The 72,089-nt window shown below is 39.0% G+C and overlaps 1 pseudogene; it reads left to right on the forward strand.

Moving 5' to 3' along the window:
- The first annotated feature begins 23,235 nt into the window (after positions 1–23,235).
- LOC120858904 lies at positions 23,236–24,581 on the forward strand (annotated as a pseudogene).
- Positions 24,582–72,089: the final 47,508 nt, after the last annotated feature.

The following is a 72,089-nucleotide window of genomic DNA, read 5'->3' on the forward strand; positions in this document are numbered from 1 at the left end:
TTCACATACATAGATCCATTTCATAAAGATGATGTCATGAGTGGTACTAAAAATATTCATAGTCCATTGGCTACAGTACCGCACATTCATCTCCACACCTGGACCAGTCTTGTGAGTGAGATTGAAAGACCAAGTCTAAAGACACACATTCCTCACCATTGTGGGCACTAAAGTACAGTCAACACTTATCTTTGCATTCTTCTTTTTGTCTGTTTCCTTGGTTGTCTAATCCTTCTTCCGAGTGAAATAGTTCTCTTTGCATCACACTAAAAGTCAGAGTCTACCTCTTGGGTCTTCTTCAGTGAGCAACTGCCCTTAACTATGCTATGTTGGCCTAAGTGGTTAATTATCAAAGGTCAAATGTACAACTTCTGATTCCTATTGTTTAGGGGAACCTCAGATGGTAAAGTGTCTGCCTGCAATGTGGAAGACCCTGGTTCTATCCCTGGGTTGGGAAGATCTCCTGGAGAAGGAAATGACAACTCACTCCAGTACTCTTGCCTGGAGAATCCCAGGGACGGAGGAGCCTGGTAGGCTACAGTCCATGGGGTCGCAAAGAGTTGGACATGACTGAACGACTTCACTTTCACTTTTCAAGAAACACATAGGTGGTTCAATGGCAAAGAATCTGCCTGCCAATGAAGGAAATGTGGGTTCAGTTCCTGGGCTGGAAAGATCCCTTGGAGTAGGAAACAGCAGTCCACTCTAGTATTCTTGCCTGAGAAATCCCATGGACAGAGGAATCTGGTGGGCTGTACAAAGAGCTGGACACAACTGAGCAATGGCACATTCCTGCAAGCAACACCTAAGCACTACTAACAGCTCGTGTAACATTCAGTGATTCCAAGGCCAGATATTTCTCTAGGCATTGAGAAGAGGGGAATAGCGATTCTGGTGCCCAAAGCATTCAACTTTCATGTAGCGAGGCTCAAGCCTAGGGAATCCAAGATAATCTAAGTTCTAGAAACCATTCATCTGAGGGTTCTCTTTTATAACTACCCCCCCCAACTTTTTTTTGCAAAGTTGTTCACACTGAGTCTTCTTGGAGGCAGGTGGTAAGAAGCGAGGCAATTTGCCTTGAAAGTCTACAATCCATTTAGAAACAGCAGCACAAAAATCCTATGATCATCTCCCCCCTGCTAGCCTGAAATGTCAGCCCTGTGGGAAGCTGATAGGTGTTCCTGCTATCAGTGGAAGCACCACCTCTACATTTGTATCTTTCAGAGCACTTTATTCACCATACATCCTATGTAAACTGTTGGATTTGACAAGGAGGGGTTGTCAAAGGCAGACTACTGGGAAGGGGCTATGTTGGCTTGAATTTGGCACCAATCTCTCACGCTTGACAGCTCAAGTACAAGATTGTGGATGAGCTATAGGACCTATGAGCCTCCTCAGTCAGCAAGCGCAGGCCCTAAGTCACATTTAATTCAGAAAGCCCTGACAGCCCTGCATAAAACGGAAGCAGTAAAATGGAGAGGTAGGAGCTGCGTGCAAGAGGAGCCATTTAAGTTATTTCCTCCTTACTGGAGTTCCAGAAAATAAGAACCAGGGTGATATAGACCAGGGTACATCATGAAGAGATCTGTGTTAGCAATTTAAAGAAAATTGTCTAAATGTTAAGCCTGGGTGACATGATTTTTTATAGCTAAAAGGGGAGTTAGTGGAGCCAGAGCTGTCTAAAATCCTTCATCTTTTACCCTAAATTAAACATATCTGTGGAGAAAGAAATGGCAACCCACTCCAGTATTCTTGCCTGGAGAATCCCATGGACAGAGGAACCTGGCGGGCTGCAGTTCATGGTGTCGCAAAGCATCGGACACGGCTGAGCGACTTTCACTCACTGTACACATCTATATCTATTTGTTGCTTTTGTTTAGTCACTCAGTTGTGTCTGAGTCTTTTGCAACCCCATGGATTGTAGCCTGCCAGGCTCCTTTGTCCATGGAATTTTCCAGGCAGGAATACTGGAGTGGGTTGCCATTTTCTCCTCCAGGGGATCTTCCCGACCCAGGGATCAAATTAGTATCCCCTCCATCTCCTGTATTGGCAGGCGGATTCTTTCCCACTGAGACACCAGGGAAGCCCATCTATATCTGCATTGCTATATAAACAAAGCCATCTAAAATAAAGAGAAAAGTAAAGAATTGGAGCAGTTCTATATAGAGAATAGAACATTAAATTTGGAAGCACTGATATTTGAATCTTGACTCTGACACTTTCTGGCTGCCTGAGATAATGACTAAGGTTTTTAACTTCCTTAAATCCCATCTTTAATTCTAAAATGGCAAAATTAAGCTTTTACCTATGGTATTAATAATCTTTGGCCATAATAATTCTGCATAACAAATCATCCGTGACTCAGGGGCTTTGCAAATGATTTTGCAGGGTTCGACTGACGTTGGCCGTTTGCTCATGTGTCTTCTGTGAGCCACAAGTTGGCTGAGTGGTTTTCCTGGCTGTGTGTCTGACTCTCTCATGTACCTGCCAAATGGCTGGAGCTTGGCTGATTCTAAATGATCTCAGCTAGGGTTACTCAACTCTACTCCATGTGTCTCATCTTCTAGTATGGGGGTCAGCAAACTATGGCTCATTGGCCAAATCCAGTCCATGGGTTGTTTCTATAAATAACAAACATTATTATAAATATTTCATAAATGTGTTTATTGGAATGCAGTTGTGCTCATTCATTTCCATATTTTTTTGTGGCCAATTTCAGGCCACAATGGCAGCTTTGAGTAGTTGAATAGTCACACTAGAGGCCATGTGGCCAACAAAACCAAAAAGTCTGGTCTTTTACAGAAAAATTGTGCTGACTCTTGCTCCTGTAGGCTAGCCTAGATGTGTCATCATGGCCATGGCAAAGAGTAAAAAATAAAATGGAAATGTGTAAACACCTTTTCAAGATTCTGCAAATATCAGATTGTCTAATATGCCATTGGCCAAAGAAAATCATATGTGTGACTGCAAAATTAAAGTGCTAGGACACAGACTCAGTCTATTAGAAGACTAGCAACATCATGTGGCCCAAGGACCTGGATGCCTGAAGAGATGAGGAATTTAGTCTATTTATGCAACCAATCTACCACACCTGCCCACTTTAGGATATTATTATGGGAGGTTCAAGTCAGACACATGTAAAACATATTAACTCTACAAAACTATGTGATTAAACAGCATTCATTCTAATGCATCCTAATTTTATCATATTAGTGGTTATAACCTGTTATATACTTGGTGTGATAGGAAGAGTTATAACTAACTATGTGGTATGTGAACTTGGCCTTCTTGCTCTCATTTGCAGTGTACTCCTTGAAGGGACAGATGGGACAAGGAACAAATATTTGGATAGCCTTATCGCCTCTATAATCAAGTTGGTTCCCAAACGGTACCCAGTCTGTTCTCTTGAAATTATCATCTGCACCCTGCTCCCAACCAAGTGTTTCATCAAAATTAATCAGGTTCTGATTGTTGGTGCATGCACTGAGTGTAGCACAGGCAACACTACTGGCATGAATTTTTGTGTCGGCATTTGCTGGAATCATTGTATTTTATCTTTCTATGGATAGAATTAATCATGAAAATAAAGGATGTACTAAATCCTTGTCTGAACTATGTCTATAACTTGATAGCTGATGGAATGTAATTTACTTTTTCTTTATAACTCATCTTTCATGACAATACAGTGTTGAGAACCAAGAACTGGTTTTAATCATAGCTTCCCGTTGGTTTGCACGAGACACGGGCAAATCACCTACTCTTTCTCTCTCCATGGCATCACATTTAAAATCAAGTGATTAAGTTAGAAAAATATTTAGAACAGTCTCTGAGTCTAGAAATTCTGTTTGTTCTCGAGGCAGGTGTTGGTCTCCTCCTTTTCCAGTGATAAAATATGAATAGAAAGTTGTGGGAATAATTATGGTAGGAAGCTTGTAGCCTCTATTAATGGGGTCAAAGCTAGATTTGTGTGTTAAATAGCATTTTGTGGTTAGTGTCTTAGGATAATAATCTTTAAATTAATTGTCTCTGAATCACGATTGTGATGCTACCAAATTCAAAGGGTTGTGTGTTAATTTCAGAAATAAAGAAATGCATTAAGTTACCCTCATTTTAGTGCTTCCCTGCTGGCTCAGATGGTAAAGAATATGACTGCAATGTGGGAGACCCGGGTTTGATCTCTGGGTTGGGAAGATCCCCTGGAGAGGGAAATGGCAACCCACTCCAGTATTTTTGCCTGGAGAATCCCATGGACAGAGGAGCCTGGTGGGCTACAGTCTTTGGGCTCACAAAGAGTTGGACATGCTGAGTGACTACTGCACACACACACACATCCTTTCTTTAAGATTTCCTTCCATTAAATTTTCTTCAGACATTGAGTGTGCTATCACTCAAGTAGATCAGTCACCAATAGTAGTGACTGTGGAACAAACAAATAGAATGCAAGAAGAAAGTGAAGTAGAGTTCCTTGGTCTTTTTCACCCTGGGCTCCCAAAATCTTGACTCTAAGAGTTATTTTCTACTGAGTCCAAATATTTATATGCAAAATAGATATATTACTTAATTTTTTGTGAAAGAAATATATACTGAGGGCCTCCTATGTGCCACGTTCTGTTCTAAGCATTTGCTATACATCAGTGAATAGACACACGGTTTGCCTTCTAGTGGGAATTCTTTAATTTAGGGATTGTAAAGCAAGCGAAAGGATTTGTTGAACTGATTGAACCCATACTATTATAAGAATTTTCTATGCCAGTGGTAGTCCTCTAGGGCCTGTGGGCCCAATCTGGTTTTCTACTTGTTTTTTTTTGGCTTACAAGCTAATTTTTTTTTTTTTCTAATGAACATTTGCAATAAATCTGATGATAGGGAACATTAACCTTGAATTCCACTTTGGCAAAATGTTATCCTCTGAATAAAATTTCCTTCTCACTAGTAAATCTGAATTACAAAAATGAAGTTGTTCTCTACCATTATTTTTTTAATTTCATTTTTATTTTTTGAATAAAAGATTTGGAAATTTATTTTCTTATTTGTTATATAAGTTCCTAAGTTCCTACACAGCATGATTGATTTTGCCTTTTAGCTCAGAAAGTCTAATATTTACTATCTGGCCTTTTACAGAAAAAGTTTCTCAATGTCTGATCTATAAAATTTAATACAAAGAATATGAATGGATACAGGAATTTTTCTAGTTCTCTTTCACTAAATAAATGAATTTAATCAAAACAACTTAAAAAACTTTATTTTAGCATCATTTTATATTTCGATTATTATCTACCTTTGTTCTAAATTATTGTATCCTATATGGTATGGTATATCTAAGATATTTGGTAATCTTATAAGCAATTGTTTTCTCATTTGTTAAAGGATTGAGATATTGTTAACTGACCTCTGTGAAAACAAAGCTTTTCGTTTTGTGTATGGTTTCCTTTGCTGTCCAAAGATTTTAAGTTTCAGTCTCACTTATTTTTCTTTTAATCTTCATTACTCTAGGAGCTGGATCCAACAAGATGCTGCTGTGATTTATGTCAAAGAGTGTTCTGCCTATGTTTCCTTCTAAGAGTTTTATAGTATCTGGTCTTACATTTAGGTCTTTAATCTATTTTTCAAAAAAACAAAAAACAAAAAAGACAATTCACAGAACAGCAGAAAATATGTATAAATGAAGTGACTGACAAAGGATTAATCTCCAAAATATAAGAACATCTCATACAGCTCAATACTAAAATCAAACCAATCAAAAAATGCTGCTGCTAAGTCGCTTCAGTCGTGTCCGACTCTGTGCGATCCCATAGATGGAAGCCAGCCAGGCTCCCCCATCCCTGGGATTCTCCAGGCAAGAGTACCGGAGTGGGGTGCCATTGCCTTCTCTGATGGGCAGATCTAAATAGACATTTCTTCAAAGAAGACATTTGTCGTTGTTGTTCAGTCGCTAAGTTGTGTCTAACTCTTTGCAACCCCATGGACTACAGCACACCAGTCTTCCCTGTCCTTCAGTATCTCCTGGAGTTTGTTCAAACTCATTTCCATTGAATCAGTGATGCTATCCACACATCTCATCCTCTGTCATCCCCTTCTCCTCCAGCCCTCGATCTTTCCCAGCATCAGGGTCATTTCCAGTGAGTCAGCTCTTTGTATCAAGTGACCGAAGTATTGCAGCTTCAGCTGCAGCATCAGTCCTTCCAGTGAATAGGGAATGGCAAACCACTCCTGTATTCTTGCCTTGAGAATTACATGAACAGTATGAAAAGAAGACATATAGATTACCAAAAAGCACATGAAAAGATGCACAACATTGCTAATTATTAGAGACATGCAAATCAAAACTACAATGAGGTATCTTTTCACACCAGTTGGAATGGCCATCACCAAAAAGTCTACAAACGATAAATGCTGGAGAAGGTATGGGGAAACAGAAACCTCCCACATCATTGGTGGAAATGAAAAGTGGTACAGTCACTATGGAGAACAGTTCTTTAAAAAATTGAAAATATATGATCCAGCAATCTCACTCCTGGGCATATATCTGAAGAACACCACAATTTGAAAAGATACTCCAGTGTTCGTTGCAGCACTATTTACAATAGTCAAGATATAAAAGCAACCTAAATGTCCATCACAGAGAAATGAATAAGGAAGATGTGATACATACATATAAAGGAATATTACTCAGTAACAAAAAAGGATGAAATAATGCCATTTGTAGCAACAAGGATGGGCCTAGGGATTATCATACTAAGTGAAGTAAATCAGAGAAAAAACAGATATCATATGATATCACTTACATGTGGTATCTAAAAAAATGATACAAATGAACTTATTTATAAAACAGAAACAGATTCATCTACTTTGAAAACAACCTTGTGGTTGCCAAAGGGTAAATGTAGGGGAAAGGATAAATTCAGTTCAGTTCAGTTCAGTCTCTCAGTCTTGTCTAACTCTTTTTGACCCCATGAACTGCAGCACATCAGGCCTCCCTGTCCATCACCAACTCCCGGAGTCCAGCCAAACCCATGTCCATCGAGTCGGTGATGCCATCCACCCATCTCATCCTCGGTCATCCCCTTCTCCTCTTGCCCTCAATCTTTCCCATCATCAGGGTCTTTTCCAATGAGTCAGCTCTTTGCATCAGGTAGCCAAAGTATTGGAATTTCAGCTTCAACATCAGTCCTGCCAATGAATATTCAGCACTGATTTCCTTTAGGAGGGACTGGTTTGATCTCCTTGAAGTCCAAGGGACTCTCAAGAGTCTTCTCCAACACCACAATTCAAAAGCATCAATTCTTTGGCACTCAGCTTTCTTTATATTCCAACTCTCACATCCATAAATGACCACTGGAAAAACCATAGCCTTGACTAGACAGACCTTTGTTTGCAAAGTAATGTCTCTGATTTTGAGTATGCTATCTAAGTTGGTCATAACTTTCCTTCCAAGGAGTAAGTGTCTTTTAATTTCATGGCTGCAGTCACCAGCTGCAGTGATTTTGGAGCTCAGAAAGATAAAGTCTGCCACTGTTTCCACGGTTTCTCCATCTATTTCCCATGAAGTGATGGGACTAGATGCCATGATCTTAGTTTTCTGAATGTTGAGCTTTAAACCAACTTTTTCACTCTCCTCTTTCACTTCCATCAAGAGGCTCTTTAGTTCTTCTTCACTTTCTGCCATAAAGTTGGTGTCATCTGCATATCTGAGATTATTGATATTTCTCCCAGCAATCTTGATTCCAGCTTGTGCTTCCTCCAGCCCAGTGTTTCTCATGATGTACTCTGCATAGAAGTTAAATAAGCAGGGTGACATTATGCAGCCTTGACATACTCCTTTTCCTATTTGAAACCAATCTACTGTTCCATGTCCAGTTCTAACTGTTGCTTCCTGACCTGCATACAGGTTTCTCAAGAGGCAGGTCAGGGGGTCTGGTTTTCCCATCTCTTTCAGAATTTTCCACAGTTTATTGTGATCCACACAGTCAAAGGCTTTGGCATAGTCAATAAAGCAGAAATAGATGTTTTTCTGGAACTTTCTTCCTTTTTCCATGATCCAACAGATGTTGGCAATTTGATCTCTGGTTCCTCTGCCTTTTCTAAAACCAGCTTGAACATCTGGAAGTTGATGGTTCATGTAATACTGAAGCCTCGCTTGGAGAATTTTAAGCATTACTTTTCTAGCATATAAGATGAGTGCAATTGTGCAGTAGTTTGAGCATTCTTTGGCATTGGCTTTCTTTGGGATTGGAATGAAAACTGACCTTTTCCAGTCCTGTGGCCACTGCTGAGTTTTCCAAATTTGCTGGCATATTGAATGGAGCACTTTCACAGCATCATCTTTCACGATTTGAAATAGCTCAACTGGAATTCCATCACCTCCACTAGCTTTGTTCATAATGAGGCTTCCTAAGGCCCACTTGACTTACATTCCAGGATTTCTGGCTCTAGGTGAGTGATCACACGATCATGATTATCCGGGTCGTGAAGATCTTTTTTGTACAGTTCTTCTGTGTATTCTTGCCACCACTTCTTAATATCTTCTGCTTCTGTTAGGTCCATACCATTTCTGTCCTTTATTGAGCCCATCTTTGTGTGAAATGCTCCCTTGGTATCTCTAATTTTCCTGAAGAGATCTCTAGTCTTTCCCATTCTATTGCTTTCCTCTATTTTTTTTTTTTGCATTGATCACTGACAAAGGCTTTCTTATCTCTCTTTGCTATTCTTCAGAATTCTGCATTCAGATGGGAATATCTTTTCTATTTTGCTTTTAGCTTCCCTTCTTTTTACAGCTATTTTTAAGGCCTCCTCAGACAGCCATTTTGCTTTTTTGCATTTCTTTTTCTTGGGGATGATCTTGACTCCTGTCTCCAGTATAATGTCATGAACCTCCGTCCATAGTACATCAGGCACTCTGTCTATCAGATCTAATCCCTTAAATCTATTTCTCACTTCCACTGTATAGCCATAAGTGATTTGATTTAGGTCATACCTGAATGATCATGCAAAGATGGGCTCGATAAAGGGCAGAAATGGTATGGACCTAACAGAAGCAGAAGATATTAAGAAGAGGTGGCAAGAATACACAGAAGAACTGTACAAAAAAGATCTTCATGACCCAGATAATCATGATCGTGTGATCACTCACTTAGAGCCAGACATCCTGGAATGTGAAATCAAGTGGGCCTTGGGAAGCATTACTATGAACAAAGCTAGTGGAGGTGATGGAATTCCAGTTGAGCTATTTCAAATCCTGAAAGATGATGCCATGTAAGTACTGCAGTCAATATGCCAACAAATTTGGAAAACTCAGCAGTGGTCACAGGTCTGGAAAAGGTCAGTTTTCATTCCAATCCCAAAGAAAGCCAATGCCAAAGAATGCTCAAACTACCACACAATTGCACTCATCTCACACGCTAGTAAAGTAATGCTCAAAATTCTCCAAGCCATGCTTCAGCAATACATGAACCATCAACTTCCAGATGTTCAAGCTGGTTTTAGAAAAGGCAGAGGAACCAGAAATCAAATTGCTAACATCTGCTGGATCATGGGAAAAGCAAGAGAGTTCCAGAAAAACATCTATTTCTGCTTTATTGACTATGCCAAAGCCTTTGACTGTGTGGATCACAATAAACTGTGGAAAATTCTGAAAGAGATGGGAATACCAGACCACCTGACCTATCCCTTGAGAAACCTGTATGCAGGTCAGGAAGCAACAGTTAGAACTGGACATGGGACAACAGCCTGGTTCCAAATAGGAAAAGGAGTATGTCAAGGCTGCATAATGTCACCCTGCTTATTTAACTTCTATGCAGAGTACATCATGAGAAACACTGGGCTGGAAGAAGCACAAGTTGGAATCAAGATTGCTGGGAGAAATATCAATAATCTCAGATATGCAGATGACACCACGCTTATGGCAGAAAGTGAAGAGGGACTAAAAAGCCTCTTGATGAAAGTGAAAGAGGAGAGTGAAAAAGTTGGCTTAAAGCTCAACATATAGAAAACGAAGATCATGGCATCTGGTCCCATCACTTCATGGGAAATAGATGGGGAAACAGTGGAAACAGTGTCAGACTTTATTTTTTTGGACTCCAAAATCACTGCAGCTGGTGACTGCAGCCATGAAATTAAAAGACACTTACTCCTTGGAAGGAAAGTTATGACCAATCTAGATGGCATATTCAAAAGCAGAGACATTACTTTGCCAACAAAGGTCCGTTTAGTCAAGGCTATGGTTTTTCCAGTAGTCATGTATGGATGGGAGAGTTGGACTGTGAAGAAAGCTGAATGCGGAAGAATTGATGCTTTTGAACTGTGATGTTGGAGAAGACTTCTAAGAGTCCCTTGGACTGCAAGGAGATCCAACCAGTCCATTCTAAAGCAGATCAGCCTTGGGTGTTCTTTGCAAGGACTGATGCTAAAGTTGAAACTCCAGTACTTTGGCCACCTCATGCGAAGAATTGACTCATTGGAAAAGACTCTGATGCTGGGAGGGATTGGGGGCAGGAGGAGAAGGAGGCGACAGAGGATGAGATGGCTGGATGGCATCTTGACTCAATGGACATGAGTTTGAGTGAACTCTGGGAGTTGGTGATGGACCAGGAGGCCTTGCGTGCTGCGATTCCTGGGGTTGCAAGGAGTTGGACATGACTGAGCAACTGAACTGAACTGAATGGTCTAGTATTTTTCCCTACTTTCTTCAGTTTCAGTCTGAATTTGGCAATAAGGATTTCATGAACCAAACCACATCCGCTCCCGATCTTGTTTTTGCTGACTGTATAGAGCTTCTCCATCTTTGGCTGCAAAGAATATAATCAATCTGATTTCACTGTCAACCATCTGGTGATGTCCAGGGATAAATTCTCTCCCATCTGAAAAAGAATGGATATATGTATATGTAGAACTGAATCACTTTGCTGTACACCTGAAACTAACACAACATTGTAAATAAACTTCTATAATATAAAATAAAAATTAAATACAAAAAACAAAACAACAACCCATAAACAGCTATTACCAGCATGTTTTGACTCTGTATGTGCTGTCCTTGGTAGTGGAATTTTCTGAGATAAGAGCTCTTTTTTAAAAATTCTATTGAAATATAGTTGATTTACAAGGTTGTGCTTACTTTCTTCTGAAGAGCAAAGTGACTGAGTTATGCTGTGCTCAGTCTCTCAGTCTTGTCCGAATATTTGCAACCTCATGGACTATAGCCTGCCAGGATCCTCTGTCCACAGAATTTTCCAGACAAGCATACTAGAATGGGTTGACATTCAATTATATATATATATATATATATTCTTTTTCATAATCTTTTCCATTATGGTTTATCACAAGATATTGAATATAGTTTCCTGTGCTATAGAGTAGGACCTTGTCGTTTATCCATCCTATTCATAATAGTTTGTATCTGTTAAACCCAACTCTCAGTCCTTCCGTCACTTCCCCCCCTCCCTTGGCAACCACAAATTTGTTTGCTATGTAAGTCTGTTTTTGTTTAGTAGATACGTTCCTTTGTGTTGTAATTTAGATGTCACATAAGTGGAATGAGTGATAGCATGTAAGTGATATCATATGGTATTTGTCTTCTGAGATCAGTGTTCTTGATGTTACTCTGATGGATATTGAAGTTTTAAAGTCCCTTTGGCTGGAAGAGTCTCCTTTTGCTTGGAATAGATAAATAGAAGAGGAGGGCCTGGCAACCCATTCCAGTATTCTCACCTAGAGAATCCCTGTGGACAGAGGAGAATCCCTGGTGGGCTACAGTCTATAGGATTGCAAAGAGTCAGACACGATTGAAGTGACTTAGCATAACGCACACAGATATATAGAAATTATGACGCTTCCAATGTAATTCCATTACATCACTCACTTCTCAAAAATGGTAGTTAAAATCATTAATGTTTCATCATTTCATACCCAATGCCAAGGAATTTACACTAACAGAGAGCAGAATAAGCTACGGCCAAATGAAGCTGAATAGAAAACTCAGAAACAGTTGATGAGGTCTAATTTAACATCTTTGTTTTTTCCTGGGACATTTATGCTCATGGTAGTGATTTTATATTGCATACATATAACATAGTCACAGTTATTGCTTTTAGAATTGCTCCTAGTTTCTTTGATGGATTTAAATTTATCACTATTTTATGGAGAAATAGTATACTGCTCCTCTAGGAAAAGCATGACTGCTCTGCCACACAAACGTGAAAATTTCTAATTAAAAAATTACCCCAAACTCTTTATCGAAACCAGTGACCATTATGTTTAAAATTCTGAGTTAACATTTTAGAGTATGAGTGAGTGAAAATATGAGTGAGAAATATGAGTGAGAAAATATGAGTGAGAAAAATTACACAGATTTCCATTTTTAGGAATCTATTCCAAAGATACATGGATCAAAAATATAAAAGTACTTATGGGACTTCTCTGGTGGTCCAGGGGTTAAGAATCTGCCTGTCAGTGCAGGGCATATGGGTTCAATCCTTGATCTGGGAAGATTCCACATGTTGAGGGACAAATAAGCCTGTGCACTGCAACTACTGAGCCCATGAGCCATAACTGTGGAAACCTGTACACTCCAGAGCCTGTGCTCCGCAGCAAGAGAAGCCCCCACAATGAGAAACCCGCTCACCGCAACTAGAGAGTCGACCCCAAGCCCCACAACTACAGAAAGCCCATGCACAGAAACAAAGGCCCAGTGCAGCCAAAAGTCATCTATCAGTAAATAAATATTTTAAAAAGTACTTGTGAACAAGCCTATTCATTGAAGTACCATTTGTAATAGCAAAATACTGAAAATAATTCAAATTGATTGGGTTTAGAATCAATATTTTCATTTCTTAAAAAGTGAGGTATTAACTGATTTCACATACCCACATACCCACATCACAGCACTGTAACTAATATTAAAACTACTCAATTAAATATCATCTGCAAATAAAATATAAGGTTTAAATATTTAAGAGATCTAGTATTCTCATTAAAGATATACAAAATAGCAAAAACATAATAAAGAATTTTTTTCAACAATAAAAAATACTTAAAAGCGTACTTGTGAACAAGCCTAATCACTGAAGCACCATTTGTAATGGCAAAGTACTGCAAATAATTCACCAATAAGGAATGTTTGAATAAACTATAATGTACGCACACAATGGATTATGCAGGCATAAAACGAATGAGAAAAATTCAGTGTTACTATTGAATAATCTCCAGGACATAAGAAAGTGTGTGTGATTATAAACCAACGAAAAGACAAAGACAAACCATAAAGTTTAAAAAGTATATTAATAGCTAAATATAGAAGAGGAGGGAAGAGATGGAAGAGAGAGGGATAGAAACTATTCTTTTAATTTCCTTTAATTAAATTCTTTTAACTTTCTTTGGTTTGAAGATGCAACTTTGGAAATGTAAATGTTTTACACAGTGAAAAAAAAAATAGACACAAAATGGAATTCCTAAATATTGAAAGCAAAAAGAAAAGAAATTTCAAAGTGTATCCTATTGATGGTACAACCTTTCAGAGAGAAATTATTCCAGGTGACTTTAAGACATCACAGTTAAATTGTACATCCCCAGTAGGACAAAATAAATTTTAAAAAAGGAAAGACTCTCTTCAGTAATGAATAATTGGTGGTAGTGTTTATTTTATTCTGAGACCATCATATACATAGTATGGATAAAGGAAATAAATAATTATGTCATAGAAACCAGGGTTTGGGGCATGGAAGAGAGTGAAATAGATATGAAATAAGCTGGGTTAGGTAAAAACCCTGTATTCATAAATTTGAATTGGAAGTATTAGTTTGAAATTGTGATGTATTTTATCTGAAACAAAACTAAGATGATATTTTCTATCTCTTGCCACTAAAAAGGACTAGCAGCCATATGTAAGAAACGCAAAATGAATCTTGTCACATCAGAAAATAAGAATACTATTCAAGACTATTAGCATCCTCTCTAAAGGACTTGGGGGCCTAAGTGCATTGACTCCCTTTACAAAAGGAGGATGACTTAAGTATTAGTAAGTGCAATAATTGCAATAAATTGTAAGACATCAAAGATTTCTTAACGTGTTAATAAAATGCATATATACACATTTATACACAGATGTGTACCTATATATGGTCTTCCCAGGTGGTGCTAGTGGTAAAGAATCTGCTTGCCCATGCAAGAGATGTAAGAGACACAGGTTCAGTCTTTGGGTTGGGAAGATCCCCTGGAGGAGGTCATGGCAACCCACCCCAGTATTTTGCCTGGAGAATCCCCATGGAGGCCTGGCAGACTACAGTCCATAGAGTTATAAAGAGTTGGACACGACTGAAGTGATTTAGCATGCACGCACATGCATATACAATATATATAGGAGGTCACATATACATATAAAATAACCAAGCACTTATCTTGCCTCTCCTATGCAAACTGTACCTCAGCATAAACAATTGCTTATGAGGGAAAAATAGCTCTTAAAAGCCTACCAGCTAAGAATTAAAGAAATTTATCTTTTTAACACCTTAAGAATTACTGGATCTAAGTAACTATTATCAATGACTGCTAACATTACACACACGCACACACACACACACACACAAAGACAACCAGGGATTGTCTTTTTGAAAACAAATTTACAGAAAATATAAAGGGCAAAAATCACCATGAGGATAAATCCAGAAAAATTTAGGCTGAGGAAAACTTCATAGGATGAACCATGCATTTCTTCAACAAAAGCTTGAAGAGAGAGAAAAGAAAAAGAGAGACAGACAGACATATGGAGACAACCTAAAGATTTAAAGAAATTTGAGAGGTTTATCATCTCTCTATATATGGATGTCATTTGGATTCTAAGTCAAAAAACAAGCTAAAAACAAAGTGAAAATGATATAAAAGTGGGGAAATGGAAGCATGATTGAATATTTGATAAACTCTGCTCAATGTTGTGTGCCAACCTGGAAGGAAGAGGGGATTGGGGAAGAATGGATACATTTACGTGTATGGCTGAGTCCCTTCACTGTTCACCTGAAACTATTACAACATTGTTCATCAGCTATACTCCAATACAAATCGTTTCCAGTGTTAAAAAAATTAAAAAATTAAAAAAGAGCTGTTTTAGAAACTTCAAGGATTATCATACTATTGAATGTACAAAAAAAAAAGAGTCTCCATCTTTTAGAAAAATATTTAAAGATGATGTGATAGCTTCAAAACTCAGGGATGGGTTAGAGAGAGACACGAAGGTATCAAGTATCAAGGAAGCAAGTATGGTCATGAGTTGTGAACTGTTGAAGCTGAGTGATAGGTACATAGAGAATTATTATACTGTTTTCTCTGCTTTTATTTACATTTAAAATGTACTAAAATAAAATAGTAAAACAGGAGGTAGCAGCAAGCAAATTCTTCTAAGACCTAGAACTATGGCTTATCAAAACCTAAATGAGTTGCAGTTGCCTGTTGAACTAATACTTTAACAATATTTTGTCCTCTAGAGAGGAAAATCAGAGAAGGCGATGGCACCCCACTCCAGTCCTCTTGCCTGGAAAATCCCATGGATGGAGGAGCCTGGTAGGCTGCAGTCCATGGGGTCGCGAAGAGTCGGACACAGCTGAGCAACTTCACTTTCACTTTTCACTTTCATGCATTGGAGAAGGAAATGGCAAGTCTCTCCAGTGATCTTGCCTGGAGAATCCCAGGAACGGGGGAGCCTGGTGGGCTGCCGTCTATGGGGTCGCACAGAGTCAGACACGACTGAAGCGACGCAGCAGCAGCAGCAGCAGCAGCAGAGAGGAAAATATGTATAAACTGAATTGTGTTAGTGGGTACTGGTGATTATCATTTTTATAAATAAATGTTTTCATTTTGTATTTATTTTTAATGTGTCTTTTATATATTTATTTTTCAGTCATGCTGCACAGCTTGCAGGGTTTTAGTTCCCCAGTGAAAGATGGAACCCATGCCCCCAGGATTGGAAGCACAGTCTTAATCACTGGATCACCAGGGAAGTCCCCAAACTTTAGATTATTTTCCAAGTGTGGAGTAGTGAACGTGTTAGTCGCTCAGTCATGTCTGACTCTTTGGGACTCCATGGGGGTGTAGTCTCTGTCCATGGAATTCTCTAGGCAAGAATACTGAGTTGGTAGCCATTCCCTTCTCCAGGGGATCTTCCCAGGGATTGAACCCAGCTTTCTTACATTGCAGGCAGAATCTTTATCATCTGAGCCACCAGGAATTTCTCCTTTACAGTTTTGGTTAGGATGTTGCCATGTGGGGCCAATGTTTTGATGTAATAGACTCTGTGTATGTCTGCATATATATATATAATGGAGATAATGTTTTTGAAATATGCTCACAAATAATACAATCTCTCTTTTAAACCATGCTTTTTTTTTTTTTTTTGCCATTACTGCATGTCTGAGTTTTTATCACTCCAAGAAAGAAAAAAGTAGGCACCTACTAGGAAAAAGAGGCTCAGAAGTAGAAAGAGGGCGGATCTGACAGGGGAATTCCTCCTGGAAGAGGGACAGGAGGCAGAAATGCTTCTGGTGCAAAACGGAAGGGGTTCAGAGAGACTGGATGTGGGATTGGGGTGCTACTAGGATCCCCTGAGGGGACCACACACCTCTGGACTTTATGAGAAGGCTTATGTCATTGGTTTAATAGTGCCCCCCACCAACCCTGAGATCTTCTAACCCCTGGAACTTATAAATATGACCTTATGCGGACAAAGGGTTGTTGCAAGTATAATTAAATTAATGATTTCAAATGAGATTATTCTGGATTAGGATGAGATTGAAAACCAATCGTAAATCCTCATAAGAGATGAGAAGGGAAAAGAGACAGAGACACAGTACATCCTCTACATACATCCTCTACATAGAGCTTCATGCTGCAAACTTTCAAAGATATGAACATGCATTCCATCAGTATCAGGTGTGAGTGAAACTGTAGCTTACCCTCCGTCTCCTACAACTGACGATTCTTCAGCTCTACCATCTCTCATATCCTCTCCCTCCTCCGGTCAGTAGCTCTTCTTGTCTGTTCTCTCAATGTCAGCCCCCATATGCCAGCAGTTGTACTGTAGTACTGTATTTTCCAAGGCACTATAGTGTAAGACTAAAAATATTTTCTTTATTTTTTGTGTTTATTTTTTATGTATTATTTGTATGAAAAGTATTATAAACCTGTTACAGGACAATACTGTATAGCTGATTGTGTCAGTTGGGTACCTTGACTAACTTTATTGGACTTACCGAATGCACTCTCAGAACAGAACTTGTTCGTAGATAGGGGACTTACCGTAGAGAGAGAATCAGGTAATGGGAAGATGGAGGCAGAGACTGGAGTTATGAAGTCCAGGAATGCCAAGGAATGCCAAGGTTGCCAGTAGCTGCCAGGAGCTAGGAGAGAGGCATAGAGCAGATTCTTTTTCAGAGCCTCCAGACAGAACGCACCCTGCTGACCACTTGATTTCAGACGCTGGCCTCTAGAGCTGGAAGAGAATCCATTTTTTACTGTTGTTTTAAGCTGCTGCGTTTGTGACAATGTGCTACAGCAGCCATATGAAATGAAAACACCCTGCTTCTCATAGGGGACTATGGGGGGCATGCACCCCACAGGGTGCTCCAGAGTGACCAGATTGGCTCAAGGAGTAGTAACATCAGTGTCACGTGGTTCGGGAGAGGTCCAGAAATTAGAGCTTCAGCTCTCCACTGACGCACTGTCACACACTGTTTCCTGGAGTTCTGACATGCTCTTGATGGCATCGCTGAGAAACCAGCGGACCCATCAAGAGATCCCTGTCCCGAAGGATAACTCCAGTGAGGGCTGTAGCAGGACCTGTAGGTGGAGAGAAGAGGTATAGACGTAAGACGAACTTGGTTGGGAAGGACGAAGTAATACCAGACAACAAATGAGCTGACAGCAAACCATGGATTTCACCAGTATGGACATAGAGTGGATTTAGATGGTGGTGGTTTAGTCGCTAGGTCTTGTCTGACTCTTTGCTACCCCATAGACTGTAGCCTGCCAGGCTCCTCTGTTCATGGGATTTCCCAGGCAATAATACTGGAATTGGTTGCCAATCCCTTCTCCAGGAGATCTTCTTGACTCAGGGATCAAACCTGGGTTTCCTGAATTGCAGGTGGATTCTTTATGGACTGAGCCCCCATGGAAGGCCCATAGATTTAGATAGGACAGTCTAAATACAGCCAGAGAGCGGGGGGATCCAGTTTCAGCTCAGAGAAGTAGGAGCAAGAAGAGAAACACAACACAGGGACTAGAGATCACCTCCCCAGTTTCATCTTCTTCTTGTCCCAAATTTCTTTTGGGAAAGAGGGAGAAACTTAAGTTGTTAGAAGAGTTTAAGCTGTAATACAAATTAAACTGCAATGGGCCATTGTAATCAAGAAGGGTGTTAACGAGCATGAATTGGACAACTGCACTAATTTCTGGTCATTAGCTGGGTGGAAGTAGGTAGGTTGAAGGAAGAACTTTGATATTACATCAACTGAAAGTGAAAGTGAATGTCACTCAATTGTGTCAGAGTCTTTGCGACCCCATGGACTGACTGTATGTAGCCTGCCAGGCTCCTCTGTCCATAGAATTCTCCAGGCCAGAATATTGGACTGGGTAGCCGTTCCCTTCTCCAGGGAATCTTCCCGACCTAGGGCTCCTGCACTGCAGGCAGATTTTCTACCAGCTGAGCTACCAGGGAAGCCCATTCCATTAGATACTTTTAAAAAGCTATATGATGATACATAAGTTGTAGTATAGGGCTTTTTTGGTGAATGAATAAACAACAATGCATAAAAAGGCAAACCCCACAAATTATAGACCTTAGATATGTTTCTCATAGTAAAATCTACTATGATTTTTACTAGGTATTAATTTGGACCTAACTGAATTTATTTGCACATCTATCAGCCTGTGTAAGAGTCAGCTTTTGACAACAAAAGTCTGCCACAACTTTATATATTTTAGCTTCAGTCTTTCCATCAAATGCCAGGAGAGATCTGCTTCTTCTAAGGGCTTTGTTTTATCAATCTGGGTGGCTAGCTTTGATTTGGCTTTGTCATCTTGCTGGGGAACTCACAGGTAAATCTCATTAAGAGTTTTGCTGATGCTAATTTATAGATCAGCAAGTTTGGAGGACTGTTTTTAATGTATTCAGTTTGTTTTGGAGCTTTGCATCACTTCTGCTTCTCTGGAGTTAGGTCCATTTTACAGACAACCAGAAAGACAGTATCGAAGTAATTGTTTATAACACGATGGTCTTCTATCTGCATTCTCTCCTTGGCACTCTTACCTGAAGAATCTATCTATTGCCTTCACTCTTTGCTTCATTCTGGATGTACAGAGACTTGTTAGAGGTGTCCTAACAGGTGGCTGGAGTGTCCAGCTCCATTTCAGGGGCCGGGCATCATGTTGACCTCTGCTTTCCTTCAAACACAGTGACTAATTTGCTAGAGTGTGAAGTAAAATTCAATAAATGAATCCAAAGTCCCCAGGCGGCTCGGGGTTTGGAAATTCTTGGACTCCTTTGGAGCAGGTTGGCGATTTCTCCTTACCACTAGATGTCCCTGTGTGGCTTTTCTTTTGGACGCCAGAGCTGTACCGGACGTCAGTTACCTCTGCTCTGCTGGATGGAAGCAAAGTGCATCGCAATCTATGAAGAGGCTGTTTATCCTGGAATATCATCCAAGCTGGGCTTCCATGGTGGCTCATATGGTAAAGAATCTGCCTGCAATGTGGGAGACCCGTGTTCAATACCTGGGTTGGGAAGATCCCCTGGAGAAGGGAACGGCAACCCACTCTAGTATTCTTGCCTGGAGAATTCCATGGACAGAGGAACCTGGAGGGCTATATATAATCCTTGGGGTTGCAAAGAGTCGACACGACTGAAGTGACTTAACACACATACATTATCCAAGCTGAGACCAGGCACAACTTAGCCCTAGTACACTCATTCAAGTCTAAGGGCATGAGGAAGCTGGAGAGTTATCTGTGTCTGCACAGAAATCAGGACTATCTCCACAGAGGTCCCAGTTCTTTCCAACTTGCATTCATTAAAATTTCCCTGCCTCCCAGTGCCCTCTTGGTAACCTAGACCAAAGCTTTAAAAACTATCATGGAGAACTGGCTAAAAAAAATTTTTTTTCACTTCTACTCTCTTGCAGACCAACACATGGTCTTACTGTGCTTGACATCACAGGTAACTCACTTGGTGAGTTTGATAACAACCAAAGTGGGTGTTTCCTGTCCAATGAAATGAGTGATAATATACTTAGATGTGATGTTGCACAGCAATGTCAGCTGACTGTACAAGGTTTTGTTTTAAAAACATTCTCTTGATTTCTATATTTCTTTTGTCCTTGACTGGTAACAGCTTGCAAACCGCTGCTGATACGAGGATCATGCTTTGTGTGGCACTGCACTAGACGTCATCATAAGGCTTAGTTCTACAAACTTGAATGAAAACTAATGGGCTGTGAGGAACTGGAGCAGCTCAAGGCAGCTTTAGATGACTTGAATAGAGACTCATGCAATGTGCTGAAAGTTGTGGTCTCTGTCCTTCTGCCTCAGGTCAGGCCTGGATCTTCCACTGAGCTACTGCACTGAATCTCAGGTTAGGGCAACATTAAACAAAAAAAAACCTGGGCTTCCTTAGTGACTCAGATGGTAAAGAATCTTCTGGCACTGCAGGAGATCAGGGTTTGATCCCTGGGTTGGGAAGATGCTTTGGAGAAGGGAATGGCTACCCATTCTAGTATTCTTGCCTGGAGAATCCCATGGATAGAGGAGCCTGGCAGGCTACAGTCCATGGGGTCGTAAAGAGTCAGACACAACTGAGCAACTAACACTTTCACTTTCACTTCAAACAAAATGCAATGGGTGATCCCCAGAGACCACAGCAGCAAAAAGGAAATGAAAGTTTTTGCAACTTCTGAACCTATCAAGTCCAAACCGTTCTGCAAGGCACACAGCCGGCCAGTAAATCTAGAGAGGAGCTGTTTGGGCAAGGAATCGCGACTTGATTCAGAAAGCAGGCAGATCTTTGTGTCCCAAAGAACTATCTTGCCTAATTAGAATTCAGCTTCTTTTATACTAAAAGGGGAAAAAGTAAAGTCAAACATTTCCTGCTTCTGGTCAGTCTCCAGAGAGGATGTGTTAATTTCTTCCTTCCTGTATTCATTTCCAAGTAGGCCTGGTCTACTTGGATGTTTGCTGTGAGCAAAAGGTACAATGCTCCTTACCTGGGAGGCAGTGTTCCCAGAGGTGGACCATTGTGTATAATTTAAACTTACAGGCACCATCGCTTTAGTGATCAACATATAACAGAACACAAAGGTTCTTCTTTATTACAAACCTTTTTGCAGAAATTAAGTGAATCTTGTCGGCTCTGTACTTTAAAAGAGAAATAAAGGCGGTGAAGGATGGTAAATACCATGTACCCGGCTTCATTTTAATAATTAGCCAGAGTGACACCTGGGTGGTCAATCGTCTGCTGCTTTATGCTGCAACCAGCTACAATTACAGAAATAGTGGAAGAATGTAACTTCACAAACTGAAAATAAATAGTTTGTTTACTCAACGCACCAACAGTTTGTGCTCCAACCATCATTTATAAAGCCAGTTATTTGTAATGTAAGAGCACAATTTGCCTTAAAAACAATGTTGAGAATGGTGGTTAATTTTCCTGTTCACTCACAGAAAACCATTTAAACCAGGCAGTAATTGAGTTAAATAAACACTATTTCTCTCTTTGTTATGATTCCATGGGTCAAGTCCAGCAGAGAACATTGTTCTAAGTGTTTGAGATCCCAGTTCCAAATTTTGATAGAAGAGGTTTCTCTTCTTTCTCAGGATGCCCTGTGGAGAAACAGGATTTGTATAGACTTCCTTGCTCTCGTGGGGATAGACAACAAGATCACATGAGTCCCTCATAGCAGTAGCTAGCAAAGAAGCAGGATGAAGGGTTCTATTAGCTATTTATTTAGAACTTGGAGTATGAAACCATGTTTCATGAGCAGTTTTGGGACCTTTGTGCAGGGGTGGCTGGGAGTCAGGCATGTGACCTCTTGGAGGAGGAAAAGTCACATGGTGGGATCTAAAAACACTGAATCAAATGTTATCAACTGGAAGACTAGGATGAAGCCACACAAATGAAAAAGGAAGATGAGAGAAGTGTTCATATGAGAAGAGAGTTGAAGGACAATATATGCAGCTTTGTCAGCAGGGGATTAAAATTCCACAGATGAAGGCTTATTTTCATATATTCACATTTCGGGTCCTTCGGGGCCCGAAGCCACTCAGGAAAGGCCCTAAATATGTCCTTCCAGAAAGATGATTTTAGTGTGGACCAACATCTTTAGTGTCTCTAATGGGTAATATAATAGAGGTAGGAAAGATATAGGTTTCATGGAACCAAAAGCGTATGCAGTTTGTTGGCACTTTAGGGGAAAAAAAGCAAACTTAAAAATCTAAAATTAGGTATAAAATATATATTTATTTAAATAAGAAAATAAATAAAAACAATATGTCTATTTTAAAAAGCTAACAAGTAGATGTCCATCAACAGATGAATGGATAACAACGTTGTGGTATATAGGTATATATATACATATATAGTGAAATATCACTCAGTCATAAAAAGGAATGAATTTGGTCAGTTGTGAGGTGGATTGATGTAGAGTCTGTTATACAGAGTAAGTTGTTATACAGAAGTTGTATAACAAGTTGTATAAGTTATTATACAGAAGTAAGTTGGAAAAAACAAAAATTGTATAATTAACACATATATATGGAATCTAGAAAAATGGTACCAATGAAGCTATCTGCAGGATAGGAAGAGACGCAGACATAAAGAACAGACTTGGGGCTCATTTTAAGGTGGCCAGGAAGCGGCCCAGAGGAGCAGGCGGTAAGCCTGAGGAGCGAGGGATGGAGTCGGGAGCCACGCCGTGCTGACTGGAGCACCGCACAGCTGCAGCCGCCCAGCGCCTCCCATGTGGAAGCCCTGTGAGGCGGATGCCGGCTGCCCAGGACTATGGTTTCATCGCCTTAAACGGTTTTGAACGAATGAAGCTGGATTCTCTTTAAAAAGACAGACAGCCCATCGTGTGAACTACAGAGTTTGTGGACAAATTTATGTTGGGCACATAGTGGCGTAACGCCCGCAGATTCCTGCAAGGGCCCCTAAGTTCTTCCAGGACGGCTTTGCCTTTTGAATCAGGGAGATGCAAAGCTCGATAAAGAATGACCCTTGTAGATAAGTATAAAGTCAAGCGACAGCGATTGGACAGAATTTGCGAAGGTATCCGCCCCCAGAACAGCCCCCTGCACCCCTGCCCCGTGGTGGCACTGCTGGCCGGCAGAGACTGCACCCAGTGGAAATGCCCATGCTGAAGGACCTGGCCACCGTGGCCTTCTGCGATGCACAGTTCACTCAGGAGATCCACAAGAAGGTTTTAAACGAGGCGGTTGGCGCCATGACATATCGCACCATCATGTTCACCAGGGAGGACCTGGGGAAGTTCAAGGCCCTGAGAGTGATTGTGTGCATAGGCAGCGGCTACGACTACGTCGACGTCAAGGCTGCAGGTGAACTCGGGATCGCAGTGTGCAACATCCTGTCCGCAGCAGTGGAAGAGACAGGGGTCTCAACCGTCTGCCACATCCACATCCTTAATCTGTACGGGTGGAACACCTACCTGGCTGTACCAGGCGTTGCGTGAAGGCGCGCGGGTGCAGAGTGTCCAGCAGATCTGGGAGGCTGCCTCGGGTGGGGGGCGGGGGGCGCACATCCGCGGGGTGACACTGGGCCTCATTGGCTTCGGTCGCAATGGGGCAGGCAGTTGCGGTTCGAGCCAAGGCCTTTGGATTCAGCGTCCTATTTTATAACCCCTACTTGTAGGATGGGACGGAGCGGTCCCTGGGCGTGTAGACAGTCTATACCCTGCAGTTCCAGAGCTACTGTGTCTCCCTGCCTTGCAATCTCAACGAACATAACCACCACATCAGTGACTTCACTATAAAGCAGATGAGGCAAGGCGCCTTCCTAGTGATCGCAGCCTGCGGCAGACTGGTGGATGAGAAAGCCTTAGCCAAAGCCCTCAAAGAAGGAAGGATATGAGGGGCGGCCCTTGACGTGCACAAGTCGGAGCCTTTCAGCTTTGCTCAGGGTCCCTTGAAAGATGCACCAAATCTCATCTGTACTCCCCACACAGCCTGGTATAGTGAGCAAGCCTCCTTGGAAATGAGGGAGGCAGCTGCCATTGAGATCTGACGGGCTATCACAGGTCACATCCCAGAGAGAGAGCTTAATAAACTGTGTGAACAAGGAACTCTTTGTCACAACAGCTCCCTGGTCAGTAATAGATCAGCAAACAATTCATCCAGAGCTGAATGGTGCCACATACAGATACCCGCCAGGCATTATGGGCGTGGCTCTGGGAGGACTTCCTGCTGCCAAGGAAGGGATCATCCCCAGAGGCATCCTGGTGATCCACAACCTCCCCACAGTGGCACATCCCTCTCAAGCTCCCTCTCCCAACCCACCCACAAAATACGGAGACAATGGAGAGCACCCCAACGAGCAATAGCAGCAAGTGACGAAAGGTAACCATTCAGATACACCTGGGACCAAGAGACAGTGAAAAATAAATGAACTATGAGAAAAGGAATTTGACAGTCTTTTTAACTGATTCTGGACATATGCATCATTGACGTTGCAGTGTTACAACTACAAAAGAGCTAGAAGTCGAGACATGGGGAAACTGAAGATGCTGTCTGCTTGCGCAAGCGCTGAAAGAGACTAACATGTGATTTATTAACCACCAGCTTCTGTTATTGTGTGTTAAGTTTTTCATCTGTGCATCAAATCACAAAGAATAAATAGATCTGTTTCCTTTACCAGTCCCTTGGGCACAGGAGGTCCTGTTCAGGTCGTTGCTCTAGAATGCTGCATCAAGAGTTCCAAACATCAAAATAAAATATTAAGAGAATAATAATAAAAAAAATTGAACAGACTTGTGGACAGAGCAGGGGACAGAGAGGGTGGGGCAAATTGTGAGTAGCATTGACATATATACACTGCTGCTGCTGCTGCTGCTAAGTCACTTCAGTCATGTCTGACCCTGTGCGACCCCATAGACGGCAGCCCATCAGGCTCCCCTGTCTCTGGGATTCTCAAGGCAAGAACACTGCAGTGGGTTGTCATTTGTACCATGTGTAAAATAGATAGCTGGTGGGAAGTTGCTGTTTAACACAAGGATCTCAGCTCAGTGCTCTCTGACAGCCTGGAGGGGTGGGATGAGGGGGGTAGGAGGAGACTCAAGAGAGAGGAGAGTATACTCATGGTTGATTCACATTGTTGTGCAGCAGAAGCCAACATGACATTGTAAAACAATTATCCTCCAATTAAAAATAATTTTAAAAGTGTATATGTTCATAGGTAAAAACTTTTTAAAGAAAAGCTAACAAATACAACCATCCCTTGGAGATATTATGGGTCTAGTTCCAGGTCACTACAATAAAGGGTGTATTGCCACAAAGTGAGTCAAATGGATTTTGGCTTCCCAGTGCATACAAAAACTATGTTAACACTGTACTGCGACTTCCCTGGTGGCTCAGATGGTAAAGCGTCTGTCTACAATGTGGGAGACCTGGGTTTGATCCCTGGGTTGGGAAGTTCCCTGGAGAAGGAAAAGGCAACCCACTCCAGTACTCTTGCCTAGAAAATCCCATGGACGGAGGAGCCTGGTGTCCATGGGGTTGCAAAGAGTTGGACACGACTGAGCGACTTCACTCACTCACTCACTCACACTGTACTGTAGTCTATTAAGTGTGCCATAGCATTATGTCTAAAAATGGACATCAGTTCAGTTCAGTTCAGTCGCTCAGTCATGTCCGACTCATTGCGACCCCATGAATAGCAGCACGCCAGGCCTCCCTGTCCATCACCAACTCCCAGAGTTCACCCAAACTCATGTCCATTGAATCAGTGATGCCATCCAGCCATTTCATCTTCTGTCGTCCCCTTCTCCTGCCCCCAATCCTTCCCAGCATCAGAGTCTTTTCCAATGAGTCAACTCTTCGCATGAGGTGGCCAAAGTATGGAGTTTCAGCTTCAACAGCAGTCCTTCCAATGAACGCTCAGGACTGATCTTTAGAATGGACTGGTTGGATCTCCTTGCAGTCCTAGGGACTCTCAAGAGTCTTCTCCAACACCACAGTTCCAAAACATCAATTCTTCAGTGCCCAGCTTTCTTCACAGTTCAACTCACATCCATACATGACCACTGGAAAGACCATAGCCTTGACTAGATGGACCTTTTTTAGCAAAGTAATGTCTCTGCTTTTGAATATGCTATCTAGGATGGTTATACCTTTCCTTCCAAGGAGTAAGCGTCTTTTAATTTCATGGCTTAATTTAAAAATACTTTATTGTTAAAAACTGTCAACCATTATCTGAACTTTCAGTGAGTGGTAATCTTTTTGTCAGTGGAGGATTGTGCCTCCATGTTGATGTCTGTTGGCTATCAGGATGGCAGTTGCTAAAGGGTGGGGTAGTGGTGATAAAGACATCAATGAAGTTTGCAGCAGTGACTGACTCTTCCTTTCTTGAACGATTTTTTGGTAGCATGCTATGCTGTTTGATAGTATTTTACCCACAGTACAACTTCTTTGAAAAGTAGAGTCCACCTCTCAAACATGTTGCTGCTTTATCAACTAAGTTTATGTCATCTTCTAGATCCTTTGTTTTCATTTCAACAATCTTCTCAATATCTTCAGCAGTCTCCATCTCAATCAAGCACCTTCTTTCTACATTGTAAGAAGCAATCCCTCATCAGTTCAAGTTTCATCATGAGATTGCAGCAATTCAGTCCATCTTCAAGCTCTTTTTTTTTTTTTTTTGAGACAAGAATCTCTTTTTATTTAACATTGCAGAATTAGAAAATAAGAACCAGGCTGAGTAGGAAAATAATACCAATCATCAAATCAGATGTAACCCTTAAATTTTCATTTGGAAGACAGAAAGAAATTAACTTTAATGTGGCATGTGTTTATTGTATGTCGTACCAAAGTCAAAGATATATATAGATAGATAGACATATAGACTTTGATCTAGATATCACATTTTTCAACTGTTCATTTATCAATGGATGCTTAGGTTGTTACCATGTCATGACTACTCTGAATAATGCTACAATGAATATGGGCTGCAGATACAATTTTATTTCCTTCAGACATATACATGGAAATGAGATTGTTGGATAATATGGCAGTTCTGTTTTATTTTTTCTAAGAACCACTGTAATGTTTTCCATAGTGGCTGCACCAATTTAAATAACCACCAATAGTGTGCAAGGGCCCCCTTTCCTCCATACCATCTACCTTTGTTATCTTTGTTATTTTTATTATTATTATTACGGCCATCCTAGGGCTTCCCAGGTGGCTCAGTGGTAAAGAATCTGCCTGCTAATGCAGAAAACCTGAGTTCGATCGTTGGGTGGGAAAGATCCCCTGAAGAGGGAAATAGTGACCCAGTCCAGTATTCTTGCCTGGAGAATTGTGTAAACAGAGGAGCCTGGCAGGCTACCTTCCATGGTGTTGCAAAAGAGTTAGACATGACTCCACGACTAAACAACAACATAGCCACCCTAACACGTGAGAAGTGATAACTCATTGTGGTTTTGATTATCATTTCCTTCTTTTTTTGCATTTCCTGATGATTAGTGATGTTCAACATCTTTTGTATACCTGTTTGTATATCTTCTTTGGAAAAATGTCTATTCAAGTTCTTGACCATTTTTTAATTGGATTATTTGTTGGTTTTTTTTTGGTAATTAATTGTGTGAGTTCCTTACATATTTTGGAAATTAATCCCTTATAAGATATCTAATTCACAAATATTTTCTCTCATTCCATAGGCTGCCTCTGCACTCTCCTGATGGTTTCTTTTGCTGTGCAGAAGCTTTTTATAATGTAGTCTTTTGTCTATTTTGCTTTTGTTGCCTGTGCTTTTGGTGTCATATCTGAAAAATTATTGCCAAACCGATGTCAAGAAGCTTTTTCTCTGTTTTCTTCTAGGAGTTGTGTGGTTTGGGGTCTTACATTTAAGCCTTTAATTCGTTTGAGTTGGCTTTTGGGTATGGTATGAAACAGTGGTCCAGTTTTCCCAATGCCACTTATTGAAGAGATTATCCTTTCCCCATCACTTATTCTTCACACCCTCATCAAAGATTAGTTGACTACATCAGGTTCTCCTTCACATTCTAGTTCTTTGACTATCTCTCTCCCTCTTTTTATGTTTCTGGCGTGCTGGGTCTTCGTTGCTGCATGCAGGCTTTCTCTACTTGTAGTGAATGGGGACTACTCTCTAATTGTGGTGCATGGGCTTCTCTTGTGGTGGCTTCTCTTGTTGCAGAGCACAGGCTCTAGGGTTTGTGGGCTTCACTAGTTGTTGTGTGTGGGCTCTGTAGTTGTGGCCCATGTGCTTAGTTGCCCTGTGGGTTCAATCCCTGGGTCAGAAAGATTCCCTGGAGCAGGGCAGGGCAACCCATTTCAGTATTATTGCCTGGAGAATCCCATGGACAAGGAGTCTGGTGGGCTACAGTCCACGAGGTCACAAAGAGTCGGACACGGCTGAAGCGACGTTGCACGCTTAAACTTTGTTCCAAGTGCTCTGCTGTGCTCTGAGTATAAGAATAAAGGAGAGGGACTTCCCTGATGGCCCAGTAGCTAAGACTCCACAATCCCAATGCAGGGGGCTCAGGTTCAATCCCTGGTCAGGGAACTAGATCCCACATGCCACAAGCAAGTATTTGTATGCTGCAACTAAAGATCCCATGTGCTGCAACTAAAACCAGATGCAGCCAATAAATAAAATAAATGTTAAAAAAGAGAATGAAGGAGAAATGTGCCCTCTGGAGGAACTGAGAGAGCTCTTGTTTCTAGGTCTGGCTGATAGGGAACAGCAGAGCCAAGGTGAGAACCCAGGTGTCGTGATTTCCACCTCAGTGCTTTTGCTGAAGTTTAGAAGTTTGACCAGTACTGAAAGCAGAAAATGCTCTAGAGTGATGTGAGTTAATCAGTACCTCTAACTCATGGTAGGTTAATAAGGGCGTGGGTATTCTGGAACTCTTAAAACTAACCTACAGAGTCTGAGCTAATAGGCCCTATGTGAGGTTGCTCAGTCGTGTCTGACTCTTTGTGACCCTGTGGACTGTAGCCCACCAGGCTCCTCTGTCTATGGGATTCTCCAGGCAAGAATATTGGAGTGGGTTGCCATTTCCTTCTCCAGAGGATCTTCCCGACCCAGGGATCAAACCCAGGTCTCCCACATTGGAGGCAGATGCTTTAACCTCTGAGCCACCAGGGAAGCCCAATGGGCCCTAAAGTCTCTACAGTTCAGTTCAGTTCAGTCACTCAGTCATGTCCGACTCTTTGCAACCCCCAGAATTGCAGCACGCCAGGCCTCCCTGTCAATCACCAACTCCCGGAGTTCACTCAGACCCATGTCCATCAAGTCTGTGATGCCATCCAGCCATCTCATCCTCTGTCATCCCCTTCTCCTCCTGCCCTCAATCCCTCCCAGCATCAGAATCTTTTCCAATGAGTCAACTCTTCACATGAGGTGGCCAAAGTAATGGAGTTTCAGCTTTAGCATCATTCCTTCCAAAGAAATCCCGGGGCTGATCTCCTTCAGAATGGACTGGTTGGATCTCCTTGCAGTCCAAGGGACTCTCAAGAGTCTTCTCCAACACCATAGTTCAAAAGCATCAATTCTTCGGCGCTCAGCTTTCTTCACAGTCCAACTCTCACATCCATACATGACCACTGGAAAAACCATAGCCTTGACTAGACAGACCTTTGTTAGCAAAGTAATGTCTCTGCTTTTGAATATGCTATCTAGGTTGGTCATAACTTTCCTTCCAAGGAGTAAGCGTCTCTTAATGTCATGGCTGCAGTCACCATCTGCAGTGATTTTGGAGCTCAAAAAATAAAGTCTGCCACTGTTTCCACTGTTTCCCCATCTATTTCCCATGAAGTGATAGGACCAGATGCCATGATCTTAGTTTTCTAAATGTTGAGCTTTAAGCCAGCTTTTTCACTCTCCTCTTTCACTTTCATCAAGAGGCTCTTTAGTTTTTCTTCACTTTCTGCCATAAGGATGGTATCATCTGCATATCTGAGATTATTGATATTTCTCCCAGCAATCTTGATTCCAGCTTGTGCTTCTTCCAGCCCAGTGTTTCTCATGATGTACTCTGCATGTAAGTTAAATAAGCAGGGTGACAATATACAGCCTTGATGTACTCTTTTTCCAATTTGGAACCAGTCTGTTGTTCCATGTCCAGTTCTAACTGTTGCTTCCTGACCTGCATATAGGTTTCCCAAGAGACAGGTCAGGTGGTCTGGTATTCCCATCTCTTTCAGAATTTTCCACAGTTTATTGTGATCCACACAGTCAAAGGCTTTGGCATAGTCAATAAAGCAGAAATAGATGTTTTTCTGGAACCCTCTTGCTTTTTCCATGATCCAGTGGATGTTGGCAATTTGATCTCTGGTTCTTCTGCCTTTTCTAAAACCAGCTTGAACATCTTGAAGTTGATGGTTCACGTATTGCTGAAGCCTGGCTTGGAGAATTTTGAGCATTACTTTACTAGTGTGTGAGATGAGTGCAATTGTGCGGTAGTTTGAGCATTCTTTGGCATTGGCTTTCTTTGGGATTGGAATGAAAACTGACCTTTTCAAGTCCTGTGGCCACTGCTGAGTTTTCCAAATTTGCTGGCACTTTCACAACATCATCTTTCAGGATTTGAAATAGCTCAACTGGAATTCTATCACCTCCACTAGCATTGTTTGTAGTGATGCTTTCTAAGGCCCACTTGACTTCACATTCCAGGGTGTCTGGCTCTAGGTGAGTGATCACACCACTGTGATTATCTGGGTCATGAAGATTTTTTTGGACAGTTCTTCTGTGTATTCTTGCCATCTCTTCTTAATATCTTCTGCTTCTGTTAGGTCCATACCATTTCTGTCCTTTATTGAGCCCATCTTTGCATGAAACTTTCCTTTGGTATCTCTAATTTTCTTGAAGAGATCTCTAGTCTTTCTACAAAAGGGATCAAATTCGGTACCTAAGAAACATTCCCAAAGAAAAGTACTAAGGCATCAAAGGTGTTGGTTTTAAAACACAAAAGCACTAAAGAAAGTATTTAAAGTATCAACATGAGTATTTAAATGTAATTGAGGTCATTTCTTAATGACTCAGTTAAAGTGATTCTACACATGGGCGAGATAGGAAATCTTCAATTTCCAGTTTGAGCAGCTCTTCCTTGCTCCTTGCTGTAGGGAGAGGCTTTTAAGACATGGTAGCTATTTGCACTTGTGTCCCTTCATCAGGAAAATAAGGCAATCAAAGCAGGGCAAAGGGAACTCAGGAGCATTGAGTGTCATTGAAGGGCCCCGAGTTTTATGTGTGTTGTATTTTTAATCATCAAAATAACCTTGTGCGGTAGGGTTTCTTGTCTTTATCTTACTGAAAACTAAATTTAATTTTTTTTCTTGGCCCACACCCTGCAGCTTGCAGGCTCTTAGTTTCCCAACCAGGGATTGAAACTGGGTCCTTGGCAATGAAAGCACAAGTCCTAGCTTCTGTACAGCCAGGGAATTCCCTAAATCCAAATGTTTTAAGAACTGTGCTGAAGGACACAGTTTATAAATGGCAGACTCAGAAATGATGAGACTTTCCTGCCAGTCCAGTGGCAGGAAGGTTAAGACTCTCTTCTATTGCAGGGACATGGATTTGAACCCTGGTTGGGAAAATAAGATGTTGCAGGAAGAGTCAAAAAAAAAAAAAGTGAAACTAGGCTAGTTCATGGAACCTTGGAACCAGTTCCAAGATTCACGTTCTCTGCAGTGTACCATGCCACCTCTGGGGATGAGAGCAAGATTTAAATGAAAGACAAAAACACCAGAAGGAGAAGTAGGGAAGGTTACAAATAAGGAAGAGCTCATTTAGATTTTTGTTGAATTAACAAATATATATCGGCAGATAGGCTGGGCTTATAACCCTTGTTATTTGATCAAACATCGCTTTTCAACATATCATGTCAGGAACCAAGCTCAGCTCCCTCCTTTACTGGTGCTGTACCCTGGAGCAAATGCTCATAGTCACTGAGAATTTTCTGAATGATTCTGCCTTTATGGAGGAATAGAAAGATAAAATCCTGGGCTCTGGAGGCAGAGTATCTGTGTTAAAACACCACATTTACAGCCGACTAGATATATGTAACAAACTATTTTACCTTCCTAGATCTTGGTTATCTCAGTGGGGACAATAATAACGAAGTTTCACTCCTAAATTTGACCACCTATACTTCCCTGGTTGTCCAGTGCTTAAGAATCTGCTTACAAGTCAGTGGATTTGAGTTCGATCTCTGGTCTGAAGATTCCTGGAACTAGGATCCCACATGCCACAGAGTAACTAAGCCCGCAAGCTGCAACTAGAGAGTCTGAGAACCACAAGGAAAGATCTTGCGTGGCACAGCAAAGGCCTGGCACAGCCAAATAAACAAATAAAATGTTTTTTTGAATTTTATATTAAAATGTATTTAAAATTTTTATATATTGAAAGTGAAAGTCACTCAGTCGTGTCCAACTCTTTGCCACCCCATGAACTATATAGTCCATGGAATTCTCTAGGCCAGAATACTGGAATGGGTAGCTTTTACCTTCTCCAGGGGATCTTTCCAACCCAGGGATCAAACCCAGGTCTCCCGCATTGCAGTCAGATTCTTTATCAGCTGAGCCACAAGGGAAGCCCTTTTATATATTAAAACATATATATAAATATTTATAATAACTTGTGTGATGTTAATAAGATGATACATAGAACATATTGTCTAGTCTAAAGTGAGTGTTCAAGAAATGTTAGTTTTTCTATTATTATTTTAAAAACAAACATGATAGGTATAAATAAATTGTCTCCCTAATCTTACAGGCAAGAAATGATACAGTCCTTTAGATTGTAAACAGAGTTTGGTTTATTTCAAGGATTAGTAAAAAGTCCTCTGATGAACTTGGAGATTTCACTCCTACCCTTTTGAGCAGATATGTTTAGAGTTTATGAGTCTCACTGAAGGGAGATCGTTGGTGATGTCCAGGCTTGTGTGCCCTATTCTGAGATGGTGGCATTTCCTAGAATTGTTGTTGTTTCTATCCGTTTCTACTACTCATTTGATTGCGGCCAGGTCACCACCAATTGCATAAACCCAAATCCAAAAACTTCCTTGCCTGAATCTAACCAGGCATTTGAGTTTGAGGCGTTACCTTTTCAATATCCTCTGTCCCCATGTGTCCTAAGACACCTGAGCCTACCTCTCATTAACACACAAGCTTCTGTAGTTATTACCTTCAAAACAGCCAAACAGATTGTCTGTCAGATTCTCTTCTCTGGCTCTGAAGAAAAGGCATTCTTTCCTTACCAAGGGCATTAAGGCAGAACCCAGAACTTGACAAACACAATTCTGGGGTTTTCCCTGATAGTCCAGTGGTTAAGACTTCACCTTCCAATGCAGAGAATGAAAGTTCGATCCCTGGTTGAGGAGATAACATTCCACCTGCCCCAGAGCCAAAATAAAAAAAAAACCCAAAACATAAAACAGAAGCCATATTGTAACAAATTTGATAAAGGCGTTAAAAATGGCCCACATTAAAAAATATATATATATAAAAAAAAAAAGAAAGAAACACAATTCCGGTCTACTCTTACTGATGAGAGAGGAGGATATGTATAGATCCTGGTAACATCAGAAAAAAAAAACCTCAAAATAATAATAAACTTTATCAATAAATCACCTTGTTTTATGTATATAAAACCATTCTATCTGTAAGATACTGTAGGAAAAGCAAAACGCTTACCATTAAGACCTAGTCAAGATAAAACAACTGAGACACTTTGAAGCTTCCTGAAAATTCTATCAAAAATCTGAGTATCCTTACGGTGATTTTAAAACATGACAATTTTAACTAAGCCCTAGTTTGGAGAGTTACATCTCTGCCTGAAGATATACTTTGATGGCCATAATCTTTGTCTTTCTGCTTCAGTGACGTGGAGACGGATTGGATGCCAGTGTGTCAGAGAATCTGCCTAGCTGATTAGGCTTCTGTAGACACAACAAAGGCCATATTTTAAATTAGCTCCACACCATCTAATCAAAATGAACAGACTACTTGGGTCTGTGATGGAGATGTATTGGCAGCCGATGAAGGCTGTCTAGAGGGATTTTTGGTGAAAACCCAAAGTATTTTAATGCTGAAAGCAGTTTGATTCCAGTGTAAGGATTAAGGGCGATTTAGAAGGAAATGTTTATGCTAACAATTCATTTCTATTACAATTGGTTCTATAGTTTGTCTTTATGTATTAGATTTAACAATTATGCAAGATAATTTTTGTCTTGCATCTCTGTCATCAGGGGCTTAAAATATTAATTTTTTAGAATTTAATCACACAGGAACATTTTTGATATCTCAGATCACTTCATCAAGATGCCCACGAACACTCATGGGAAACACTCTAACTGCAGATTCATGTCTTTTGGCTGGGGAAGGCAATTGCATCTTTTTTCAAATATTTATTTATTTATTTAGCTGCACCGGGGCTTAGATGTAGCACGTGGGACCCTGGTGGGTCATGTGGAATCTTTTGTTGTGGCACATGGACTCTTTAGTTGTGGGTCTTGGGCTCCACAGTGCACAGGTTCAGTAGCTGCAGCTGGTGGGTTTAGCTGCTTCACTACATGTGGGATCTTATTTCCCTGACCCCGAACTGAACCTGGGCCACCTGTCTTGGGAGCTTGGAATCCTAGCCATGCTAAGGACCTCTAAGGAAGTCCTCTGTACTCCCTTTCTGTTCTGAGAATGGTCATTCAACCTGGGCAGGCACAGCCTCACCAGATTCTGCCTGCTATCATTCCTCTGTGGTGGCATCTTAGCTTCCTGTCTGACCTTGGTGATACTCGATGTGTTAGTTTGGTTCTCCAGCTTCCTATCAATTCTGAGAGTCTCCCCAATCCATCCAATGTGTTTTCTATTCCATAAGATATCCAGAGGACCGTTCTATTTACATTTAATAAATAACTTATCCAGCTCTTTATTATGGTTGTGTATATCTCTGCAACAAGATGGTAAGCCAGTGGAGAGCAAGACCCATGATTTATTCATCTTCTTGTCTTGTAGATGATCAAGAAGAGATGTGATGCTAACCAAAGCTGCATCAAATGTAATCAATCATCAAATATTTTTAACATCTTTCTTGTGAAGGAGATATCAGGTGGGCCAAGAGCTCATTTGGGTTTTTCCTTATCATCTTATGGAACACCCAAAACTAATATTTTGCCAACCCAATGTTATTTTATACGTATAAGAGTATGGTACTGTCTTTAAGTCCAATAAAACAGTCATAGAATCAATCTCATCTTGACCTAAGCCTTCCTGAGAAAACTTTTGGATAGAAAATGTGAATTTCTCTTTTCTATGAAGTAAAGTCCTTCATATACCACTTTGCAAATATCTTCAATGTTTTTTGCAAAAATCTAGTCTACAGTCTCCCAAATCTATAATTTTCCATGGATTGCCTCCAACTCTCATTTCTCATGGACACCTTCTCATGGCCAGGCACTGATTTGCTATTTTTATATTTTCTTCCAGTTAATTGTTCCTTCCTCTGAGGTCCAAGATTGAAATCTGTGCTCTGTTACTTCTTTCTTCATTTGTCCCTCCCCCCATATGTATAAGATGGTTTCCAAATCTTTATCTCAACACAAACTTTCTCAGCTGTGCTTCAGTTTTACACCTACTCTTACCTGAGTGACAAGAACAATATATATTTTGCCACCCAACCAAGCTAAATCTGGCACAAATTGAACTCTTCTTTTAAGAGTTAAAACCATTAAACCATTAATGGTTTTAAACCATTACCCTGTCATTTCCCCCATCATTAAAACTATCATCAGACTTAGAACATGGAGTATATCCTCTATTTTATTACCCTACTCATAGAGATCAAGTCTATAAGTCAAAATTTCCCAAAATAAATCTTTTTCTTTATCTCTGTTCACCTGTATATATGCCAAACAAAGAAACAAAACCAGACATGTTTTGAACTCATTAGTAGAGTTAACATATAAGAAGGAATTAAATCTGTTCCACCCAACCATCTCTCATTGGAGCGTTTAGGAATCTAATATCTCCAGCCCTGACCCTGAGTTGATTTGATTTGGGTAGGAGCAATATGGAATTAGAAAAGGTCTAGCTTAGTTTTGGTTTGTTTTATATTTTATCCACTTAATATCAATAACCTGATATACAGATGACACCACCCTTATGGCAGAAAGTGAAGAGGAACTAAAAAGCCTCTTGATGAAAGTGAAAGAGGAGAGTAAAATGTTGGCTTAAAGCTCAACATTCAGAAAACTAATATCCTGGCATCTAGTCCCATCACTTCATGGGAAATAGATGGGGAAACAGTGGAAACAGTGGCAGACTTTATTTTTAGGGGCTCCAAAATCACTGCAGATGGTGACTGCAGCCATGAAATTAAAAGACGCTTACTCCTTGGAAGGAAAGTTATGACCAACCTAGATAGCATATTCAAAAGCAGAGACATTACTTTGCCAACAAAGGTCCGTCTAGTCAAGGCTATTGTTTTCTCAGTGGTCATGTATGGATGTGAGAGTTGGACTGTGAAGAAAGCTGAGCACCGAAGAATTGATGCTTTTGAACTGTGGTGTTGGAGAAGACTCTTGAGAGACCCTTGGACTGCAAGGAGGTCCAACAAGTCCATACTGAAGGAGATCAGCCCTGGGATTTCTTTGGAAGGACTGATGCTAAAGCTGAAACTCCAGTCCTTTGGCCACCTCATGTGAAGAATTGACTCATTGGAAAAGACTCTGATGCTGGGAGGGATTGAGGGCAGGAGGAGAAGGGGATGACAGAAGATGAGATGGCTGGATGGCATCACCGACTCAATGGACGTCAGTTTGAGTGAACTCCAGGAGTTGGTGATGGACAGGGAGGCCTGGCATGCTGCAGTTCATGGGGTTACAAAGAGTTGGACACAACTGAAAGACTGAACTGAACTGAATTAGTTATCTATTTTATATAGATAGTGAGTACATGTTAATCCCAACCTTTTAATTTATCACTTTCTTCCATGTTTCCCCTTTGGTAACTACTAGCTTGATTTCAAAATCTGTAAGTCGGTTTCTGTTTTGTAAATAAGTTCATTTGCCTCATTTTTATTAGCTTCCACAAATAAGTGCTATCATATGATAATTGTCTTTCTCTGTCTGACTTATGTCACTTGGTTTGATAATCTCTAGGTTCATGCATGTTGCTGCAAATGGCATTATTTTGTTCTTTTTTATGCCTGTGTGATATTCTATTGTATAATGTACCATATATTCTTTATCCATTCCTCTGTCAATGGACATTTAGATTGCTTCCATGTCTTACCTATTGTGAACAGAGCTGCAATGAACATTGGGGTGCATGTATCTTTTCAAATTAAGATTTTTCACTAGATATATGCCCAGAAGTAAGACTACTGGATCATATGGTAATTCTATATATAGTTTCTTAAGGACCCTCCATACTGTTCTCCATAATGATTGTACCAGTTTACATTCCCACCAACAGTATAGGAGGATTCCCTTTTCTCTACACCCTTCCCAGCATTTATTTTTTAGGGATGGTTTTATGATGGCCGTCTGACCAGGACGAGGTGATAGTTCATTGTGTCTTTATTTATTTATTTATTTATTTGGTTTGTTTCACTGTATGTGGTTCATTAATTATATGTACACATGAGTTACCTTTGTGGTTTCATTTATCATAAACATTTACTTTTGTATCATCACTGTTGATCATTAAGTGGAATATTCCTTTGATCTAAATCATCACTAATTCTTATACTATACTATACCATATCAATAAAGATGCCTAGCTATAAAGCACAGCCTAGAGGAAACACACTGAACACACTGCAATCATTTACAAACTCCCTGTGCTTAAAGCCCTCCTGGCTAACTGCTCACTGGGCCATTCTATCTGTATGTACTCAAGTCCTCATTTTCCATAAATCCATTCTTTATTCCCTATTTTCTAGTCACTCAAGCATGAAAGTGTGTGTATATTTTCAAATCTCTTTCTCTCAACTCAGTAAGTTAATCACATTCATTTCTTATTTTATTTTTTATTTGTTATTTTTATATTTATTTATTTAGTTAGCTATTTGGCTGCACCAGATCTTAGTTGCGGCATGCAGGATCTTTGATTTGTGTTCCGGCATGAGGGATCTTTCTGTTGTGGCATTCAAACTCTTAATTGCAGCATGGGGGAGCTAGTTCCCCGACCAGGGACAGAACCTGTATGAAGTTTGCCAGGTCAAATACAGGTTATTTTATCTATCTCCCTCAGCCCTTAATCCCCTGTTTAACTAGATAAGTCCTGCTCATCTCCTGAGGCTTACTCTAAGTGTCTTTTTATAAATGAGAGTCTCCCCTGAATTCTTAGAAAATGTTGATCTTCCAAAAAACATTTATGGTTACATGAACTTTTCCTTAATATCATACTGTACATGAGTAATTGCTTAAAATCTTCATTGCCAGATCATATGTTACCTACTTCGCTGCAGCATACCTTTTAATCAGCATGTTTGGCACATAAAAGGAATTCAATAAACATCTATTCAATGAATGAATGAAGCTGTTTTTTAGCTTTTATAACAGGACTAAGCATGATGCATTTGATTGATTTAGCATTCAAAAAATGCATGTCATGTAATATGATTAAATTTATTGTCAAGAAGTCATATACAAACTGAGCACTCAATAAATATTTCTTAGATGAATGAGGAAGTGAATGAATGAATACAGTTCCATATTCCAGTCTAGTATGGAAAGAATGCTAGACTGAGAATTTGAAGGTCTGGGAAAGGTTGCACCATTATCTTACTGTATGGCTTTGAACAATTTACGCAACTGTTCTTTGTCTGAGTAATAAATTCTGTACTACCTGCTGGTAAAGATGAGGTAAAACACAAATGGAAGGAATTTTCATGATACTACAATTGAAGGGAAATGAATATGGAATGAATGCGGACTATAGACTGCTCTGCTCTGCTCTATTGCTAGGGAGAATGTTTTTTCCAGCTGAATTGAAAAGGATTGCATTTAGAGAGCTGGAATTCCTTTCTCTGAAGAAGTGGGAATCACCTACAAGATATAACTGCTTTCCCCATTAGAAATATGAGCCTTGAATTCCTTCAACACAAGTATCCCCATCCTCAAATATTGAATATTTTAAACTAAATGTTTAGAGGTTTTTAATCTCATACCAGAGCTGTGACATTGCTCTGTATATTCCTCAGCCTAACAGTTTATATATTTCTTAATCTAAGAGTCCATATATCTTATATATGGTCTATCTATCAAATTCTATGAACTTTTCTAAGAGTTCAAGGATTTAGGAACTCCCTGAAATTCTAGGGGAAATGTTATATGTATTTATATGGAAGGGAGTATATTTAGCACAGTTTTAAAAATCAGGTTCTAAAATGTGTCAAAAGCCTAAAGATCACTAATATACGAAAATATGAGAAAATGTCCAAGAAACTGAAGAAAAAACAAACATTGAAAGGTGAGCTTAACAATAGGCACAAGCATAAAATCAGAGAATTTTACAGAGATGTAGAGGTAAGAAAACCCAGTCCTGCTCTCAGGCCATATTGACTCAATTTACGCCTTCTTGTAAATCTCTGTAATTTGATTTCTTAGTCCAAAGGAAATCAGAAGGACCAAATTAGAAGAGTGGTGTTTAAAATAATATGGGGGAGTTTCGTGGTGGCCTACTGGTTAGGATCCAGCAATTTCACTGCTGGTTTGATCCCTGATCAGGGAACCTTCCCATATGCCATGCATACAAAATGCAAAAAAAAATTTTTCTAAATAAATGAAAGAATATGTCTTGGTATAGGTTCTTCAGAGTTCATTTTTCCCACCTACTCATTTTATGCTCTTTATATATCTTGTTTCAACTGTTATTTTAATTTCACATTTATAAAACTTACCATTTTTAACATTTGTTCTTCTTCAGAGATACATGTATATGGGATCATTTTAGCCATGTTCTCTGTCTCTTATAATTACTCTAGTGTTGAGGTTGAAAGTTTGAAATTCTTATTTGTTTTTAGTTGATGTTTTGTTCTTATAACTTTCTTTTTATATTTTTTAACTAAGATATATTTGACATAAAATATGGTATTAGTTTTGGATGCACAATATAATGATTCAATATTTGTAAATGTTGAGAAATGACCACTATGATAAAATTAGTTAACATCCATCACTACATGTTATAATTTTTTTTTCTTTGACATTCTTTGTCTTTTATTTTGGTAAAAAAAAAATCTTTAATTCCAGAAGTCTCCCAAAAGCAAAAGTTGAATTTGCCACATACTGGGAAACTAAATACATAGCATTTAAATTGTATTGAATATTATAAGTAATCTGGAGATTTTTTAAATTTATCTTTTAATTTTTTTTAAATTGAAGTATAATTGTTTTACAGTGTGTGTTAGTTTCTCCTGAACAACAACATTGATCAGCTATATGTATACATACATCCCTTCCTTCTTGAACCTTCCTCCCAACCCTCTCATCCCACCCGTCTAGGTCATCACAGAGCACTGAGCTGAGCTCCCTGTTCTATACAGCAGTTTCTCACTAGCTATCTATTTACACATGATGGTGTATTTATGTGAATGCTATTCTCTCAATTCGTCCCACTCACCCCTTTGACATTCTTAAATGGCACACTTCTTCCTTCCCCCATGTCTCTTAAGCTCAGTTAGGGCTTGGAGTAGCGGCAGTCAATGAGTGAATGCCTAGGGCAGCCTGCATAAAACCTAGTCAACATTTTTTCCTGTTGATTTCTGCTACATGGTTGTGATGGGGCAAATAATGATTCTCTCAGGGACAAATAGGAGAGAGCCACAAAAACAGCTTAAAAATGATTCAGCATCCTAAACTCCTACTTGTGCCTTTGTTACCCAGCACTTATATTGTCACTCCAATATTACATTTTCACCCCTAAATCTCTCTCTCTCTTTCTCACACACACACACACACACACACACACAATAATATTAATCTGAGTTATCCAGAGAAACAGAAGGAGAGAGAGAAGAGAGGTTGTAAGAAATTGACTCCTCACAGAGTAACTCATGTTAACAGCCTAAAATATACCCTCTGATTCTTTGTGTGATAATATAATCTAAAGTGAACCTATACATTTATATTCGTGATGTAATTCATCTTTTCTTTTACAACAAATGTGAACAAATTATATCTGCTTTTCTGTTAAAAAAACAAAAAAGAAAGAAATTGACTCTCGTGATTATGGAGGCTGACCAGTCCCAAGGTCTGCAGGGTGAACTGGTGAGCTGGGACCCAGAGGAGCTGATGGTGTAGTTCCAGCCTTAATCTGAAGGCCTGAGAACCAAGAGAACAGCTGTAGTTTGAGAACAAGCAGGCTTGAAACTGAGGAAAAGTTGATGTTTTCGTTCAAGCCCAAAGAAAGGAAAAGCCAGTGTCTGAATTTGAAGGCAGTAAGGTAGGATGAACTCTTTCTCACTCAGAAAGATATGTCTTTTTGTTCTATTCAGTCCTTCAGCTGATTGGATGAAGCCCACCCACATTAAGCAGGGTAATCTTTACTTAGTCTACAGATTGAAATGTTAATCTTATTTTAAGAAATACCTTCATGGAAACACCTAGAATAGTTTGACCAAATAACAGTGCACCCTGTGATCCAGTCAGGGTCACATAAAATTAACCATCAAACACTTCCCTCCCCGTCCCCTGCCCAATTTGAGGCAGGCTTCAGTGTTTCCAGGCTTTCTGTTAGTTACTATACTGATTTCTTATATCTATGCTTCTATCTCTCATCTCTGAAATCTGCAGGGTTAATTTGGTAGAGAAAGTCAGCAGTCTGTACTAATTTTCCATTTTGTCAGGAATATCCTACTTATAATTCCTAAATGATTTATATTATCACTAATATTTCCCCCCTGTATTAGAGAAAATTGATTCTCTTTTTCAAAACTAATTTCTATTGTATCCATCTCTTTGCCCAGTCTCCATTACATTGTCCATTCCACCAACCCATTAGGGAACTGTGCTTTGTGTGTATGTCTATGTAAGCATGTATTTATTTCTACTCTCTCTGGACCAATAAGAATACTCCTCCTATAGGCACACCATAAATGTTTATTGAATGAACAGATAAATGAATGAAAAATGAATGGGTGAATGGAATTATCACTGAGTACAAATCTTTAATGTAAAAATCATGAAACATTATGCAAATGAGAAAGAAATTCATTTTATGAATGGTGGTAGAAAGTCATATAGTTGAGCTATGAAACATTATAAAGTACTTTCTAGTTTTAAAACACAAGATTAAACAATGGAAATTGCTAGTTCTTGTGATCACTTGTTATGTCTCATTATAGTTCCAAGTAATTCTCATTTATTTTATTTCAATTTGTGTGTGCGTGTGTGTGATTCTGTTCAATTTTCAACATGCTTCGACTAGATTTGGCTTGTGTCTATAAGCTGGATACTAGGAAAGACTCTTAGAGAATTATTCCATGACTTGTTTGGTCTCTAGGTAATTCAAAGATTCATTATCACCTTAATTGAACAGCCATTCTTCTTTTTAACTTTTTCTTTCTTCTCCCACCTCCTATGCTCTCCTTCTATTCTTCTGTTTTCTCTTAGCAGGTACAAGTGGGAGTTCTGAATTATTTTTGGAATATTCAGTTCTCTTTGGAGAATTAACCAGCATACTTGACTTCCAAGAACTCTTAGAGTAAAACGATTTGACAGAATGTAAATTTAACCCTACTTCAATAGCTTTGCTATTTGGTTTCCTCATAAGCAAAGATCATATTTGATATTAGTTTCATTTAGAAAACAATTTTTCTGTGAAAGTGAAAGAACATAAGCAATGAAAGTTAGAATGGAAGTGATATTTTCAGTTAGTTTAACCCAGCCGATTTGTATAACTCGTATTGTTTATTTGAAAATTTACCTGAGATTGTCTTTTAAATATATCTAACAGAAGGCAGTTGATCTCTTAACTAAGAAGTTCACTTTTAAAAAATTTCAGCTCATATTTATTGAGCACCTAGAATATGCCAGTGTGCCAGGCACAATTCTAGTTCCAGTTAACCAGTTAACATAATAAATTTTCACAGCAGAATCTTGTTATCCATTATTCATACTGATTTTAATTCTTTATCCCCATTAAATGTATAAACAAAGAGTAACTTCCCCTTGAGTTTTATTTTTTTTAATGTGATTTCTTCAAATTGTAGCTAAAATATATCTTATTTCAATCAAATTCTTACTATGAAGTTTGATTTATGTTAAAAACACGTTTGTCAAATAATCTCTTTTATTCTTTGATATTAACAGAAGAGAATTTTCATCCATTCTGCAGGCAGCAAATATTTATTAGTCCTTCCTTCCATGCTGAGTGCTAGACGTAGGGTTATAAAAAGGTATATAATCAAATCAGAACTCTAATTCTACAAGTTATGAATACAGTTGTAACCCTAGACCTCCAAGATCAATAACAGGCAAACCAGTCAGGATCAAATGTGGAAAATTAAAAATCAAACATGATTGTGTTGTTTATTATCTTTTTATAAGATATAGAATCAAACGTTGTGTTGTACTTAGAGACACTGTACCTTCAGATTCTATTCCAAGACAACCTTGAATTTTTAATAGCTTATGAGTTGCAAGATCCACTTAGAAAAATTCAAAACATAGGACCTATGTAATATCCTTGAAAAAGTTATTTTCACCCTACTGCAAGAATTATACATACATATATATACATATAATATTTTTTGAAAATTGACTTCATAATTTCTTGACTCCACTAAAATTATTAGAACTTCTAATTGGTATTACTGCAAAGATCAACACTGGAAACTCTGCCTCTTCCAACAACAAGGCATTTCTAATAGAACTAGTATTTGCTTTTCTTGAGGCTCCCCAAGTGGCACAGTGGTAAAGAATCTGCTTGCAATGCAGGACACACAAGAGACATGGATTCGATCCCAGGGTTGGGAAGATCTTTTGGAGAAGGAAATGGTAACCCGCTCTGCTCTTCTTGCTGGGAAATCCCATAGACAGAGGAACTTGGCAGGCTATAGTCCATCAGGTTGCAGAGTCAGACTGAGCACATACACATTTGCTTTTGTTGAGATTTGTGCTAAAGAAATAATGACAAATAAGGCCACGATGTGCTCAGTCACTCAGTCGTGTCTGACTCTTTACGATCCTTTGGACTGTAACCCTCCAAGCTCCTCTGTCCATGGGATTTCCCAGGCAAGAACACTGGAGTAGGTTGCCATTTCCTTCTCCAGGGGATCTTTCCAACCCTGAGATCGAACTGGTGTCTCCATTGTTTCCTGCACTGCAGGTGGATTCTTTACCCCCTGAGCCATCAGGGCCAAATCAGTCACTAAGTATTTACTCAGTGCTTACAAAGTGAAAAACATTCTGGTAGATACTAGGAGTGCTAAAATGGACAATAAGACAGGCCCTGTCCTCATGCATTTCATAATCTCATTATGCAAGCTATGACATGTGATAGGCCAGGACAAGATGGTTGGATGGCATCACTGACTCAGTGGACATGAGTTTGAGCAAGCTCTGGGCAATAGTGAAGAACAGGGAAGCCTAGCATGCTACAGTCCATGGGGTCGCAAAGAGTTGGACACAAAAGAGAGGCTGGCCAACAAAGGCACATTCAGAGAAAGCTTTCAGAAAGACTTGATCAAGCAGATGGAGTAAGTTTTTCTTAAAGAATAGGTACTCTTCATGTTTTAAGTTTATTGAGAGAGAAATATTTTGCATATGTTTTTCCATCTCCATGGTGTGTAGAACAGTGCTTTGTACTAGTAGAAACAAAAGAAATATTTTCTAATTGAATCTGCATAAGTAAAAACAATGAAAGAAGATATTCCAGGAAAACTGTGAACAAAATTGCAATAATAATTAAAAATTGTTACTACAGCTAACATTTATTAGGTGCTACTCTAACTCTTTAAATGTATAGACTTATTTAATTTTCACAACTCTATTGAAATAATTGCTAATGTTATGCTTATATAGCACTGAAGAGAAAACTGAGGCATAAAAATTAAGTAACTTGTCTGAGGACAAGCAGCTAGTTAGTGGTTGAACCAGGACTTAATCCCAGGGAGTCTGGTTTCAATATCTATGCTAAATTTTAACCACCAAGCAATAATGTTTCTCAAAGCACTGTGGTTAATATGAAGAATGATATGACATGATTACTGCCTTCAGAGAGCTTAAAATTATATAAGTTCAGGCCATTTAAATAATTGAATAGTAATAACTACAGTAAAATGAAAACTGTTGCAATTAATCTTGAAGTGAGGAGCAAGGACATAAATGATTTAGTTAGAGAAAAGGAAGCTTATTAAAACCTGGAATACTCCAGGAAGACTTCTTGTAGGAAGAAGACTAGTCTTTAGAAGATGAGTAAGATTACACAGTTTGGGAGAAATATCTAGAGCATACCCCAGAGAGAGGGCATGTTATGAACCAAAGTAGGGTGACTTTAACCAACCAAAGGCTGTGCTCTGGAAAAAAAAAATCTCTTTGAGAGTGGTAGATAATGGTCAGAAATGCCTGTTTGAAGCATACGGTAGAAGTGCCTGTGTGACAGGCTGAATCTCTGATTCTTCTTGATCCCTCAAATCTGGTGACACCTGACTCTTGCAAAACAAGAAGATCCTGTGCCCAGAATTAAGTGGCTTCAGAAATTTGCCCCAGACTAATCCCCAGTACTCTTCCATTTTATCATCTTCATGGATGGTTGGAGCAAGCTGGCTTTCAAATTTTTGATGCTTTGGAGACCTCAGATTCCCCAGCCTGAGGAACTAGCCTTTCCTTCCTCTGGCCATTTGTGAAGCATTCTCTTATCTCCCTGTCCAATACTCTTAGCAGGATCAATTTCCAAAGTTTAAGTATTTTCAAAAGAGAAGGAAGACACTGTCCATCCTTTTGCAAACATGCCCTGATGGAAGGGATCACAAAATTGGCTTGGAAAAGATGAGTGAGTGCAGAAATGAGAGATAGTAAGAGTTAGAATAGAAGAACATTAACTCTTTACAGATGTGTTTGTTCATGAGTTTTATCAGAAGGTAACTTGTTGGTAGTTTGTCACATAGGAAGTGAAAAATCCAGATTAAATGTCTTACAGTATCCCCAGTTGCCTTTCTGAAAGGACCCAGTATCATCACAGTGTAAACATCATTTAAAAATTATTTGGGGATTTCCCTGGTGGTCCAGTGGGCTAAGACTCCATGGTCACAGTGCAGGGGACCTGGGTTTGATTCCTGGTCAGGGAACTAGATCCCATATGCTGAAGCTAAAGATCGCCTGCAACTAAGACCCGGTGCAGCCAAAAAATATTTTTTAATATAATTATTCGGCATGCCTGAACTTACCTATGTGGTACAGTAAAAAGATTTTTTTTTTAAAAATTGCCTGCTCTTGGAAGACAATATTATGCTAAATATAATGCAATGCTCCTCAGCTCACAAAATCTGCTATGTGGCACAAAACTGAAGACATCCTTAAAAGAAACACTGCAAGATATGTACATTGCCTGTTTTGTCAAACCTGCCATTTTCCTTCCGGAACTTTCCTGAAGTGTCTGGACATCTGCATTCCACATACTGGCTGGCATTAATGCGATTTTTCTATAAAAGGAGTGGAGGACAAAAGAAAAAGCAAAATGTGCCCCACAATCACAAACGTGATCCTTAGCCACTGGGATAAAATTACATTGACGGTGGGGGAGTAACTTTTTTCCTTTCAAGAACAATGTTTGATATTTGAACCAGACTGTCTGGTGATGAAGCTCATAACTTGGGAGATAAATCAGGTTCAAATTTAGAAAAGAGTATTCAGAAGTTGCTTAGCAGGGTACTTTCAGGGGTTAACATATGAATAGAGGTTGCATGGCGCCTGGTCTGTCTGTCCTGTGTTTGTTGGACGGAGATAATAAGGCCTATTCCCCATGGTAGCAGGTACAAAGAAATTTAAATTCTGTGGTAATTATTCATTCTAAATCCTGTGACATTTTAATATCGAGAAAACGTTTAAATCTTGTCTAGTTTCTGCCTCCGTTCCCTCTTTGTGTTGATTTCTACATCTCTTCCTATTTATCTCTTTTGTGCATCACATATATTTCACTATGAACTCGATTTTGCAGGTGAAAGGCCACAGCTAACTGTTCATATGCCTTATCTCTGCCCTAGAGAGTGGTAACTCACAAATGAGCCAACTGCACCTACTGTACATAAAACAGCAACATCACTTTGATCTCTCCCTTAATGTGCTAGGTTTAGATTACTTTGTGAGCAAAAGGGGTGAAAGGTGGCAGGGTACTATTTTAACTAACTACTGGGGGCGGTATTTATTCATGGTGCAGATTTTTAATGGGAAAGATGGGACATGAAAGCTTGGCAGATGTACTGCTCAAAGGGTTTGACAACACAGAATATTTTTATAGATGAAAGGTGAGGAATCTCCAACTTCTCAGTGTAACATAAATTGTATGGAAAACAGTAAGACATGTAAAAAAGTCAGATAGAAAATTACCCATATTCCCCTACGATTGCATGCAATCCGGCCACAAAACCAGAGGATGATTTCAGAGTGGCATTTGTCAGGTTCCAAGAGGGACATGGTGAACCTTAAAAATACACTCTTTGAGAAAAATTCTCATTCATTTATAATTAATGTAATACTGTTTTAGTAAGAAATAGGTAGGTCAGGAAGTGTCTATTTCAGTGTCGTGACAAGGTGGAAACCCAGAAATATACAAGGATAATATTCTCCACGATTGGAAGAATAGATGTTATCTTGCCCCTCCAATCAGACTATAAGTCTAATTATGTTTAATTCAGAAATAGCTTGAAATTCAGGCTTCACACGTGGTGCAGTGGTAAAGAATCCACCTGCCAATGCAGGAGACAGACACAAGAGATGTGGCTTCAATTCCTGGGTTGGGAAGATTCCTTGGAGAAGGAAATGGCAACCCATTCCAGTGTTCTTGACTGGGAAATCCCATGGACAGAGGAGCCTGGTGGGCTACAGTCCATGGGGTCACAGAGTCAGACAAGATTGAGTGACTGAGCGCGCACACCCGCAGCTTGAAATTCTGCCTTTGCCTTTGATGAGATCCTCATCTTTCCTTTCTTGGCTCACTGTGGTCTTGCCCTAAAGCAGATTCTCAATCTTTCCTTCTGTCCACAAATGCTGATGGTACTTGTTATACTCCTGCCGGGATGGTGGCTTCTTATGACAAAGTTTCTCAGATAGAGGGCTCACTATATATATATGTATTTATTAGTCTTTCTGAAATATCAAATTCCACCTAACCTATTTTCTCACTCTCCAACACATTTCTGTTTCTTTTGAAATTCCAAGCTCAAAATTGGTTCTTGAGTGAAGACTTCTCCATCAACTCCCAAAAGACTTAGTTGTTTCTGTCCTAGATATTTTCACAGTAACATGATAATAACTCTGAAAATGAATTAATGGTATGATATTCTAATCTGTCTGTTGAAACGGCTGTCTTCTCAAATTTACCCATAGATTGTGTGCTAGGATATTCATTCATCTTTTAAGTCCTCACTCTAAATATGGTGGCAACCAGATCATAATGATATAACAATAATATAATATAGAGATTATTTGTACACATGTGTACTTTTCATTTATTTATTGATAAGTTATATGATATGGTAATGTATACAAAGCTTAAGTGTAGAGCTCAGTCAGTTTTACGTTGTATACTTCCATAGAAGTGCTATTCAGATGAAGGCATAGAAAAATTCCAACTTCCCCAGACATTCCTTGTTGTCCCTTTTAGTCAGCACCTTCTCTGCACCACCAGAGGTAACTTCTGTTCTAACTCTGAGGCAGTGAATTAATTTTAGTGATCTTAAACTACATATGGACTCCATAAATGGAATCAAACTGTATTTACTTTTTTGGAGTCTGACTTTTTCACCTAGCATGTTCTTGAGATTCATCCATGTTATTACATGTTTATTTTTTTATTATGCTGTAGAATTCCATTGCATAAATATGTCATAATTTCTCCATTGTCTTATTCATGAGCATATGAACCATTTATAGCTTTTCATTCGTATGAACAAAGTTACTACTAATATTTTTTGTACCTATTATGTTTTGTGGATGTTTACACTATTGGTGGTTCAAATGGTAAAGAATCCACCTGCAGTGTGGGAGACCTGGGTTCAGTCCCTGGGTTGGGAAGATCCCCTGGAGGAGGGCATGGCAAACTACTCCAATATTCTTGCCTGCAGAATTCCATGGACAGAGAAGCCTGGCAGCCTGCAATACTGGGGTGGCAAAGAGTTGGATATGACTGAGCAACTAAGCGCACACTATTTTTTAAGTATATACCTAGGCATTAGATTGACTGGTCATTTGATAGGTACATGATTAGCCTTATAAAGTATTATTATTTCCTAAAAATGGCAGGCCAGTCTATACACTCCCAAATTAAATATGAGTCCTAGTTGTTTCATATACTTGCCAGCAATCAGTATTGTTTAGTCCTTGATTTTAGCCTTGTAAATAGAGTTTACATTTATGTCCTTAATGAGCAATGATGTTGAGCAAGTTTTTATATACTAATTGGCCATTTGAATATCATCTTTTGTAAAGTGCCTCTCCAATTCTTTTTTTAAAATTTTAAACATTTATTTATTATTTGTCTGGTCTTAGGTGCAGGCAGGATTGTTCCTTGAGGCACAAGTGAACTCTCTAGTTGTGGCTCTCAGGCTCCGTAGTTGCAGCAAGCGGATTTAGCTGCTCTACCGCATGTGGGATCTTAGTTCCCTGAACAGGGATTAGACCCAAATCCTCTGTATTGCAAGGCAGATTCTTAACTCCTGGGCCACCAGGGAAGTCCCTGACTCTTTAATTCTTTTGCACATTTTTAGTTGGATTGGTTGTCTTTTTCTTATTCATTTGTTGGAGTTCTCTATAAATCTGGATGCAATTCCTTTGTCAGAGGTATTGCAAATATATTTTCTCAGATGTGGTTTGCCTTTCTTTTGATAAGCAGAAGTTCTTGAGTCCAATTTATTATTTTTCCTATGTCTATTAGTCCCTTTTATGTTCTTTTAAAGAAACTTTATCTCATCCAATTTCATGAAGATAGTGTGTTGTGGTTCTTTCAAAAATTTGATTGTTTAACTTTCATATTTAGGTCTAATATCGACCTCATTAATTTTTCTGTAAGGTGTGTGGAAAGGTTCAAGGTGATAGAGATATGCAGTTGCTCCAGAATCACTTATTGAAAAGATCATCTTTACTCCCACTAGCTTCTATTGGAAACTATGTAGCAAATTGGGCAATCCTATTTGTATTGGTTTCCTTTTGGATTTTTGATTTAAGTATCCAAGGCTTCCGCTGCAAGGGTCCTAAGCTTGGCGTAACAGAGCTGGCTTAACTGAGTACTCTATACTCTTGTCCAGCAGCTGTTTTCAGCTAGGTATCCCAGAAGTATCCCAGAAATTCTCTCAGCTTATGGTTGGTCCAGGAGCTATCCAAGGCCCTGATAGGTGATTATGATGCTCATTCATGGGCCTCTCTGTATTCATGTGTTGTATGTAGCCTTACCTCAGTTACTGTTGAATACTTACAGTTCCCTTTTATATTTTTTTCTAGGTTTTCTGTTTGTTTATGGTGGAAATTTAATTATAAGACTAAGTACTCTGTCATGGTCCAAACTGAAAGCCTCTTAATAAATGATTGTTGAATAAATAAGTTTGTTGAGTTGGAACGAATTCCGGTATACCCTGATAAGAATGTTGACTAGGCATTGACAGTATGCTGGTAGTAGTTAAAAGAAGTTGTAAGGGATGTTGAGATTTTTCAAGGAAGATTTGTACAAGGGCCAAAGAAAGAAGAATATTTTTAAATAAGATTGAGGAAGAACAATATTTAAAGGATACCAGATTAAGAGAATACAGAAAAGGCTGAAAATGGGACAGAAATGTAAATATTATATTTAAACACTCTCTTGTACTTCAAATTAATTACTTATTGAATTTTAAAATAATTTGTATGACTAAAAAAAAGAGGGATTGTATAGATCTGTGGATGAACCAAGGATTTGGGTTCAATGAGGAAGAATTTCTAAGAAGAGTGAGTTTTGAATTGAGGGCTAATTGGATTAAAGCAGTATGGAATGGGATAGATGTGGAGACTATGGTTATTTCAGCCATCAGCTTAGCATGAGCAGGATTAAGATTTTGCTGCAGGGATGCACATGAGGAAACCAACCTGAAAAATGTCAGGGTGGAAGAAGAGGAGTAATGGTTCCTGAATTTTTGTGTTGGTGGAGGTTCGAGACGAATCTGTACCTGAAAACAGATTCAGATGACTTGCCTTCAGGTTGCATTACCCTAGCGAATATAATTTAAAAGTTTAAAGTGTGTAACACAGATCAGCAAAAATAATATTGGGTTGAAAATGATTTCAAACACATATTTGCTGATTCTCTTATTATTTAAATAATTATATGATTTAACTTGAGATGACTTTGGGAAGCTACTACAGATTTGAGAGCCCTTTAGTTGTCTCCAATGTCATCCCAAGCTATCCTGATTCTGCTAATAAAATGTATTAATGTGTTGATAGTAGAGCAGGGTGGAAGATTCTAAATCCAAGGGGAAAGTAGGAAACATGACCTTAATTGATGTGAAAGGCAGAAATTCACTTTAAATTAGATCTCATTTGTACATAAGGTGGGGGAAGATTAGATTTTTAAAAGACAAGCTAACAATGATTAGAAATAGCCCATAAAGACACTGGTAATTTAGTTGTTTAGTCCCTGAGTCAAGTCCAACTCTTTTGCAACCCCATGGACTGTAGCCTGCCAGGTTCCTCTCTCCATGGGATTTCCTAGGCAAGAATACTGGAATGGGTTGCTATTTCCTCCCCCAGGGGATCTTCCCAGATCAGGGAGTGAGCCCATTTCTTCTGCATTGACAGGCAGTTCTTTACCACTGAGCCACCAGGAAAGCCCAATTTTAAGCATAGGAAGATGGAACAAAAAGATGATGGTAATGTTGAACACTACATTAGGTCTTGTTGTTAAGGTGAGTATATGGTAGTGCATATCCAGGTGAATATATTTGGAAGTTAGTGGGAAGCACACAGTTGGACCGAGAAAGATCCATGGCTATATTTAATGCCGTAACAAGTGATCTAATGATGGGAGTGTTCTTCAAAATAGAATGGCAATATGCAAGATGAACTATATTGTATTACCAATAGGGGGCTCTGTGGCTTTGCAATAGAATTGTTCTCATTCATTTAAACCCCTCCCCCCATGACCCATATACTTTTCTGTTAACAACTGAGTCTTTCTATCCATCCATTTATCCATCCTTCCATTCTTTCATTTAGTGTCATTAACTGCATTTTTCATTAGTTAACAGTAAAAATACTCAGAAGGCAAATAGTTCCATGGTTTTCTCTCCACCTCATCGGAATTGTGGGAACTATTATTGAGTGGTGAGGGTTAGGGTAATGAAACTTGGAAAAATGCCATCCTAGGATCCCTCTGTGCTACCAATATGCAAATAATTTAATAGTAATGCAGTCAAGAGTTCCTTGAGTAAAGACTCTCCATTTTCATCACTGTTGGTAAGTGCCAAGGGGGACAGATGAGAATAAGTTATAGCCACATCGTGACATGTAATAAATCTTCCAAAAGAGGTTTACACATACTCAGCGCTTTGGCTTTTATCCTGTGTACGACACTTCTGTTTGCTTTGCATCTAAGCAACAGAAAGTAATCAGCCTCTAAGAACTTAATTATTGGTTGCACAGATAACCCTTAGGGTGTGTGTGTCCAGTCACTTGGGCCTCCTTCTACATCTCATCACAAAAAACAATATGCTTCCTTCAGTGCTGGCCTCTTTGGAAAGCAAGGTGGTTAGTTTCTTCTTCAATGGGAAGACAAAGGGCTGCTAAAATAAGAGAATAATACATCGAAATGACCCTTTCTTGGGAAAATGAATTGCTAATAGTCTGTGATGACTGAAACAAAAGAAGAGTCCTACGGCTAGAAATCACTCAAGACCGGAGCCTTGATAACAGTCAGCTGCTGAGAGGTAGACAGTGTAAGAATTCTGGAGAGAGCAGTAAGAAAATACTGTAACAGGCTTGCAAAACCCACCTCCGAATCAGATTAGTGTATTAATGAGACAAGTTCAAACTAGTCTCACTCCCGCCTTTGAAACAAACTGTTAACACAATTTAACACACTTTCAAAGGGGCACCCCTAGGATGTGCTAATGAAGTCACTTTCTTCCCAGCATGAGTCAATGGTCTTTCCCCTCTTTGTTGAGCTCTCTTTGATCAGGCATACTTAAATACTCAAATATCTTGTCACTCCTGGGAGGTGGTTCGTATGTTTTTCAAGCATATCTATGGGGAAACTGAGGCATAAAAGACCAAATCTAAAGTTCAAAAGTAGTACATTTATTAGCATTTGCATTGATTTGCTGTCCCAGCTTTTCCCTACTATTATTTAAATGTTGTGAAATTAATAAACATTGCTCAGGAATTATACCTTTCAAGTTTACAAATAATTTGATAAAGAACAACAGTTGTGAATTGCTCTGTAGTTGCTAAACACTGAACAAACGTGTGTGTGTGTGTGTGTGTGCGCGCGCGTGCGTGTGCTCAGTCATGTCCAACTCTTTGCGATCCCATGAATTGTAGCCTACCAGGTTCCTCTGTTCATGGGATTATCCCAACAAGAATACTGGAGTGGGTATGAATCCCTTCCTCAGGGGAACTTCCCCACTCAGGGATCGAACCTACATCTCTTGCACTGCAGGCATTCTTGCACTGCAGAGTGATTCTTTACTACTGAGCCACACAGGAAGTATTAACATTTCGGTTTTCAAAATTACATTGCAAATTGTTTGAACTGGACTTTGAAACAGATTTTTTTTTTAAATTTTTTAAACTACAATGGGAATGGATACATTCTAGAAATCAATATTTAAAGCAACCCAACAATTAGTTGTTTTCAGTATAGTTTCAAAATTAAAGCAGTCTCTTAAAAGGCATTGCTCCATGCAGGTATCTCCAAAGACAGAAACTACAAGTATTTTAGGCTAGGACAGTGGTCTGTACAGTGCAAAAGCATTTATTTTTCTATTCTTTAAACTGCACACATATGAAAGTATGAAAAATATATTTTTATATGTATTACACATTTCCAAATAAAAAGAATTTTTCAAAAAACCTTGCTGCAAAGCTGAAATCTTAAAATGAATTGCGTAGAAACAATGCATTTAGCATTCGTAAAAGTTTCTTGCAGGATGTTTATAGAAGAATTGTCCATTATTCTATTTGACAACAGACCTATGACTTTTAGAGAAAAGCAAAAAAAAAAGAGGACCTGTAAAAAAGAAGAGTCCTTAAACTGAACTAAATAATACACAGATAACTACCTGTAATTTTTTTTATGAGCATCTAGATTTTGGTGGCAAAGATTTTAAAATTTCTTATTGCTCATATAAAACTTTGTGATTATCTGACAATGATTCATGGAATATTATTATATATCTGACTTTGGCTGTTACCCATTACACCATGTTAACATATTTCAATAAGTAATCAATTTGGTTTCCAGTGCACTGATTTAATTCAGGTTTCATTATTTGCCTAGTATTTATTTTTTAGGCATGTTGTCCATCTTAGTCTAGGACTGCCCTTTTTGCATTAGCCATTTTAGGATAAAATACTTAATAAGATTTGCATTTAAAAAATGAACTAGAGAAACTGGACCCCCTCCAGCCAGAACAAGTAATTATGTCATTTGTATTGCAAAGCAGGAGTGGCTATAAAGCAATGGTATACTTTTTTAAAGATTGATAACCTTAAGCAGTATTATATTACACACAAAATGGCAGGTCTGACAGAGGAACTAAACGTGGGCAGAGTACAAAATCCTGAAAGCTGTAGAGTGTTGAAAAGTTCTTACTTTGCCTTTCAATGAGCTATGCGATTAAAAGTAATTATTTACAGTTCATATCTTGATTATATCTTTGTGTCACACATTGGGTTTTCCTTGAGTGAACCCTGGTGGGTAGCAAAGAATGCCACATCATATACCGGTGAATGATTTCAAATTCCACATCCTAATATTCAGAGGTCCAACTTAGATCGTGTTGATAAGAAGTGGCCAAATAATACTAAACACGTTTAGTTACCTTATGATCACTGTGAAGGCATTCAGTCTGCCAAGCTGAAATGTCCCATTGTTGATTATGACTCTGAAAACTGGAAATACTATTGACATTACTACCACTGGAAAAGGAAATGGCAATCCACTCCAGTATTCTTGCCTGGAGAATCCCAGGAGGAGCCTGGCAGACTACAGTCCATGTGGTCACAAGAGTCAGACACTACTTAGTGACTAAACCACCACCTCATTTAAAGTGGGCTTTCCTGGTGGCTCAGACTGCAAAGACTCTGCCTGCTAATGCAGGAGATCCAGGTTCCATCCTTGGGTCAGAAAGATCCCCTGGAGAAGGGAATGGCATTCCACTCCAGTATTCTTGCCTGGAGAATCCCATGGAGAGGGGAGCCTGGTGGGCTACAGTCCATAGGGTCACGAAGAGTCAGACATGACTGAGTGACTAATACATACCACTGCTAAGAAGAATACAATATGCCTTTATTGAGCATTTCATATTCAAACTTTGCTCCAAGTGCTATGCTAAGTACTTTACATATATTATCTCATTAATCCTCCCCAAAACCTTGCAAGGTTGTATTATTATTAGATGAGGACTCTGTTTATGAAGGTTACCTAATAATCCCAGGACCACCAGCTATTATAGCCATAGAACAAAACCACCAGCTATTTGAATCTAGTCTAGTTTAACTCCAAAGCTGATGTTTTTAATCACTATGACATATTTCTGTAAACTAAAAATCTTCTAAACGATATCCCTAAGATATTTTCCTCACAGAAGCAGCTACAACTATGTTCCAGTGAACAACTGAACATTAAAATGTTGTGGCCCTGAACTGAGACCTTTTCAACTACAAGTAGTCCCCTAGTAGTTTTAGGAGGGAAGGTTTTATGATAAGATGTGCCTAAATGATCAATCATGGTTTTTCTGCAGGAGAAAAGGGTGCACGGTTTGCTGCTTTGTAGGCATTGGTCAACTAGGTATTTCTTAAATTTTGTAAAACTGTTCTAAATCTTACCCTCGCAGGGTTCACAGAAAGGGACACAAAAAGAAATGCAAAGCAAATGGGAAAAGCGGTCTCATAAGAAAATCAGAATTCCACAGAGGCAACTAGCCAGTGTGATATGAACCAAGAATGCTGACAGGGAAAGATCTTCTGCTCTTCTCATGGGCTCAGGAAACCCATTTAGGGAGTTGTTAAAAACTGAGAGAGGCAATTTAGAGATAGCTACATACTCTTAGACTTCAAAAAGGACGAAATATATTTAGGGACATTTCTGATATAAAAAGTCGTTATAATTTTGAAGCTTTTCTTTCCTTATTCTTCTCAATTGGAGACTCTAATGTTTGTAATTGAATTCCATGTTAAATTGCTCAATATTTCAATCAGCAGTCTACTTTAAACAGTCAGTCAATCAAACACGTTTTCTGGTTTATATATTCTTTATACATATCAGTGCATATGTATTATATGTGTTTGTATTATAATTGAAGCTAAGCATTTTCTAGTTAATTATAGAATATGATGTATTAGTTTCCTAGAGCTGCAATAACAAAGGACAGCAAAATGGGTAGCTCAAACAATAGAAATGTACAGTCTCACAGGTCTGAAGGCCACAAATCCAAGGAAAGGAATGGGAGTTTGGGATCAGCAGATTCCAACTGATATATATAGGATGGATAAACAGCAAAGACCCACTGTATAGCACAGAGAACTATGACAAACCATAATGGAAAAGAATATGAAAATGAATAAATATTTGTATAACTGAGTCACTTTGCTGTACAGAAGAAATTAGCACACTGAAAGTCAAGTTCTAGGTGGTGGTAGTGATAAAGAACTTGCCTGCCAATGCAGGAGACATAAGAGAGGCAGATGCTATCCTGGGTTGGGAAGATCCTCTGGAAGAAGCCAAGGCAACTCACGCCAGTACTCTTACCTGGAGAATCCCATGAACAAAGGAGCCTGGTGGGCTATAGTCCATTAGGGTCACAAAAAGTCTGACACGACCGAAGTGACTTAGCCCGCAAATCAAGTATACTTCAATAAAAATAAGGACAAAAGTTTGATCCCTTCTGAGATCTGTGAAGAAAAATCTGTTGGGTGCCGCTCCTCTCTTCTGGCACTTTGCCAGCTCTGGTTGATGTTCTTTGGCTTGCAGAAGTATCAGCTCAATCTCTGCCTTCATCTTCACATGACTTTCTCACTGTGTGCATGTTTATATCCAAATTATCCCCTTTTATAGGAACACTTTTGTCACATGGGGGAGGGGCCCACCCTCCTGAAATAACATCTGCAATGACACTGTTTCCAAATAAGGCAGGGCTTCCCAGGTGGCTCAAGTTGTAAAGAATCCACTTGTCATTTCAGGAGACAAATGCAGGAAACATGGGTTTCGATTCCTGGGTCAGGAAGATACCCTAGAGAAGAAAATGGCAACTCACTCCAGTATTCTTGCCTGGAAAATCCCATGGACAGAAGAACCTGGCAGGCTACAAAGTTCATAGGGTCACAGAGTCAGACACAGTTAAGTGACTGAGCATGCATACATTAATATTTCATCTAGAAACTGATTTTTTTCTAATATTCAAATTAAATTGCTAAGATTTTTAAAGTTGGGACTGCATAGTTCATGTACTGTATATAGAAAATTCTGGAAGCTTACAAGAACAATATATTTAATAATTCAATAGCAATAATTTAATCTCCCTTCAATTCTTCTCTTCCCAAAGATACTGAGATAACAAGGGCATTGTACAAAGCTCTCTACTTCACTGTCTCAATTTATCCTCATCATAACCCTCAAAAGTAGGTACGGTTATTTTCATCGTAAAGATGAGAAAAGGACAAAGATGTCAAATAAGTTGACCAAGGTCATGCAGATAAGTTACATAGGTAGGAATCAGACAGGTCTATTCGACCCTAAAGTCCTTTGTTTCTCAACAATTACTAAGCTGTCTCACAAGTTTGATTTTTGATATCACAAAATAACCTGTACAGATGTACAAGAAGAAGAAATCAGGGATAAATCATTTTAGATATAATTTTCCTATTGGAAAAAAAACACCCCATGTGAGTAAAAATGTTGTGTAAAGAAGAATTCAAGGCAGCAAATTTGATTCATTGATACAACTTGTAGTTAATATTTAAAAATGGTCAGTAAATTTAAATAGACAAAGAGGAAAGACTAGGAAAATTTGAGAACCAGGAAAAGTTAATGTCAGATGTCTCACATTAGGAAAATATGAAGGAAGAGAGTATTTTTTGAACTAAAATTCTATACTGGATACAGATCTTACTCATATTTGTATCACCTGGGCCAAGTCTGCAGTAAATGATTACTTAAGTAGGTATAAATATGGTGGAATGAAAATTTTGATACTGGCTACAGAAAGGCATTTTTTCATAGAATTTTAAGGACAATAATTAGATGTAAGTGTATCAAGCATACATAGTCCATAATAATCTATCATATTGGTTTGAAAAATGGATCCATACAAACAAAATAAAAGTCAACATTGATTGAATACCTTCTATGTTTCAGGGACTGTTTTAAAGTGTTTATAGAAAACATTGCCTTTTTTTCCCTCCACAAATTTATAATGTGGGTACTACTTAATTTTTTTATTTTACATTGGAGTGTAATTGATTAACAATGTTGTATTAGTTTTAGCTATATAGCAAAGTGATTAGATTATACATATACATGTATTTATTCTTTTTCAAGTCAGTACTTATAAATGAGGAAAGGGAGGTTTAGAAGCTATAGCATAAAAGATCCATTGAATTTTCAGAGCAATGTCACTCCTGATTTTTTAAGGTAACTTTGGTTTGTCGTATTATATGTTTATGTGTATAATATATTTTGACTTCTGTATACACTACAGTGTGCTTACCACCAAGTTTCATTTCTATCAATCACTATACAATTGACCCACTTTGCCCTCTCCTACCCCTCTTCTACTCTGATAATCACTACTCTATTCTCTGTATCTATGCTTTTGCTTTCGTTTTGTTCATTTATTATTAATTTTATATCCACATATTAAAGAAATCATATGGTATTTAACTTTCTCTGTCTGACATTTCATTTAACATAATACCCTCAAGTCCATCCATGTTGCTGCAAAGAGCAACAATTCATCTTTTTATGACTGAGTAGTATTCCACTGCATATGTATATACACCTCATCTTCTTTATTTATCCATCAATGGGCAGGTAAGTTGTTTTCATATCTCAGCTATTGTGAATAATGCAGTGAACACAGGGATACACACAATCTTTTCAAATTAACTTCAGATAAATATCCAGAAGCAGGATAGCTGAACATACGGTAGTCATTGATATGACCAAAGAGGAAGAAATGATATAAGAAAGAATTTAACTTTTTTCCACCCATTGCAGCACATGGTAGGTACTTAATATTGGATAAAGTGAACTGAAGTTTTAAGTTAAGTTACATTAAGGATTGTGTCTATGGGAAGCTGAATAGCATAGGGGAGTTCTCAGAGGATAAAGCAGATGATGCTACAGAATGAAAAGAAACAGCAGAATCAAAAAGCCTCATCATGTGAATAAATAGTCTATTAAAGAAAATGGATAAATGAGATAACCGTGTAAGAAAAACACTTCATCATCTATTGTCATGTCTCATCAGATCTTAAAAATTCCAGAAACATGTATAAGAAAGTTAATTTTCTAATGATCATGAAACTCATGGAAAACTTTTCTTATCCATAAAGTTTATATATTTTGCAGTTGTCTATTTCCAAAAATTCAAATATGAACTATATTGTTAATATGGTATAACCATAAAAATTTTTAGGAGTGAGTTATTAAAACAGAATAGGTGATGAGTAAATAAGTATAGTGTGTGTGTTTAGAGTTATACTGAGTTATTAAATGTTTTTATTTGTTTGATACTAAAATACATAAATAACTGCTTCTAATATTTAGGCAAGTTAAAATGTATGGGCAGCTGTTCATGTTACATTTCAAATATAAATATACATATTTCACATTTATTGACTTTCTATTCTGTGCCAGATATTGTGCCAGGCTCCAGGATGTCTCCCTATTTTTAAAATTAAAAAAAATTAAACCTTCTAGTTATAGTTTCTTCAACTTTAGAAACCTAGAAACACTTAGCTTCACTATTGTTCCCAACTGGAGAATTTTGATATCCACTTCCCTTAGATGAATATAAAATTTTGTCAACTATTTTCTGAATGTTAGATGAAATTTCCTACAGGTTCCAAGAATTATTCACTGTGTCTATCATTAAATCTTAGAGGCTGAATAAAATATATATTCACTTTCTATTTTGAGAAAATTGTTAGTATACATTTAAGCTTTAGTACCAATCCAAAGATTAGCTATATTATTGGGTTGCAAAAAAATTCTAAGGGCTGAAGCCACAACCTCACAGACAATGAACCTAACTCACACTGATTTAAAAGGTAGATGAGATTATTTGATGATTAACTTACCTAAGAACATCAGTAGTTATTTCTGTAATAAATGCCTTTTTCAATCACTACTGTCTTTAATAGAGGTGGGGGGTCCAGGAATAACATTAATCTAATTGAGTCTTTTGGAAATACTCATAATTAACACATGAACTTAGTCACCTCCTCTGTATACACCTTGATCTACATCTCTAATTCATAAGTAGTGATATCAGTCTTTCAGTTCTTCCAAAATGGAAACCTTCAAGCTATTCTCGAGTCGTCTCTTTCTCCACAGCCAATCAAAAGTGAAATTCTGTCAATTTAGCTTCTGAAAACTGATGACTTCCTTTCCTTCTCCATTTCTTCCTTAATTTAAATGCTCACCTCCTAACCTGGACTAATTCAGGAGTCACTACCCGGCCTTCCTGGCTCTGGTCCACTCTGCCCTTCCAGTCAGCTCTCAGTGAACTCAAGTTAGAAACCTGACTTGTCATTCCCTACATAAAAGCCTTTTAAGTGCTATCCCAAAAATCTAAACAATTCTAAAGAATCTAAACCATCCTTTTTTTATGGAATTCACATGGACAGACCTGTGGTCTTTTCAGATCCAGGCATTCATAAAAGAGATGACATTGGTATTACTAAATATTTTTACTACAAATTTCTTACTAATGCACATGTATTAAATATTTACAGTTGCTCCAACAACAGTTTTAAATTCCTTTCTAACTATATACATATTAATATATATCATATATTATATGTATTATATACACATACATTACATATATGTGTATATATTTATATTTCACTTTGTTTGGAAAAGCTTGGTAGGATGCTTTAAATCTCAATAGTAATCTAAAGATGGCCATCTTATTCGATTGCAAAATATGTGGCCTAAATACCCTAGTTTATAATTCAGCAAAGTGCTTGGAGGAGGCCCAGTAGGAATGATGAATGGTAAAGATGGGATTATTACTCAAGTCTCATTTGTGACAGTTGACTTCCGTGGTATTTATCTTACATTTTTCTTTTTGGCTGTGTGTGTGAGTGTAATACACTTTATATATTAGCATTGGTCCATCTGTTATTATATTGGCAGCTGGAGATTTCCATTGATTAGTTTCTCTCTATTTGCTTTTTCTTTTTCTAAACCTTCATGCTGTAATGCAGAAGATTTATTTTCAATGATTTATTAAAATGTAATTCTAAGGTGACTCCTTATCAAGGAAGTAATCTGCAGGCTATCTTTGTTTAAACTTGCAACCTGCTTTGTCAAGGAAAACTGCATATGAAATTTTCATTATAATAGACAGCTTTTCATAATGAATGAAAAACAGCTATTATGATTGAAAACAAATTGCTCTGAAACATAGTCTTTGAAACAATGTGCTGCTTAATTGTATTTTGGTGGGGTGGGGGGAGCAAAGGCAATTCTATTTAATTGGTTACATTTTTCAGTTCTATAAATTAATTTGCACTACCCAATATCACTTAATTTTTCCCTAGGAAAGCTTTTGCTTGCCCTAGCAATATTATAACTGCTAATTCAATTACACTGAAATTGTTTAATAGAAAATATAATTGCTTATTCATACAGAATACCCATTAAAGAAGTGCAAAAGCGTGAACCCAAGGGTTACTGCATATTAATACTTTGGGAATAAAGATGGGGATGTTGTGCAGAGAAGGTGCTGGTTGATCTTTAATTGTTCATCACCTGCCTCCAAAATAATATGAATGGACCCAAACTAAATGACCACTCATTACAAGTTTCAATTTAGGAGCTTGGCTGGGGTCAGCAGATTGCTTATGCTGATCGCAATGATTTGAAGTTGTGATTACCATAAGCAATTTAAATTTTATTGATCTCCCCTTCTGAAAGTTGTAATTGAGCATAGATGTTGGACCCAGAGCTCTCCAAACTAAATTGTACTCTGAAGCCTTTGCTAGATTCCTGCAAGAATCAATAAGCAGTCAGTCACATTAACAATGAAATAGGTCCATTAACATACGGTGCTATTGGTGAAACTTTATTTAGGAAGGGTGTTAGTTCACTTCATTGTTTTATCAATGAATCTTGGCTGTACAAGGAAAAGTATTGCTTTAATATATGTAATAAGCTGGTATGAAAATGAAATTATATATTATAAATATATGGCAGTTGAGTCCTTCTATTAGAGTCATCATGAATCATATCATCATTTTACTGTAAACAGAGGTTTCATATGACTGGAATTGCAGCCTGCCTGCTGCAGTGCTTTGCAGTAATTTGGAATTTTGATTCCTCTTTATTAGATACAAGTTCTCCCTCCATCAAGGTTAAGTACATCTTGAAGTCTCCATGTTCAGTGGTAAGCAGTGGCTTGTTGAAGGGAGCTACATGACATATCCTGCTGGCCCAGAGAGAGGAAGAAAGCTGGAATTCAAACAGAAATCTAAATGGTTCCAAAGCCATTTGGGACAGTATTGTATACCCAGAGCATAACTAAGTTTTAGTAACAACTCTGGCCTACCCATTATTATAAATTATAAAATGATTAAAACTATGTGTCTATTAAAACTTCATGACGTGCGTGGATGCTCAGTCATTCAGTTGTTCCAACTCTGTGACCCCATGGACTGTAGCCAGTCAGGCTCCTCTGTCCATGGGATTTTCCAGGCAAAAATATTGGAGTGGGTTGCTGTTTCCTCCTCTAGGGGATCTTCCCCCCCCCAGGGATCAAACCCGCATCTCCTTGTCTCCTGCATTGGCAGGTAGATCTTTACCACTGGGCCACCTAGCGAGCCCAAAATTTCATGACAATTTTCCACAAATTAATCAGTTCCTATTTGTCTTTTCTACTCACTTCCTAATCAAATAAAGGATAGTAAACTCTTGAGGATTCCCAACCTCCTACAAATTTTAAAGCTCAAGATATATGAAGATAATAACACCATCATCTAAGAAACTTTCTGCTGATCCCATGATTTGGGGGTGTTGGGATTGCCTGCCCCTCTAATTTGGCACAATGTGATACAGGAGGAAGTAAGTGGAATTAAAAACTTTCTGTCTGATTTTTATTAGTTAAGATTTACTTAACCTTAGAATATATAACCAAGTTTTATTTTTGGATTTTCCTAAGGAATGGTGGAGAAGAAGTGGGAAGAGAATGCCAAGCGCCATGGAGTTAAGGTGCAGAATCTTATCTGACTTAGAATGGGGCACAGGTTTTTGCTAGAATATCTCAAAAGATTCTGGAACTCAGCTTCTCAACTACATCTTTAGCCCTCAGGATGTTGATGATATACATAAAGCCCAGCAGGAAAGTTTACTTTGAATGTGGCCTTGGGTCATGTCTTTCCTATGGGGAAATTCTACAGGGGGGCTTTGCTTAAACAATCTAAAACAGGACTAATTATTCACATGGGGCTTTGGAAGAGGCATGTTTTATGAATCTGAATGCTACGGCTTTTAACCACTTGTGTTGTAGAAACTAAAGCCTAAGTATGTTAGTCACGTCCAATTCTTTGTGACCCCATGGACTGTAGCCTGCCAGGCTCCTCTGTCCAGGGGATTTCCCAAGCAAGAATATTGGTGTAGGTAGCCATTTCTTTCTCTAGGGGATCTTCCCAAGCCTGATATCAAACCTGGGTCTCCTGCCTTGCAGGCAGATTCTTCACCATCTGAGCCACCAGGGAAGACCCAAAGTAACTGGACATGTTACTGAATCTCTCTAGACCTCAGTTTCCTCAGTGGATGAAGATAGTAACGGAAGACGTTTCATGTGTAAGACTGATGTCAGGATTAATGAGATAGTCCATGTAAAGAATTTAACATAGTGCCTGGTATAAAAGGGATTCTCAATAAAGATTAGTTGTTAGTAGGATGACATGTTCATACATTTGGGTTGCCTGGTTTCTTACAGACTTGGTTTCTTACAGTGTCCCCTTACAATGGTTTGGATGAAAGAGTAAATGTCCACTTGAGCTAGTTTTATTCAATGAGCGTTAAGTGTCAGTTGCTCAGTCAGGTCTCACTCTCTGCGACCTCATGGACTGTGGCCTGCCAGGCTCCTCTGTCCATGGGATTTCACAGGTAAAATTACTGAAGTGGGTTGCTATTTCCTTCAAGGAATCTTCCTGACCCAGGGATTGAACCCATTTCTCCTTGATGAAACGGTGAGTAAAAAGCCTGGCATAGTAATTTTATGCTGAAGAAATCAGAAATTCAGAGAACCACAGGAGCCATGCAGGAGACCTGGGTTCCATCCTTGGGTTGGGAATCCCCTAGAGAAGGGAAAGGCTACCCACTCCAGTATTCTGGCCTGGAGAATTCCATGGACGACAGTCCATGGGGTGGCAAAGAGTTGGACATGACTGATTAACTTTCAGTTTCACTAGGAGCCATATGATTGATTGGAGGATCAGAGTTCATGAAGGGCAAGGTGAGAGAGCTATCCTGAACACAGACAGGTCTAAAGTCAAAGGGAAGTTGCTAAACCTTTTCTCTCATATACTCTACCGTCCTTTTAAGAGCTCTCTCCCCACTTTGAATGGTCTCTATTACTGCTGAGCACTCTCTTCCTGAGTGTGTCAGTTCCACACTGCTTGAGACTGCCTGTGCTTCCCATGATGGGGTATAATTCAGGTCAGCTTTTTTGGAGCAATGCTTCATGTTCTGGGTGCTGTGCTTTCTGTTGTGAATCACCTTCAGTTTAATCACTTTTAGTCACCATTCTCTAACCTCCATTGTTGGTAAATAATCTCATATCTACTTTCAGATTAAATTGCAGTGGATTTTTTAAAAATATGTCTTTCTTGAGTGGGTAATTAAATGAATGAACACATGTGAGGCTTTTGTGTTTGAATAGGTCTGGTGATACAGTCTTGTAATAAACCACTTGGAAAAGGTAACTTTTAGGCTCTATCTCAGGCTGATAATGGAGATAGTGTAAAACAAGAAGCTTTCTGGGGTGTCTCTTAAATTACATGGAGATTGGTGATTCTTTTACCTACCTGCACAGTGGAAGAGATTTAAGAAAATATTCAGAGGAAGATGATGTAGGATAAATGGGTGGGATGTTGAATAATTAAGTAATAGTGAAATAAAATAAAAGTGATAAAGTAACAGAGGGGAGTGGAATTTGCCCTGGGGGCAACTGAAACTAACAGTATATGAGTTATTTCAATGATTCAGTTCAGTTCAGTTCAGTTCAGTCGCTCAGTCGTGTCCGACTCTTTGTGACCCCATGAATTGCAGCACACCAGGCCTCCCTGTCCATCACCAACTCCCGGAGTTCACTCAGATTCACGTCCATCGAGTCAGTGATGCCATCCAGCCATCTCATCCTCGGTCGTCCCCTTCTCTTCCTGCCCCCAATCCCTCCCAGCATCAGAGTCTTTTCCAATGAGTCAACTCTTCACATGAGGTGGCCAAAGTAATGGAGTTTCAGCTTTAGCATCATTCCCTCCAAAGAAATCCCAGGGCTGATCTCCTTCAGAATGGACTGGTTGGATCTCCTTGCAGTCCAAGGGACTCTCAAGAGTCTTCTCCAACACCACAGTTCAAAAGCATCAATTCTTCGGCACTCAGCCTTCTTCACAGTCCAACTCTCACATCCATACATGACCACTGGAAAAACCATAGCCTTGACTAGACGGACCTTTGTTGGTAAAGTAATGTCTCTGCTTTTGAATATGCTATCTAGGTTGGTCATAACTTTTCTTTCAAGGAGTAAGCGTCTTTTAATTTCATGGCTGCAGTCACCATCTGCAGTGATTTTGGAGCCCCCAAAAATAAAGTCTGACACTGTTTCCATTGTTTGCCCATCTATTTCCCATGAAGTGATAGGACTGGATGCCATGATCTTCGTTTTCTGAATGTTGAGCTTTAAGCCAACTTTTCACTCTTCTCTTTCACTTTCATCAAGAGGCTTTTTAGTTCCTCTTCACTTTCTGCCATAAGGGTGGTGTCACCTGCATATCTGAGGTTATTGATATTTCTCCCGGCAATCTTGATTCCAGCTTGTGTTTCTTCCAGTCCAGAGTTTCTCATGATGTACTCTGCATATAAGTTAAATAAGCAGGGTGACAATATACAGCCTTAACAAACTCCTTTTCCTATTTGGAACCAGTCTGTTGTTCCATGTCCAGTTCTAACTGTTGCTTCCTGACCTGCATACATATTTCTCAAGAGGCAGGTCAGGTGGTCTGGTATTTCCATCTCTCTCAGAATTTTCCACAGTTTATTGAGATCCACACAGTCAAAGGCTTTGGCATAGTCAGTAAAGCAGAAATAGATGTTTTTCTGGAACTCGCTTGCTTAGCCTGCATTTTGTGGGGCTTCCCTGCTGGCTCAGATGGTAAAAAACCTGCCTGCAATGCAAGAGACCCGGTTTTGATCCCTGGGCTGGGAGGATCTCTTGGAGAAGGGAATGGTAATCCACTCCACTATTCTTGCCAGGGAAATCCCATGGACAGAAGAGGCTGAAGGGCTATAGTCCATGGGGTTGCAAAAAGATGGACATGACTGAGCCCACACGTGCCTGCTCCCACGCTTATACCCACTTTATAGATGAAGCTTATAATAGTTAAGTAACTTGCTCACAGTCCCATAGTCAGTGATGAAATAAGCATTCATCAGGCTCCTCTGTGCATGGAATCTCCAGCAGCATTGCTTCTTATCAAAGAATTGTCTGTGTGACCAACCTGGCCTTCAGATGTACCCTAACCATGAAACTAGAAGGCTTCCTTGGTGAAAGTGAAAGTGTTATTCACTCAGTCATGTGCAATTCTTTGTGATTCCATGGACAGTAGCCCACCAGACTCCTCTGTCCATGGAATTCTCCAGGCAAGAATACTGGAGTGGGTTGCCATCCCCTTCTCCAGGAGATCTTCCTGACTCAGGGCCCTATTGAACCCAGGTCTCCTGCATTGCAGGCAGATTCTTTACCAACTGAGCCACTAGGGAAGCCAGGAGCCTTCCTTATTGGACTTGAATTTCAATAACAGCAAAGTGAAGTGTGGTGACATGATGTGTGCTTGGACAAGGAATAAAAGCTCCACTGACCACTAGGAGATTGCTTTGTTTTTTTTTAAAGTGGGATGCTTTGAACTCAAAAAGTGTGTAAAGCAAAGTGAAGAGATGAAGCTGTTTCTCTATTCATTTTATTCTGAAGAAACTGCAATTGACAGGAAAGAATGATAAACCAGGTTCAACTGTATCCCCATCTTATATTTTAAGATATAAATGTAACTGATTAACATTTAAGTGAATTGGATAGAGCTCTTAGTCCGTAAAGTGTGATAAATAGGCTTGGTTACCCAAAATTTTACATCTCTTACCCCTTCAACCTTAGTTCTTTCAGCTTTTCTTTTTCATACCCTTTGGTTTGTATGTGTTCTCAGTTTTTTTTAACTATTTAGGTCTCTCTGGCTATAAGGGTGAAAATTCACTTTAATGGAAATATTTGTGTATATTTGAAAACTCAATTGCGTCTATGCTTAAGAACAATAAATTAAGAGTATGGGCTTCTCAGGTGGCACTAGTGGTAAAATTCACCTGCCAGTGCAGGAGACATGGGTTCAGTCCCTGGGTTGGGAAGATCCCCTGGAGGAGGAAATGGCACCCCACTCCAGTGTTCTTGCCTGGAAAATCCCACGGATGGAGGAACCTGGTAGGCTACAGTCCATGGGGTCGCAAAGAGTCAGACACGACTGAGCGACTTAAAGTATATATGGGCTTTACAAGAGGCACGGTTGTAAACAGAATGTGTCTGCCAATGCAGGAGACACAGGCGATATGGGTTTGATCCCTTGGTCAGGAAGTTCTCCTGGAGGAGGAAATGGCAACCAACTCCAGTTTTCTTGCCTGAGAAAAACTCCATGTACAGAGGAGCCTGAAGGGCTACAGTCCATGGGGTCACAGGGGGTCAAACATAACTGAGCTACTGAGCATGTGTATGTATATACATAACTGAATCACTTTTCTGTACACCTGAAACTAACATAACTATAAGTCAATAAAATTTAAAAGAAAAAGAAAAAATGAATGATTAATTTGCATAATACACTGATTACTACAGTTATTACATTTTTTAAAGACATGCAACATTTCTGATTTCTGCTCACAAGAGTTGGCCAGAAGTCAACAGGGCCATACTGAACCTCAGAGGAGGCTGTCAAATTTTGTGCTCTGGGAAAAGAAAAATTAGACTTATGAATGGCTCATGATCTTTGCCCCACTACTCCTCTCACAGAACTCTGATATCTTTAAATAGCTGTCTAGATTAAGCATAATGAGTATGATGAAAAATGAAAGATTTTATTGTATATGAAAGTGAAAGTAGCTCAGTCAGGTCCGACTGTTTGCGATCCCATAAACTGTATATTCCATGGAATTCTCCAGGCCAGAATGCAGGAGTGGGTAACCTTTGCCTTCACCAGGGGATTTTCCCAACCCAGGGATTGAACCAAGGTCTCCTGCATATCAGGCAGATTCTTTACCAGCTGAGCCACAGGGAAGCCCAAGAAGAAAGGCTTCTCTGCTGTATATAATTAAACTTAAATCTTTTTTCCAGTTCTATTGAGATATAGCATACAGCACTGTATAAGGTGAAATATAGAGCATAATGATTTGACTTATAATTGGACTTTGACACTTTTGAAAATGTCGTTATTGAAACTTGACTAATACTGCTTACTTTTGTCATCAAGTCTTAAATTCATAAACCTTGATTTTTTTTTCCCCCTAAACTTTGATTTAAGATTGGTTTCGACACTACACTGAAGAAGAAAAGATTGCTATTTTGAGATCATTAGATATGAGCCAATTGAACATAAGAAGAATGAGTCTTCTAGGAAAGTTAAACACAGGATATTGCTTATATTAACGTGAGACAGAATGAACCACTGCCCCAAACTGCAAGGATCCCAATTAGATATGTGTTTCCTCTGGGGAGAAACTGGTAACAATGTCAAAAGTAGAATTAAATAATTAACTATATATTTTTCTTTCTCTTAACATACCTTCTCTTTTGTATCAGGCACTAAAAACCTGCCCACCTTGAAATCTTGAATATTGAGCGTTTTGATGTTTCCTCCTTTTTCCCTTAAGGATTTCACATTTCCCACAATTTTGTAGCGCTGCTATTACTTCTCCCTTCCCTGTGCCCCCAGTAACCCCAGTTCCGTGCAACTTGTAAAAGGCAGTCTGACCCAAAGACTTCATAGTGGGTGGCAGATGGCCTTGGTGAATGACTATTTCTGCTGTTAAAATAAAATGACAGGAAACACCACCGAGAGGGCTCTTTAATTTGAAAAAAAAAAAAATGTGGGTTGTCACATGATATAAAATACAAATCTAAGGAAGGGCTTTTGTTACTCACTAACCTCATGGAGTGTGATGATCACTAAAAGGAAAATGCAATGTCCACCTTCAAGACTCTGTGAAAGAGGCTTTACGTGAAAGGCAAGACAGTGCTTCCCGGCCTACTGCTTACATGTGTAGCAATTTATTATATGAAAATGCAGAGCATAATTCAGACAACTTTAGAGCGCTTATTGAGGTTGCCAGGCAAAAATATCTCCCTCCATGCTACATTAGCATTTTTCTGGTTTAGACCAGCGCATCTTTTTGAATTGGGTTGCATGAACCATCACATCCAAAATGTCAGTTTAATATGTATATTTAAACATTTCTTTCCCTTCGGAATGGAGTTATAATTCGTATTATACCCGATCTATTCTGAAAAAAATAATAACAGTCATATTGCAGTCTTTTGTTCCCCTCAAATACCCGCGGGGAAATTTTAAGAATTTTAAGAGCTGAAATCTTAATGTTGAGGGGATAAGGAATTATATATATATATATAGTCAAGAGTGTCCCTTATTCCACCTTAAAAATTTCTTAGACCTTACTAATAATTCTTATACCATGATCATTCACCTTGAATGTTCGATATTATGCTTAAAATCTTATACTCTACTTAATTGTTTTCAACAGCATTTTTATTGAGCATCCACCAGGCAAAAAACTACCATTCCAAGTGCTCTGGAACCTTCTGCTTTGGTTTATTAATAATTCCCAAACAGAATGTCTGCTTCAGACATTAGTTGCTGAAATAGAATTGAATCTTAATTAGTTCAAGAGAAACTCCTACTTAAGTGGTCTTAGAGAAAACGCACTCATTTCCCCTCTAATATATCCTCCTGTTGTTTGACTGTGATGAGAATGGTCTTTAAAAGAGGCCTCAGGTGTTAAACCAACTGTTCAGGCTCATTGTCAGCTGCTGGTTTCTAGAGTATTAATTCAAAATTAGTGAAAATATAAGACTATGTCTACATTGGCCAACTCTATTGCGAAATTGAGCAATTTTCAGTTAAGGGTGCAGCGTTCTCTACAATGCCCTTGAGGAAGATTCAGAAGCTCATTCTATTTCCATCTGCTTCCATCATTAGAGAATGCAGTTGATTGATTCAACCTCACTAACAATAAGAACGGATGCTGCTTAACTAAAAGGTAAGTATGGGAGTAATATATATGCCAAAATTAATACAAATAACATTCTCTTGCTCCACATACATATGTAGATACAGAATTTCATATGTGTGTAATTCATATATATAATTTTTTAAAGATAATTTTATGGTTTGAGGACTGGAATGACCTTATTTGTATTGGGTTCTTATTATTTTTTATAATTAGTTAATTAATTTATTTTTTTCAGTTGTGCTGGGTCTTCTTTGCTGTGGGTAGGCTTTCTCTAGTTGTGGTGCACTAGCTTCTCATTTTGGTGGCTTCTCTTGTTGCAGAGAACAGTCTCTAGGGCGTGTGGGCTTCAGTAGTTATAGCAAACGGGCTTAGCTGTCCTGTGGCATGTGGAATCTTCCCCAACCAGAGATCTAACCTGTGCCCTCTGCGTTGCAAGGCAAATTCTTAACCACTGGACAACCAGGGAAGTCTGCGTCCTTGTTATTATTTGGTGAAAAGTGCAGAGGAAGAATGGACATCCATGAGTTGGCTGCTGCCTCTCCTCTAATCTTCCTATCAGGAAAAAGAATACTGAATACTATTATCACACATTTTCTGCACCATTGAGTGAGTGCCTATGATATAATGTTATTAGCAACACTATTGACAGTATTATTATTGGTGTATAAAGTTTATGTCTCTAAACATATCAAAAGTTTCTTCTGGGTCAAAATTTGTGTATAGTTAAAATT

This window comes from Oryx dammah, unplaced genomic scaffold (assembly GCF_014754425.2).
Source record: "Oryx dammah isolate SB20612 unplaced genomic scaffold, SCBI_Odam_1.1 HiC_scaffold_29, whole genome shotgun sequence".
Taxonomy (NCBI): Eukaryota; Metazoa; Chordata; class Mammalia; order Artiodactyla; family Bovidae; genus Oryx; species Oryx dammah.